This window comes from Tachypleus tridentatus, chromosome 4, assembly GCF_004210375.1.
Source record: "Tachypleus tridentatus isolate NWPU-2018 chromosome 4, ASM421037v1, whole genome shotgun sequence".
Taxonomy (NCBI): Eukaryota; Metazoa; Arthropoda; class Merostomata; order Xiphosura; family Limulidae; genus Tachypleus; species Tachypleus tridentatus.
The window spans coordinates 60,698,975-60,759,504 of NC_134828.1; the positions used below are offsets into that span (position 1 = coordinate 60,698,975).

At 34.9% G+C, this 60,530-nt stretch overlaps 2 protein-coding genes across 4 annotated transcripts; one reads left to right on the forward strand and one right to left on the reverse strand.

Moving 5' to 3' along the window:
• Window positions 1-661: 661 nt before the first annotated feature.
• On the reverse strand, window positions 662-55,273 carry LOC143249236 (uncharacterized). 3 transcript variants are annotated; one of them, XM_076498722.1, is made up of 12 exons: window positions 52,864-55,273; window positions 49,751-49,941; window positions 40,057-40,138; window positions 39,005-39,109; window positions 38,457-38,512; window positions 37,027-37,132; window positions 34,776-34,918; window positions 33,144-33,263; window positions 32,586-32,683; window positions 30,669-30,817; window positions 29,224-29,934; window positions 662-790 (listed from the first exon to the last, which is right to left on the reverse strand). In XM_076498722.1, exons 1-11 carry the CDS (start codon window positions 54,401-54,403, stop codon window positions 29,246-29,248), a joined length of 3,279 nt encoding a protein of 1,092 aa, XP_076354837.1. In that variant the 5' UTR covers window positions 54,404-55,273; the 3' UTR covers window positions 662-790; window positions 29,224-29,245. The 3 variants fall into 3 exon arrangements, with proteins under 3 accessions (XP_076354837.1, XP_076354835.1, XP_076354836.1); XM_076498721.1 differs by lacking the exon at window positions 662-790 and adding an exon at window positions 25,554-25,954; XM_076498720.1 differs by lacking the exon at window positions 662-790 and having other exon boundaries at window positions 25,549-29,934.
• Window positions 18,770-24,717, forward strand: LOC143248133 (uncharacterized). The gene is made up of 5 exons (XM_076496566.1): window positions 18,770-18,855; window positions 22,895-22,953; window positions 23,498-23,664; window positions 23,971-24,306; window positions 24,474-24,717. The coding sequence occupies exons 1-4, from the start codon at window positions 18,770-18,772 to the stop codon at window positions 24,070-24,072; spliced, it is 414 nt and encodes a 137-aa protein (XP_076352681.1). The 3' UTR covers window positions 24,073-24,306; window positions 24,474-24,717.
• Window positions 55,274-60,530: the final 5,257 nt, after the last annotated feature.

Genomic DNA, 60,530 nt, shown 5'->3' on the forward strand with positions numbered 1-60,530 from the left:
CATATTACTAAACTTATAGCAGATATTTAAGGGTGAGAAGTACTTAGGCTCATTTCCATCATGTTCGAAATAGCGGTTTAATGCTCGTCATATTTTGTTTTTAAGCTATTGTTGTTAACGTTCGTGAATGATCCGCTTAGAAATATGTCGTGAAGTAATTGAATGTTTGCGAAGGTATGAAGGAATTTAAAAGTTTGTTGAACGGGAAATTTTATGTGCGCAAGTAAGCATTGCATTTTGTTGTTGTTTGTAGTTTAATTTTAATTGTCTGATCATATCTTGTTGGACAAATATAAATTAAATTAATATTTTGATTTAAATTTATTTCGATCTTTTTCTCGTTATTCTATATTTCTAAATGGTCTCCGACTTCTTATATTATGTATGTGTATTACTACTTCTAATAACCTGAAATTTGATTTAATTTAGAATTTAATTAACTGTTAATATGTATCAAATTTATGATATTTGCCAACAAGATTGATACAAACAATTTTCTTTCTTAACTCAAATTATTTTAATATGCAAACAAAAAACAATACGATTTATAATAACGGTTATTTCTAATATTTATTGCAAATGATGTTTTTTTATAGAGGAGGTTTTGATAACTTACATGCAATACTGAGTGTTATATCTAGTCTAGAACTGAATATTTTATCGATGATTTAGGTCCATGACAAGTTGATATTGTCACACCACGCTGAAGTTACCTAGCTTGGTTCTTGTTTGGCCTCACACCCTTACAAGCTGATATATGTGGTTTTGTTATATGTCGACTGATCTCGAACTATATGAAAAAAAAATCACCTCTTATAAAATTGTCTTAATCTAAAGAAAACTGAATTGAAATTTTCTTAAATATAACATAATTCGGTATATCTCCTTTTATGAGAAGCTACTTTATACAAGACAAAGATGATTGATGGAATCACAAAATGCTAAACAACGTGAATGATGAAAGAGAATTGTTGAAGAACAGCAGGAACAAAAGGAAACAGAAAGTTATGTGAACGACTTCATGTAGACGTGATGACGGCGGATATTTTTACAACAAAATATATAATGTGAATAACAAGAGAAAAGTCAGTTAGTTTAAACATTGATGTTAAACGTATCACAAACATTTTTATAAAATCTAACAGCACGACTTATAATTAAGTTACGAGATAACGGTGAGTAAATCTTGACGAAATACATACACAAAATTATTAAATCTTGACTAAACAAATACACAAAATTATTAAATCTTGCGGGTATTTTTCATTATGTAGTGATTTTCAGATAATTCATTGCACAGCTTTGAGTTCACAAACAAATTAACGAAAGTTTAAAATCTTATGTATCGTGCAAGACATAAAAGTGAATAATAAAATTTTAAACATGATAATAGCACAATTACTTTTAAAACATACAGTTTACTTATCACAACAATACAAAATTTTATATTATAATTAAAGACTCAGTAACACTTTACTTCGACTACGTTCTTTGCCAAAAACATAATTCATTCTAGATTATTACTGAATTGTAATCAAATTGATAATTATAGCCCATGTATTTCAATATCACTTTGTGAAATGACGAAAGTTTATTATGGAAATTATTTCATTATTATATATTTTCAATTTTATATTTTCTCATAAATCGGTGCTGTTACCCTCCATCCCCTTTGGAACATCGGTAAGCCCACGGATTTGAAACACTAAAATTAGGGGTTCGATTCCCCTCTTTGAACAAAGCAGATAGCTATGTCTATGTGGCTTTGCTATGAGATATTACACCCGTGCACATACTGTTAGCCTCCTTTTTTCTGCGGCACTCGGTTGCTCTCAAGAAGAACCTTGCGACAGCTGGTGGTAAAAGTTGTACATTCTATAGACTAGAACTAGAAACAATCTAGAAAACAAACTTGATTTATCACGAACGAACTCTTACTCTTCACTGTCAAATCTAATCATTTTACAAACTTCTTGAACAGGGATCAAGTTTCAAGTTAGATCTGTCTATGTAACGCACAGGACACCTGTGTCTTTCTCATATTTTGAACGGGTATGCCAGCTACTCAACAAGATTTGTAGGTCGTCCCATTTGTAGAGCTCTGGATTTTGGTGTTTATGCACCAGTAATTAATTCATATAATAGAAACAAATAATATAAGCCGTAAAAAACACAGTCTCTCACAAAACAGTCACCTTGAACCTTAATTTTGGGTTGGGTTATTTTGAATTTTGGAAACAAATCCCTGAAATACATAACTTAACACTAGAAAGACGAAGTCTCCGTGTGATATTCATCAGAGCATAACCACACCTTTAAAATAGTAATTAATAAAGCCAATAACAATAACTGGAACATGGTTTGCAAATCAATCGATTTTTCGAAATATAATCCGCGCTCTTCTGGCGTAAATTTAAAATAGTAACCAACAGAAACAGTTCATCGGCTAACATTACTTACAACAACACCACGATACACACAGATGATGATAAAGCTCTTAACACAATATTACACAATCACATTCAGCACACCAAATTAACTCGCCTTTGACAGATGATATTATACTTTCATCATTAATAGTGTCAACAGAAATAATTCAATATAGACGTAATCATTTTCTGCCAATGTTTTCTACTGTCAAAACCAGCACACCATTTTCTTCTCATAACTTAAAATAATGTTAAATACTCCCAAATCCCCAGAAAAGATAACATCAACAACTGTTTAATCAGAAACCTTTCTGACAGAATTCTTTATCACTTAGTAGCCTTATGTAATTTATCTATATCAGCCGGTCATTATCCGTCAATCAGGGAATCCGCAGTAATCAAAGCAATCCCTAATAAGACACGAACCTTAAATTACAATATGACCATAGACCCATTAGTCAACTTAAAACATTAGGATAAATGTTGGAAAAACAATTTCTAAACCCTTATTGCACTTTCTAGAAAGTAATAACATTCTAATTAATAACAAAAATGCCAGCAGTAAACAAAGACAAACAACTGAACATCTGGTTAGAATAATCGAGTCAGAATATAAAGGATTTGGCCGCAAACACACAACAATAACCACGGTTTCAAACGTCAAGCAGGCCTTTGACTTCTAGGTACAAACTATTTAAATATAATGTACCATATATATGTGGGTATCTAGTTTTCTCACAAACAGAACCGCTAAAGTTAAAATTAACAATCTCATTACCGACTCGGTCCTTTTAAAAGTACGAGTTCCACAAGGTTCCTTAATTTATATGCAAAAACGGCTCGTTTGGGCTGAGAAAACACTTTACATAGAAGAGCGAACAACGTTTCGACCTTCTTCGGTCATCGTCAGTGGGTTTCTCGTCATCACTGGTCCACAAGGTTCCGTTCTCGATTTGCTACTATATGTCCTACTTGTAAATGAATATAACATACCATTCTCAGATGTAACATACAACCTAAACTCTAAATACACAGACGATATTGCAGTTTGGAGTTCGTCACGTGCTCCACTAACGTTCTTATTCATTGGTGTAACAAGTAGAGAGTACTTAAGACGCAAGCCACAGCTTTTCACAAAAGTATAGGAAACACACAACAAAAACTCAGAAAAATTAAACTCACAATATATAACATCTACATCGTATTTAAGGAAACGGCCAGATTCCTAGGAATGCCTTTCCGTGTTCAATAAACACCAGTTCTACCTTATTGTATTCATGTCCAACCAAAACTATTATCATCAGTTTTAAAGGATTCTGGCACACCTTAGAGTATGTCTGGTACTAGCTTCTATTTGTTTGATTCTGAATTTCGCGCAAAGCTACACGAGAGCTATCTGCGCTAGCCGTCCTTAATTTAGCAGTGTAAGACTAGAGGGAAGGCAGCTAGTCAACACCACCCACCGCCAACTCTTGGGCTACTTTTTTACCAACGAATAATAGGATTGACCGTCACATTATAACGCCCCCACGGCGAGCACTTTTGGCGCGACGGGGATGCGAACCTGCGACCCTTAGATTACGAGTCGCACGCCTTAACACGCTGGCCATACCAGGCCACGACTTAAAATATATGGGACTTACCAAAAAATCACTCATACTGGACTATACATTCCTTAGGACTCAGCACATGAAACAAAACAAAAATTCAACATGCTAAGAAACCAAATAAACACAGCCATTAAATTATGCTCGCCAGATAAAATTAACGATGAATTAGACAAAATAAAACAATACTTCATCAACATCAATAAGTTTCCTCCACAAAACGTAGAAAACGTTATACGCACACACCTGGACAAAAAGCAAAATCAACCAACAAAAGCAAATATATCCCACGAATTAAAAAATCACGAAACCATAAACTGCTGCATACCATATATTCCCGACATCAGCAGGAAAATAACCAACATTTGGCAAAAACCAGTAACAAAATATGACATTCCAGTTAATACTAAATTTATTCAAAAACCAGTCACAAAACTAAGGTCTATACTATGTAAAAACTATACTGACAAACACCACACCAACATTATTTATAAAATACAATGTGATAACTGCCACGACTTTTATATTGGAGAAACAAGTAGAAAAATGGAAACCAGATTCAAAGAACACAAAAAATCACATTCACACGTTTTCGAACACTGAAAATCAAATAAACACAACTTAAACCATACAAAACACCCAAATACTAAATAAAGAAACACACATAAACAAACGCAAAATTTAAGAAGCCTTACTTATACAACAACTCAAGCCCAAAATAAACCAATACTAAGGAACACCTTTATACCTTTATTTATAAATATAATCAAACATCTAAACACGCCCTCTACATTTCTACACACAGTTACACAACCCTCTTCAAACATGTTGTCAGCTATCGGTCAGTTACCTCTTTCTTTTTTTGTGAACCTGACGATGACCGAAGAAGGTCGAAACGTTGTTTGCGCCTTTGCATAAAAATTTTCTCAACCCAAATCAGTCGTTTTTACATATATGTTTTTTTCTATGAGTGGGTTTTCTCGTCATCACTGATTAACATGGCCTGGTGGTTAGGATGCTCGTCTCGCAGTCTGGGGGGGGTCGCAGGTCGGAATCCCATCACAGAAAATGCTCTCCTTTTCTCCCGAGGGAAAGTTATAATGTGACGCTCAACCCTTCCCTGTGGGCTACCATTTATAATTAGGGACAACTAACGCAGGTATCTCTGGTGTAGTTTTGTTTATAATTTAAGAAAAAAATGTATTTGATAAAAAATTTTAGTGATTATATTATTCAAAACTTTACCGCTGTTTGGTTTGCCTACTTGATCACGAAGTTGAACACTGATAATTACTTAAGTGAGGATAACACTAGTGGTTTAGATGGTTGTGTCTGTTTTCACACGCAAGTATCCGTCTTTTGAAACGTGCGAAGGTCAAACAATCTAGATGCACTTGTGAACTGAATATACTACTTCAGAGAATTCAAACACACACGGTACACGGCTACTTCTTATATACCTGATGCTGATGTTATAGGTGGTTTTTATTGTTTCAGACTAAACAGACACCAGACAGGAGTAGCCTGAGTCCAGTCTGTTGCCACACTTACAGAGTCTAATGGGCTATTGTTGTGTTAGAAGAAGTAGGCTGATAAATAACGAAACAAACGGCATTCTTCGCCTTAATGTGACCAAATTTGATAAGTATAATTTGTAATAAAACTAGTTATTCCCTTACAAATATGAACAGGGACTCTAAAGCAATAGAATTGATATGCGTTGGGGTCATTCCATGTCAAATATTCTAGGGGCTGCAGGTGACCCCCACAGAATTCCTTGAAAAAATTCACATGTGCTTATCTACCCATATAATGAAAAACTGACAAAGATTAGATTAATATCTCTAATAGTTTCTGATTTACAGCCCTGTAAATTTTTTTTTTTTTTTGGCGAATTCATTTTCGGGCAACTTTGGCTGCTCAAAGCAGCAAGAGTAATGGTGGTAGAAGACTGAAATTTGCTCCACTGACTGAATTAATCTCACAGAATTAAAAAATGGTCTCAAACCAAGTTTATCTTTCTTAGAATTTGCATAGTGAGGCTGTAAAATCACCTGAAAACCCAAAATCGTATAAAAAACATTGGTTTATTTAATAAGCCATAGCTCTAACACTTAATATCATACAAAGCTGAATTTTTTTCAAATATCATATAACATATCAGTTGATAAATCAGCAATTGTTGTAATTAAAAGTCTGTTAGATCTCCTGTAAAAAGATTTAGCTGCATGTAACTTTTTATGATTTAGCTAAAAATAGCCACAGTTTGACCATGTCACTAATTATTCAGCCTTTTCAGATTTTTACTATATATTTTTACATCTTTGAATATGATCCGCCAAAAAAATCAAGATGGTGTTCAGTTATAATTTTTTAAACTATCCTCTATCCATACGTTTTGTATTGAAAAAAAATTCAGTTCAGGTGTGTTACTGTGTGCAAATATATCCATACAATTTTGAAAAATACCTGTCAGAATGTTATAAATTCCACTGAAGTATTCTAACCAGCCTTTCACAATGTTAAATAAAGAAGTTGTAAGAAACAAAAAAGAATTAATTCATTTCCGAACAAGTTTATTGGCATAACTAGTTAGATCACACAGTAATGCAAATATATTGTGTATGCATTACAGTTATGCAGATACGGCTGACTTTAAGATTCACAATATAATAAATACAAAGCTAAATCAGACACAAAAAGCACAGTGCTACAATAGGGGATAACTGAGAAAGATTATAATCACGCCAAACTGAAATAATCGTGACAATGAAATGTTTCAAAAACTGCTTTGATGATAAATTAGCCTTAACAACATCAAATAAACATTGCTTTGTTCAAACAGCTTGAATAAATTTCTGGAATTTGAGTTTGATTATGTTGAGATCACTTTGACTTAGAACATAGTGGCGAGCACAACTGCCTTGCACGGTAGGTGCACTTACCAGACAAAGAATATATTGGAAAGGAATCCAGCTTTCATTTTTACATGACCTTGCAGGCCATGAGAACAATTCGTTTCTTCATAAATGACACCAACACATCGGAATGTTTATCTGATCTATCGTTTATGTTTCCCACATACCATTCATGATCCTATATGCATGCCACATATTTCCCTGGCTGATAATTGTCATTGCTATCATTAGACCCTATTTGAGCTGCTGCAGCATCACTTTCACTGTTACTACCAACAGTTACAACTGTGTACACATCATCATCTGATAGCCTTCTCATATGCAATTTGTTGGTAGAGTGGGGAATAAAGCTATGATGTGACCTAATACCTGCCACAGTTTTGCACTTTTTATAGCGCTCAAATAGATCAAACTTTACACAATTCTGCAAGACTAATTCCTGATTGACAAGATAGAACTGAATGCCCTGAATGTGGCCCTTTGCCCAATGGTACATATCAGAGACACTTAATATTTGATTATTTATAGGGAATTGAAGGTTGCACGAGCCACCAGCCTCTTCACCGAGCCCCCAACTCCATCGCATGGACTTTTCCCCTGGCTGATGGCAAAAAAATACCATTCAGCAGACAACTGATAATCTTCAAAATGGTAGCAAAGATTTGCAAGATTTTTAAAATTCTTGTATTACGAAGCTGCACCATCGCTGAAATAAATGATCTTTTCTGTGTTTGGATATTTCTGTTTAACATGGCTTAGTACTGTGGTAATGAAAGCATGAACAGCTACTGCGTCGTGTTTCAGACAATCTGACAGAACATACATATTAACAACACTGATATCTTGAGACCATGTTCAGAGATGTATTTTTTTCAAAGTATGGATATATGGTCAAGTAAACAACACATGGTCAGAAAATCTGAAAACCAGCTGATCATATTCACTTGTGACATGGTAAAATCTGTGGCTGAATAACTGACAGTCAAAGGGCTATTTTTAGCTAAATCATAAAAAGTTGCATGCAGCTAAATCTTTTTACAGGAGATCTAACAGACTTTTAATTACAAAAATTGCTGATTTATCAACTGATATGTTATAGAATATTTGAAAAAAATTCAGCTTTGTATGATATTAAGTGTTAGAGCTATGGCTTATTAAATAAACCAATGTTGTTGATTTTTATTATTTTGGGTTTTCAAGGCTCACTATGCAAATCCTAAAAGAGATAAACTTGGTTTTGGACCATTTTTTAATTCTGTGGGATTATTTCAGTCAGTGTTGCAGATTTCAGCCTTCTACCACCATTACTCTTGCAGCTTTAAGTAGTCAAAGTTGCCCGAAAATGAATTCGCCAAAAAAAAAAAAATTAAATTTTACAGGGCTGTAAATCAGAAACTATTAGATATTGATCTAATCTTTGGTAATTTTTCATTATATGAGTAGATAAACACATGTGAATTTTTTTATGGCATTCTGAGGGGGTCACCTGGAAAATTTCCAAAATCTGGATGATTTTACATGGAATTACCCGTTGCCATGACAGCTGTTCGTTACACATTTTATTTTCATATTATCGTATAAACACACATTATAGATGTGATAACTGTTTTGGAATTATGTGTAACAGTGGCTTACCTTTTCTTTTCAACTTCTCATATCTTGAAGAATCTACATTATCTATGTCAAGGTCTCTTTGTGTGGGGAGGGGTTGGATAGTAACAGTAACACCGTCTTGAGGTTAATGAGTCCATTAAAGCTACGTGTGGTTAATTGGGCTTCAATATCAAATTATGTTTTTTAATTGGTTACTTCATGTTTTGCGGTAATGTTGGAAGTATTTATATTTTAAATAGCCCGAAACAGCTTTCTTCATTGGACCAGTTTAATAATGTGATGTTCCCTCATTACAGATACTATTTCAAAAGCAGCATCACGTTTCGACAGTTCGAACCTTGGACATCTGTCTCATCAGACTACAATTTTTTTTAACGTACAATTATCGTTTCTCATCCCTAAGTTCAAGATCAGTGAAAGTGATTGAATAAATGCAAACATTTTACTGTTTCGTAACAAAGAAATAATCGATATCCAGAAACTTTTTGAAATATAGAATGCATCCCTCAATGATCTTTAAATCTCCCTCTCAAAAGATTTCACTGCTGAACTCAGTTGGTAAGACACTCGCTTGGCTCAAAAGAACTCAAATATATATTTTTAAAACTTTATTACCATGTTAAAAAATTGTTTCCCAAGTAATAGTTATTTCATGCTCTTGAGACAAGGGCTTGAGGACTAGTACTTTTTGTAAGAGGGAGGAAGAATGTAGTAACTTGATTTGTTAAGATGTGTATTAACAGCAGTAATTAATGGGTCACTAGATAACTAGAGAAGACAAACCAAATAAATAATGTGTTGATCTTATGAATGGGACAGTGACTTGTTATGAAAACATAATGGCTCCTTGAGAAACACGTGTTGAGTCATTATAAAAGATGTCCTGATTATGTGATTCAGAATTATACTAATTGAAAACATATTTTGTTTCTGTTACTTGAAGGCCCCCTTGTGAACTGTACAATACTAGAAACCTGATTTCAATTCCCATGGTGAGTAGAGCACAAAGAGCCCTTTGTGTAGCTTTGTGTTTAATTGCAAGCAAACAAATCTTACTTGAAGACGGATATTATTTTCATGAATTAAGGTATTTATTTCCGTTATTTTTATGCAATATTTCTATCTCGCTGTCTTCAAAGTAGGTCATCTCTGTCATTTTTTAAAATCAATGACTTTGATTCTTGTTCTATGGTAAAATAATAAAAGCAAACACGAACAACAGTAATCTATTACAATATTTTTCTCCACAAATAGAAAATAACAATCTAGTAACCAAACAATCAGAAAAATTTCCAAATATGGAGAGAAGGAGTATTCATAATAACCAAAAGTCAGAGAAATTTCCAAACATGGAGGTATATGGTATTCAGTACTAACAACCAAAGAGATTTCCAGAAATGGAGCGAGGAATTCAATAATAACTAGAGAAGCGCAGACATTTTCAAACATGGAGGTACGGGATATTCAGTAATAACAAAACAGCCAGGCGTATTTTCAAATATAGAAAGAAGAATTATTCAGTTATAACATAACAGACAAGGACATTTCCAAACACGGAGGAAGAGATTATTTAAGAAATAATATCCCTAATTTACTAAAAATAAAGCAAATGTGAATTAATTCTGAAAAACATAAAGATTCATTATGAAGGAGACGATAACTCACAATAAAAAAATATGTTGTCTTACTATGAAAGAAAAGAAGACTTTTCGGAAGACATAGTGACTCACTAAGAGAGACAATGCCTTATTATAAAACTCATGTTAAAGTATTATAAGAGATGTTTTAATTGTTATCGTCCAACAGCGATATCATGTTCTAGAAGTCCTGATAAACAAAACTATTACCTAAAATTTGACAAAAATGCAAAGAAAATTTGACTTGTTTTATTTAATATTTAAATAAGCAACGAGTTCGTAATTATCATGGTTAATGCTTAGTACAAATTATTTGTTGTGAAAACTCCCAACAGAGGGACTTTAAACCCTCAAAGACTCGTTTCTGATGTGTTCTTGCAATTCCCGAGACAAGGAATACAATACAAATCTCTTAACTTTACATAAACTGAGAAAAATAACGAAAACATCACAAGTTATTCAGAAAGAGGGCGACTGTGTAGTTAGTTTTAGGTTGGGTTGGACAGAACAGCCTCAGTTTACGATCTGCTTTTCGATACAAATAAGGTGTTGAAGCAGTTTTTCGACGCATGCACAAGAAACACATTACTCCACCAGTTGAAATTAGTTCAACTACAACAAACAGTATTTAGGTGGAACTTGGCTAGATCACTAGAAACGTTCCAAGGTTCTTTAGCTATTAGGGTTTCTTTTCGGTAGTTTTTTTTTGTTTGTTTTTTTAAAATTCTTTCTTACACAGCTCAGCAGTTAGACGTGCGAAAGTCTGCTTTGGGTCTTACTGTAAATTTTTATGATAGTTTGCAAGCATTAACAACTATCGTTATATTAATATATTTAGTTTATCGACATGTTGATGAGTGAACAGTTCATCGTCATTGGGGTAAATAGTTCAGTTCATACGAACTTTTGTTTCCCACAAGAACAGGTACGATATGGCCAGATGGTTAAGGCACTCGATTCGTAATCTCAGGGTAGCGAATTCGAATCCCAGTCGCACCAAACATGCCTGATCCTTCACTGTCGGGGCATTATAATGTGATGACCAATCCTACTGTTCTTTGGTAAAAGAGTAGCCGAAGAGTTGGCGGTGGGTGGTGATGACTAACTATCCCCACTTTCACTGCTAAATTAAGAACAGCTAGTGCAGATAGCCTTCGCACAGCTTTGCGCAAAGTTCAAAACAAGCCACACCATAAGAATAACTAGCGAAATAAAGTACCCAGAACTACATCATCAGAAATCAACTATAAATATGCACACATAGAAAAATATCAGATAGACTCCTACATAGAAAAATAAATTATTTTGACAAAAATTGGAGAAACAAATGATCTCGTAAGAGAACTAGACATGTACTCCATATATGATAAGGATAATCCTAAACATCTTTCCCCAGCAAATATATATTTTCAAAATAAAAGAAAAAGGGGTATTTATGTAAATGTTTTATGGTTAATATCTATCTAATAATTGTGCAAATAATTATGGAAGTATAAATAGAAATGATTTATTCGCACCAAGTGTATGTGTGGAGTACATGGAGTAAGTGCGGGTTACTCTGGCCCTTGGCCCGGCGTGGCCTAGCGCGTTAAGGGGTGCGCTTCGTAATCTGAGGGTCGCGGGTTCGCGCCCGAGTCGCGCCAAACATGCTCGCCCTCCCAGCCGTGGGGGCGTTATATTGTGACGGCCAATCCCACTATTCGTTGGTAAAAGAGTAGCCCAAGAGTTGGCGGTGGGTGGTGATGACTAGCTGCCTTCCCTCTAGTCTTACACTACTAAATTAGGGACGGCTAGCACAGATAGTCCTCGAATAGCTTTGTGCGAAATTCCAAAAAAACAAACAAAACAAAACTCTGGTCCTCGTGTACAATGTATAAATACATTTGACAGATGCTGAAGCAAATATAAAGAAAGGAGAAAGAGGTCGATGAAACCTGACCCTCGTGAGTATATAAACATAAATACCCAAATAACTATGAGAGAGAGAACGAACTAGCGAAATAAAAGTTGATTATTCAGCGTACAACATTTTGTACGATGGAAATCTGTGTTACCTGGACGTTTCGGCTTTTTCAGTTAGTTATTTTGAGCCTAATATTGGAATTGACAAGATACCTGACTCCCTAAAGAAGCCATAAATCGAAATCTTGAATGAGTAAAGATATTTTTCGCTGAAACATATATCTTTCCTACTATCAAAAACGATATTCAACAATATTGTGACGACAATGAACAACTAACGAACAGAAGTTCTTTGTAAGTATACTCTACTTTCAAGTAATCGGTTTGGTTTTGTCTCGTTTTGAATTTATCGCAGTCACTTGAGGGATATCTACGATGGTGGTCCCTAATATAGCAATGATAAACTAGAGAGACAGCAGCAAATAAGCACTACCCACCGTCAACTCTTGAGCTACTCTTTCATAAATCAATAGTGGAATTGGCCGTCACATTATAACGCACCCGTGGCTGAAAAGGCAAGTAGATATAGTGAAAGGGATTCGAATCCGCAACCAGCAGATTGCGAGTCGAGCACCCTAACCAAATAAGATTTGTGTGTGTGTGTGTGTGTGGTTGACTAACCATTTTAAACCTATTAAAACTCTTTAGGTGCTTTTTTTGTTATCTTCAGATATTTCACGTTCAGAGTCAGTACCACCGTCATCTTATACAAGTTCGATTGTCTCCTCAAATGTGAAAACTCTGGAACAGTTTCATGCCACTTTAGGCTCGTTTTCTTTTCTGATACAAATTAAAGAACTCTCAACTGCAAGTATTTTGTTTCTTTATTTGTTTGTTTGCAATTAAGCACAAAGCTACACAATGGGCAATTTGTGCTCTGCTCACCATTGGCCTGCAAACCCGGATTCTAGCGTTGTAAGTCCGCAGACATACCGCTGTACACTGGGAGAGGGGCACTGCAGGTATTATTTTCAATAGCAACATACGCCATACTGTATACGAATCGGCCGGTTAACAATTTGTCCAAGATAAGCTTTGTCTGTTGACGTTGTGCACTTATTCGTATATCTCGCTGGAAATTCAAATCGCTTTATGTGGTCGCCGTACGGTGAAGGCCAAATATTCGAACATACCAGCCACACCAGAGAGACTTCTACATTGTACAATAACGTACTTCGATAAAAATTAGATGAAAAACGAATTACTATGGGAACTAGACAGGTACTTCATGACGTACACCTCTCTCCTGTCAATATATATTTTAAACATAAAATAATAATAATAATAAATATAAATAAATAATAATAATAATAAATATATAAATAAATAATAATAATAATAAATATATAAATAATAATAATAATAATAAATATATAAATAATAATAATAATAATAATAAATATATAAATAAATAATAATAATAATAAATAAATAATAATAAATATATAATAAATAAATAATAATAATAAATATATAAATAAATAATAACAATAATAAATATATAAATAAATAATAATAATAATAAATATATAAATAAGTAATAACAATAATAAATATATAAATAAATAATAATAATAATAAATATATAATAAAATAATATAAATAAAAATAATAACAATAATAAATATATAAATAAGTAATAACAATAATAAATATATAAATAAGTAATAACAATAATAAATATATAAATAAGCAATAATAATAATAAACAAAAACAACAATAATAATAATATATAAAAATAATAACAATAAAAATATATAAATAAATAATAATAATAATAATAATAAATATATAACAATAAAATAAATAAAATAATAATAATAAATATATATAATAATAAAATAAATATATAATAACAATAATAAATATATAAATAAGTAATAACAATAATAAATATATAAATAATAATAATAATAATAAATATATAAATAAATAATAATAATAATAAATATATAAATAAGTAATAACAATAATAAATATATAAATAAATAATAATAATAATAAATATATAAATAAATAATAATAATAATAACTATATAATTTAAAATGTATATACATATATATATACACACACACACACATATATAATGATAAAAAAAATTAAAAAGTGCCACCAACAAACCTGACATCTTACTGATAGGGTAAAACAATACCCACACATGTATAACAATACATGGACATTGCCCTGAAAAAGGTCGGAGTAATATTCAGTTCACTCTGACCCAAAAATGCAGTGACTACCACTATCAAATACTGCACGATCACATAAGTACGGGAAGGAGGAAGAGGTCACAGAGAACCTGACCCTCCAGGGTACAAACATATCATACCCAAACACCGAGAGATGGAGAAAGTTTACGGTGAAGGGCGTGTCGAAAAGGTCAACCTGATTACTTGCTTTAACTTTACGTAATTATTAAAAACACACAGCAATATAATTTCGAAACATAACCCCAATCTTCCTCATAAACTTTTCACCTTATAAACTAGGGATTACTATAACAAATCAAATACTCTTAATGAACTAAACTATTCATGTCTAACTTAATCTGCGACTTAAATTTTGATCAAATTCGATTACTTTAGAATCGAAAAGTCGCTTTAGTGGTGTCAATCATCCAGTTATTTCATTCTTAAAACAATACGTTTAATTCTAATAGTATGGAATATAGCACCGTACAAAGAGTAAAGTTTTTATCCCGTACTATACTAATGTTTGTCAGCAAGTTCTGAAAGGTTATATATCATTGTTTGTCAATATCATTTATTAACAAAATCATATTTTGGTGATGGTGTTTTTTTTCTTTTTTAACGTTTTTTTTTAATTCCTACAAACGTTAATGCCAATTATTGTCAACTCTCGTAACCAGGGAAGCTGAGTTGTAAGTTTAATGAATATTACCACAATGAAAAAGAATCGAGTCTTCATTGCAAGAATAAAGTTGGTTTGGTTTGAAATTCGCGAAAAGCTATATTAGGGCTATCTGCGCTAGCCGTCCTTAATTTAGCAGTGTAAGACTAGAGGAAAGGCAGCTAGTCATTATTACCCACCGCCAACTCTTGGGCTACTCTTTTACCAACGAATAGTGGGATTGACCATCACAATATAACGTCCCACGGCTGAAAGTAAGATCAGGTTTGGTGTGACGGAGATTCGAACCCGCGACCTTCAGATTAAGAGTCAAGTGCCTTAACCACCTGGCCATGCCGAATCACATAAAATTAGTACCTTATTTTATCAAATTATTAATAATTTGAGATGTGTTGAATGTGTCTTATCAGCACAGAACTGTCATACCTTTCCCCGTTTGATAAGTACTTGTGTTATGTCTCCATAAACAGTATTTTTTTCATACTTAACAAATCGTCACCTAGACTTTCAGCGAACATCGACTGTAAGCCTGAGGATTATTGGATCGCGTCTTGTTACCGTAAAAGCACGCTTTGCACTTTGGATTGGGGTTGAGCTGTAAGAGAAAAGGTTAATTTCTACTGTCCGTCAGCAGCCCAAGAGTTGACAGCGAGTACTCTTGACTAGTTACCATTTCTCTGATACAGAGGTTCCCATTGACTGCATTTTAACTCACCTTGATTTGCGCGACATCCACCCCTGCTGGTACTTGTAATATTTTTCTGGGGAGATTTTTCATTTTGTTTTGTTTGGCCAAACTTTTGCGACATATGTAACAAACTGCCACAACTGAGCAGCACTGCTCTGTTCTTATCAGTTCGCCACTAGTGGTTCAGCGGTAAGTTTACAGGCTTACTACGCAAAAATAGGATTTCGATACCCGTGATGGATAGAGCGCAGATAGCCCAATGGCCAATTATGACCAGGTGGTTATGACGCTTGACTCGCAAACTGAGGGGCGCCTTTTCATTCGTGGGAGTGTTATAATGTTATAATCAATCCCGCTTTGTCTGTTTTGTGAATTAGTAAAAGAATAGCGCATAGTTGGCAGTGTGTAACGATGACTAGCTGGCTTTCCTACAGTCTTTCACTGCTAAATTAGATGACTAGCGCAGATAGCACTCGTGTAGCTTTGCGCGAAATTGAACAAACAAATGCTTTGTTTGGAATTAAGCACAAAACTATACAACGAACTATTTGTGTATCAAAACCAAATTTCTAGTGGTGTGAGTCTACAGTCATACCATTGTGCCGTTGGGGGGTCACAACAAACAAAATTATTAATTCAAAGTAGGCTTCTTTAATTTGTGGTCCTTTGTAACGTTGATTTGATTAACTATTATCAGACATAAAAGATTACGGACGCTTGTTGATTTGAATTACGCATAAAGCTACACAAATATTATTATTACCGTGAGTCACGAAAATAGTTGTTGTCGTGCAGCGATACACAATGAGTTATATACACTCTTTCCACTAAGAGGAATTGAACCTCGGTTTTTAGCGTTGTAAGTGCGCAGACATACCGCTGAGCCACTGGAAACTTTGTTGATTCTACAACCTCCATGAATACCTTATATACTGCGTTTAGTTGTGGGAATGCTTTGAGTCAATCTGATGTTGAAATTACCCAAAGACATTATCCTTCCACCTGAATGATCTTCTTACAGGTTTCATCCTCTTATAAGACTTTAAATATTAAATGCTCTCATGACCCCGTCCCCTTAGAAATGTTACATTTCTGAGTGCAATTCCGACAAATTTCATTTTTATGCAAAGCATTGATGACCTGTGCTTCTGTTTCCCCATAATTCCAATTACGTAAACAGAAACAAGTGTTGTTTATTTCAAACTAATATTTAAACATTTGTTTTTATATTTGTTAGTGAATATAGCAAAAAATACTTGAAGGATATCTGCGCTAGCTGTCCCTAATTTTGAACTGATAGATTACAGGCAAGGCTGTTAATCAGCCACGACTACTCTTTTACCAACCAAGAGTGGATTTGGTCGTGACATTATAATTTCCCCATGGCTGAATGGGCAAGGTTGTTTGATGACGGAATACAAATCTTTGGGCCGCAGATTGCGAGTTAAGTGCCCAAACCTTCAGACTTTTCCAGACTTTGTATAAAGGAAATAAATAATTTTTCCACCCAGTCCATACCTAATAGTGCCTGATGGTGAAATGGAATTACGTTACGATAACAACCATAAAGTTAGTAACTGTTTTGTTGCAAGTATAAAACAAAGAAATACATCAAGAGAGACTCCGTTTAATTTTATGTTAACGCAAAAACTCTACCGAACATAAAAGCACAGCAAAAGCTGCAAATAAAAATAATGCACAGATGCAACTTAGACATCTTCGTATCTAACTTCTATCCTAATACGAAAAGTAAAATAATACACTTGCGCAATTACTCCAGATCAATATGTCGGTCTGCAGTAAGTATACGGACTTACAATGCTAAAATCCGAGGTTCAATTCCTCTTAGTGGAAAGAGTGTATATAACTCATTGTGTACCTCTGCACGACAACAACTATCTTCGTGACTCACAGTAATAATAATACTTCTTCCTACTTAATTCTTTTCATTTTGACTCCCACAAAGAGTCAATTGATAAATTCTACCCACATAGATTTTGTCTGTGAATACAGGTTTTGAAAGATTCAACCCATTACAAACAGTTATAAACACAATTTTAAACATAATCATCATACTGGAACTACTCATGCTTGACAAATAGTATTTTGATCAATCAATACACCTCTTTACAAATATATCATATATATCCACAAAGCTCTAAACAGTGACTGTCTTTACTCATGTAACGTTGATCGTTTCAATATATTTGGTCAATTATCCAACAAGATGCAGAGGAATATTAGTGTTTAGTAGTTAATACACTAAGAACATCAGACCAGATGTGAAGTAACAACACGCCAGCTTACTCTGTGTTTCAGTCATAGCAGTCTACCACATCTACTTATTCTATGTCTCAGTCATAGCTGTCTACCACATCTTCTTATTCTAAGTCTTAGTCATAGCTGTCTACCACATCTACTTATTCTATGTCTCAGTCATAGCTGTCTGCCACGTCAAGTTATTCTCTGTTTCAGTTACAGCTGTTTAAAAAGTCAGCTTGCTCTGTGTTTCAGTTATAGCTGTTTAATACGTCAGCTTACTCAATGCTTAGTCATAGCTGTCTACCACGTCAACATATTCTCTGTTTCAGTTATAGCTATTTATTACGTCAGCTTACTCTATGTTTCAGTCATAGCTCTCTACCACATCAACTTATTCTATGTTTCAGTTATAGCTGTTTAAAACATCAGCTAACTCTGTGTTTCAGTCATACCTGTCAGCTTACTCAACGTTTCAGTTATAGCTGTTTCTTACGTCAACTTACTCTATGTTTCAGTAATAGCTGTTTACCACGTCAGCTTACTCCATGTGTCAGTTACAGCTCTTTACTACGTTAGCTTACTCTATCTTTCAGTTATAACTCTTTCTCATGTCAATTTACTCTATATTTCATTTATAGCTGTTTCAGTCATAGATGTCTACCACTTCAGCTTATTCTATGTTTCAGTTATAGCTAGTTAAAACGTCAGCTAACTCTGCGTTTCAGTTACAGCTGTTTACTACGTCAGCTTACTCTATGTTTCAGTTCTAGGTGTACATAATGACGACAAAACATTATAAGACATTTGAACCTCCTCCTGATGGCATCAAGACAAACATCCAGTGGCATGTTTTACGTATTACTTGGTAACATTAATATGCATCCAATGGCATGTTCTAGCCGTCGTCATACTGAAGTCACATTACACATTTGTTCTACATGTCAGTTATGACTTGCATAACTGAAGACACTAACATGTATTCTCAACCAAAAGTAATATGGTCATGGCAAGAATTTTATAGTAAAATTATATTCCTTAAGTTATTATTTGTCTTATGGCTGAAACTGTATTTTTTTTTCTGAGATGTAGTTGTGTTATTTGAGCAAATACAATAACTTTGTCTACTGGTGTCAAAGCTTTGAGGCTTCTTTAGCCTATGAAAGGTGACGAAAGTTCTGTTTAAGTGCAATGTTTTAATCACATACCTCATAACTGATTTATTTTGAAATTCATCACAGAAGATGTAAACAACAAAAATTGAATTTAAATGTAATTTTCACTCTTATTTTAATCTTATTAAAGTTCTAATTTAAAGGAATGTGAAGAAAATGCACAAACACGATTTTTAAAGGTCGTTGTGAATTAAATATTTTAGTGCACACTAAATAACACGCAGTTCTCGTAACTACCTGGCAATGGAATATTTCTCTAGTTGCTTCAGAAAAAGAATTTCAGAATTAAACTGAGCTTAAATTACAAAAACACTAAACCAGGGGTGCACAAAGTCCGGCCCGTGACGAGTCGCCGAGTGGCCCACGATGTCTAACTGAAAGTCAAACATAAAGAGTTCGCGCCTGCGTGAAGATTAAGCACTATAGAAGAATATGTATTAGATTAGATACTGGATGGTTCCATATTTGTGTCGAGCAATAAAGAAAATTTAACAAGCAAATCTCGTTAATGCATAGGCATTTAATCATTGGCGCAATGACGTAATATTTCCGTAATTCACGCATTCCAATTGTTCTTCAAGATTTACTTACGAGCCCCATTTTGATATTATTTCGTAACAAAAATGGCAACTAATCGTAAAAGAAAAGTTGACGACGAAAACCGGCAGTTTCATGATGATTGGACTGCGCAATACTGTTTTGTTCAACAACAGAAGAACGTGATTTGTCTGCTGTGTCATTCGACAGTAGCAGTGGCGAAGGTATCCAATATAAAGCATCATTATGAGTCGAAGCATAAAGATTTCCACAACGTTGTCGGTGATGAACGAACAGCTCGAATTGAATCTCTGCGGCGGGTGCTGAATCACCAGCAGAACGTTTTCTCAAAGCATTCAGCAGATTTAGGTGTTGCTTGTGAGGTCAGTTACGATATTTTGTTGATGATCGACCGTTCACTGATGGTGATTTTGTCAAGCAATGTATGATTACTGCATCGGAAAAGTTGTATCCGGAAGCAGTTCGCAAGCTACAGACGGTGGCTTTGACAGTTCAACGAAGAATTTCACATCTCCGCGGACGTGACAAGGCAGCTTACAAATAAAGCAGCCAACTTTGTCTACTTCTCTTTGGCAGCAGACGAGTCGACTGACATCAGTTCAATAGCACAGCTACTAGTTTTTGTTCGTGATGTGTCGTCACCGTTTGATATCACAGAGAAACTAATCGGCATGGGTTCCATGAAGGGTCAGACAACTGGGTCTGCTCTATTCGAGAAGACAGTACGACTGTGTAGTAGTGTTTCATTGGATTTCACGAAACTGGTAAGTGTGACAACTGATAAAGCACCAGCCATGACCAGAGAAAGTAGTGAGCTGGTAGCACTGTTGATGAAGCATCAAGGAAAGCAGAACAGACAGTTGGTGAAGTTGCACTGTATTATTCACTAACAGAACCTGTGCAGTAAAGAACTTGATTTTCAAGCAATGATGGCATTAGTGAGGAAAACCATTAATTTCATTAAATCACGAGGGCTGAATCACCGTCAGTTTCGAAGTTTCTTGAAGAAATTGATTCAGAATATGGTGACCTTGTGTATCACTGTGAAGTACGCTGACTGAGTCGAGGGAAGATGCTCAGAAGATTCTGGGAGTTGATTGATGAGGTGGTAGAATTCCTCAGAAGCAAGAACAAAGACACAGAAGTGAGTTCCATGACTGATCCAGTATGGCAAGCTGATTTGACCTTTCTGATCGACATGACACAACACTTGAATGATCTGAATTTGAAGTTGCAAGGCAAAAATCAGCTTGTCTGTCAGCTTTCAAATCACGTCTCAGCTTTCAGGACAAAGTTACAATTGTTCCAGCAGCAAGCAGCATCAGGCGACTTCGTGCACTTTCCCACTTTTCAGTCACAGCTTCAGAAGAATCAGGACATTGACACACAAGTTTATGTTGGGAAGCTAGATACCTTGATTCAATCCTTCAACTCACGGTTTCATGACTTTTACCAATGCAGATTGTTTATGAAACTTTTTGCTGATCTGTTCAGTGTGTCAGTGAATGACTTGTCAGCAGAATTTCAGCTCGAAGTTACTGATCTCCAGGCATATGATGAACTGCGTGCTATTTACCGAGAAAACAGTTTGCTTGACTTCTAAAAAACGTTGTCTGATACATTTGCTAATCTGAAAGAGAACGCACTTGTCCACAGCAGCATATTTGGCAGCATGTACTGCTGCCAACAGGCTTTTTCGCATGTGAAACTGAACAAAAATAACACTCGCAATCAGCTGACTGATGATCATTTGGAAGCAGTCTTGCGCCTTTCAACGTCAAACATCAAGCCGGGCATTTCTAAGCTCGTAGATGACATGCAGCATCATCCATCACACTGACTTTGCGACAGTTGACGTATCATAACATTTCTTAAAATAATGTGCAAACTCTTTGATGTAATCGTTATTTGTGTGTTCTTAAATGTGATGTTCATCTTGTGTGAAACAACTGTGGGACGATTTTAATTTTCACTTTTTTGTGGCCCCCAACGGTTACGAGAAATCTGTTTGTGGCCCCTGACTCAAAAAGTTTCTGCACCACTGCACTACGAAAAAACAAGCCGAGCTTAAAGTATAAAAATAAACTAAGCCTAAAATACGAAAACAAGTCAAACTGGAAGTACAAAAACAAGAGAAGCTCAATTACTAGGTATAAAAATATGAAAAATAAGAGAGTAACATATATTCGAATATGCAATTTATAGAAAACTTACAATCTTTATTGTCATCTTTACTGCTAAATTATTCAACATTATCTGTACTGCTACACCTTCGTAGAAAGAGACCAGGGTTTACTGCCATCTACATTTTTATTGTATTTTCGTTTTCAGTATTTATTATTCCCTGCCTATTTTTGATGCACTTGAAGAAATAAAGAGTATAATGTATTAGGTTGAGGAATAATTCGTGAGCGTTTTTAAATAATTTCATTCAAGCATTACATGCAAGACTATACAATACTTCAATACATGAACACAGTACACCCAAAACATTTATTAGCTCATTTAATGAGCTGAAAATGAAAGCAAAAATTAAAGACATATGAAAATCAAACACACCATCTATTAGAGCAAAAAATTATCTACCAAATGACATGAAATATTTTGCGAAAGCGTTTCATTTATGAATATATTTTTTTAACTTGAAAAAACTCTCACGAATTATTCCTCAACCCAATACTAATTAAATCGTTTAGATTCTCATTAGGCTATCGTATCTTTCACGATGTTAAGGTTCGCAGAAAATCCTTGAAATCATAACTTTCATGTACGAAATATTTATATTTTCCTAAACTTATATGAGCTTCTTGAAATCTTTTAATACCAAAATTCGAGGTGCGATCCCTGCAGAAGGAACAATATTGACAACACATCGTGAATCTTAATACTTTAAGCAAACAAACACTATGATAACAGAAATAAGATTTTTTAAAACTTATTCACATTATAGGAAATATTAATGTTCCTAATTATAGCTTTTCTAAACAATCTAATATTTGTTACTTCATATATTTTTATTTTCTGACAAAAATAAAAGAAAGTAAGACGCGTTTTATTACTTCGCTTTTCGTGTGTTCTAATACTAGGTATCGCATAAAAAGTTAGTACATTTAAACGCAAAGTATTAAGGTTTTCGTCTAGTATTTAATAAAATGCCTCTGTGTGATCAATTAGGTCCTCCAGTGGACGTGGATCACCAGTAACTTTACAGATTTACACTGCTGAAAATCGGGGTGAGATTCCTCGTGGTTGGCAAAACACATACCCCGTTGTATAACTGCTTGAAAACTTCAACTATGGAATCAGAAAGTTCCTTAGTTGAAAGATATTTTGCACAATAATTCAAATCACGCTAATGAGTTACACTGTAAATACTTCATATAGAGAGCAGCGACATGTTTCACTTCATTACCCCATTATTTTCCCCGTTACTTTTTCACCTCGTTCAATCTGGAAAGGAAAGCAAGGCGGCTCCCGGAAGTTAGCATGTTGTCTTTAGTAACTTTTTTTTTAAAAAAAGTGCAAAACGTTGACGGGTTATCTCTGTAGCAGAGTCAATAAAGTCTAACTTTAAACGATCGGCGGATAGTGCGTGGATTTTTCTATTTTCAACACTTAGACGACAAATGCCAGGCTCTTTTCATAAAGACAAGAAAAAAATCAAATCTGAACTCCTACTATCATTCCAGTCCGAACATGTGTTGCATGTACCAGTTTTATTTAGTATCCCTGTAACTCACATCCGGACTACCACCCTTTGGTCATTGCAGTAAGCAGGCGTGTGGAAAGGAGAACATCGTAACTGTTTTTGCTTTGTGTTTTTTTTTTTTTTTGTTTTTTTACCAGATCTTCACGGTATAAATACAGCGTCTGAAAATTCCTTAGGTATCACTTGCTTACTCCATAGTCTCAGAGGTTTAACAAACTCTACAAACATAAAAGTGGTGAGTGAATTGGTTAATAATAAACTACGTTCTTTCATAGAGAACAATAGTCGCTCTCTGGTAAAATGGAACCAAAACCTAGCTTATGACGAACGTTACATTACAGTAATTACATGGGTTTCTTGTATGGTTCAGTTAAATATGTATAGCTGTTATACAACAGTATTGTATCTTACAAAGATATTTAACGAAATGTTAGATCCGATTCATTTCAGTAATGAATTCCCTAAGTCTTTCGAATTTATTCTAATCTTACAATATCTTTTGTCCTAATGCTAACCACTCTTTATTTATTCTGTTTTGCAGTTAGCTATTGTTTATATGCTGGCTGCCGTTGCCTACGCCGATGTACTTGTCTACTATGCCCATGGTCCAGTCCTCGTCGCCCACGGACCTTATGGAGCCTGAGGAGCTGGCTTCGGTAGCCATGGCTACTTGAACAGCGCCGCTGCCCACTCCTGTTACGGACACGGAGCTCATGATGCTACTGGCCTGTCTACTGTCCACAGCAACGGTGCTTACGAAAAATTGTCCGCAGTTCACGGTCAAGTTGGTGGCATCGAGGGAAGTGGCTACCTGAACGTTCCCGGATACAGCGGCCTTATCTACCACTAAAGGAATCGATCCACTGCACGTGATGAGGTTAGTTAGGTATTAGTTTTTATGTTCAGCTTTGGAAACAACGGATAACACGCAATTTGGCAACTAATTAAAAATTCTATTTTTTGTTTTGTTTAAAAAGTATTTAAACCTTTGACCGAATACAAAGGATTTTCTGATTTTTGTTTGTGTCTGTTTGTTTTGTATAGATGTGGATGGTCTGACAAATCAAGTCAGAACTCCACGTCCCTCAACGCACATCTTTTCTTCTTTCCATCCCAGTGACCTCTGGAGGGTCTTCGACTATTATCTCATTCTTCCTCTTCCGCTGACTCTTCAACCTCAGGGACTTCTGGTCTCATTTGGACTCTGTGATCTAACAGTGTTGTTGTTGATATTGTTGTATTTGTTTCTTCTGTTAAATTATTGTAAAAACTAATAAAACATTCCTTAAGAAAATTCAGTGGTTTTCTCGCACCTTTTTCTCCAGTGAAAATTAATCACACACTGCTAGAATGTCATGTTTAATATGGCAAGCTTCATGGGATATCAAGCTATTGTTGAGACGATTAGCTTAATATAGACACAACGATCCGAAATATTTCAAAACACTGGTCGTGAATAAAGCAAAACATATCTCGAAAAGGAGTTACTATTTTCAACACAGAATAAATCATATTTCGCCTGTTAGTAAAGAACTGCTGCAAGTATGAAAATGGTGTGCTTTATTTTTTCCTTTTAATTTTTGATGTTTCTTATTCTACGTAGTGTAATAGACCAGGATTCACTGATCCAATCGAATACAGATATCCATAACTAATTGATTAGGCTAATGAGAAAATTTAGGTTTCAGTTTTCTTTAAGATACAGAATCATTTCCTGAAGCCCCCGCCAATACAGCGGTAAGTCTACGGCTTTATAACGCTAAAATCAAGGGTTCCATTACTCTCGATGGGCTCAGCAAATAACCCAATTTAGCTTTGCTGTAAGAAAAATACACACATTTCCTGCATACATTTGTAATTGTTTTGCAAATTAGACTTAAAATGCAATCGCTTTACAATCGATGGAACTATATACAATATACCAAAGATACACAGTTAAGCCTAGTACGATTGTAATGCATGTACAATATTCATTGAGGTTTTTACCTCTTTTTGTAACTCACCATATAATAACCTAAATTAATTTAGAAGTGAATATATTGAGGAGCTTTGAATAGATGAAAATGAGGTCCACAGTAACTACGTCACAGATTATGTTTTCAATTTTATTTTTAGTGAAAATACACGAAATCAGTAATAACATAATGCAGTTAATTTCGCCAACACAAATATGCAAATCATAATAAACACTTATTTAGTTACAGAAATCAAAAGATGGCATAAAGGAAAATTTGTTGTCGAAAATACAAAACGAAAAATTCGAACGCCATCTGCCGATAAGTAATAAATACTTCTGTATTATAATATCACAGGTAATTTCAAATGGAAACATTTAACACTTAAAAATAGCTCTCTTTACTTGGAAAAAAAAATGTATAAATTTTCAAATAATTTGTATTTTAAAACTTATGTTTTTAGGTTCTAATTTTGAAATATTTATTTTACACAAATCACTCACAATTTAGAAAGAAAACGACGAATAAATACTTAAAAGTAGGGATTTATTTCTTGGTGATGACTTCACCCTAGAAAGATAGAAAAACGATAAATTGTATTTTTATCAAACTCATGCTTGAAGTTCGTTGACTTCTGAGCACCCCCTCCTTTTGTGTGTGGAATATATGTTGGATTAATATTGCTGTTGCTCAAGGTAAGGTTTATAGAAATACGAGGGGGAGTGATAATTATAGAGGGGTGTTAGTAAAGTTTGGTTTGATTTGTTTTGAATTTCGTGCAAAGCTACACGAGGGCTATCTGCGTTAGCCGTTCCTAATTTAGCAGTGTAAAACTAGAGGGAAGGCAGCTAGTCATCACCACCCACCGCCAGCTCTTTGGCTACTCTTTTACCAACGAATAGTAGTATTGACCGTCACATAATAATGCCCCCACTTCTGAAAGGCCGAGCAAGTTTGGTGTGACGGAGATCAGAACCCGCGATCCTCAGATTACGAGTCGAATATCTTAACCACACGGCCCTGCCGGGCCGTTCAATAAAGAGCAACATGGTATACATTTTATGCACGTGATATTATTACAAAAATATCAACAGTTCTTACTTTATTCACTGTCTGAAGTATTTTTCTCTGCGAAGTATTTAGATTTAAATTTATTTTAGCAATTAGTTTTTCCTTGTCAGAATTGTTTGATTATAATTACGTTTAACTTCTTTAGATTATCAAAAACACTTAACATTTATCATGCTCCACATTTTGAGGTGTAGTACAGATAAGTACCATGTGTTTTCTACTTTTTTTTAAAACGAAGATGAGTTTTTCGAAATTGTGTTGTTATTTTTAATATTTTACCATGTGGACACAAAGAGTTACTCAAATAGGCTCTTCAATCTTCCCTTGTTTTGTTGAGTGCACACAAGATGTGAGTTCAGTATTTAGCAAGTAGCCAAGTTTTGTGCAAGGAAGATAACAATAATCAAAGGTGTTAGGTGCGTTCATTTGCAGATCTGAGCTTGTTTTTAATGCACCTTAAGAGGTGCTCAGTCACACTCTGTAACCAAGTATATCACACATATCTAGTTGGTAGGCCTAACTCAGTAGAATAAAACATTTTACGGAAAAAGCCTCAGGGGCATAAGAGTAACTGTCAAATTTCATTATTCGATTAGTCCATGAGTCGGCAGGGGCTGGGTGCGGTTTACTAGGTGCCTTCCCTCTATTCTACATGGCCTGGAATGGCCAGGTGGTTAAGGCACTCGACTCGTAATCCGAGGGTCACGGGTTCGAATCCCCGTCACACCAAAACATGCTCGCCCTTTCAGCCATGGAGCCGTTATAATGTGACGGTCAATCTATGTGTTGTTAAAAGAGTAGCCCAAGAGGTAGCGATGGGTGGTAATGACTAGCTGCTCTCCCTCTAGTCTTAACCTTACACTGGTAAGTTACGGACGGTTAACGCAGATATCCCTCGTGTAGCTCTGCGCGAAATTTAAAACAAACTAAACCAATATAATCCACCAATCCAGGAGACTTTTGATGAGAGTTAGATAGGAGACAGACGTGTTTTTCGTAATTCCTAAAACGAAAGATTGAAAGTACGCTTCCTCGACTATTATCGAATAAAAGTCTTTATTTCTACCTGGACGAACGACAAAGTTACTGATAAAAGAAACAAGAACAAAGCTACACAGGCAGTTACCTGAACAATTCTCTCAAGATTGAGCAGGAAACCGCGACAAACCCATCGCTGGAAGCTACAGTTGGGCCAAGATACGTGATGTCAGACGAGAAAATTGCCAAAGTTGTTTAAGCCTTCGAAACAACACGAAAAACAAGTAAACCTATATATATATATGTATAAAGGGATGGTATGGATACAGAAAGCTCTATGTAGATGAGCGAACAAAGAAAGAAAGAGGCAACTGACCGATAGCTGACATGTTTGAAGGCGGTTATGTAATTCAGTGTAGGAATGTAGAGGGCGTGCATAATCATAGTCACTGCATCTGCTCGTCAGTGCTGACCCTCAATTTTTTAAACTATTATAGCACGAATGAGACTTAATTTTGAATTATATCAACAAATAAACAAGAATTCGACATTATTTGAGGTATTTTATGATACAAAAAGTTTCTTCGAATATACCTAGAGAACTGAATTTTTTTAAAACGAGAGACAACAGACTTCTGAACAAACTATCGTTGTATATCATCCAGACACATTACGAAAACACCGCCAGATGGCAACTCTGACAGCGTACTTTCAAGCAGAAGGTACGATTTGCTTGTTTGTTTGTTTTGAATTTCGCGCAAAGCTACTCGAGGGCTATCTGCGCTAACCGTCCCTAATTTAGCAGTGTAAGACTAGAGGGAAGGCAGCTAGTCATCACCACTCACCGCCAACTCTTGGGCTACTCTTTTACAAACGAATAGTGGGATTGACCGTCACATTATAACGCCCCCACGGCTGAAAGGGCGACCGGGATTTGAACCCGCGACCCTCAGATTACGAGTCGAACGCCTTAACACGCTTGGCCACGCCGGGCCCGGTACGATATACAGAGAAAAATCAGACCCACAAGACTTCGCTTTGATATAATGTAGGGTAGATCAATAGTAAAATACTTATTCGTTTATTCAATATTATAGAATATGTTAGATCTTTAGAGATACAGTAGCACATGCACATAATAAAATCAAATGGTTATATTCTATATGAAAATGAAAAGTTTTGGAATGTTTTGAACAAGCTATACCATTGCGAGCTATTATGTAACTGTTGCAAAATATTCAAACTACGCTAAAAATAAAAATAATTCACCAAATATAAAGTTCAAAGTTTTAAAAATATCATCATAAACATATGTAAATAACAGATATATTACAACTTCTAATTCGCAGTCGGAAACACTGTACACCGTATAGAGTTAAATATCAAACGACTGCCTGGCAACAGATATTTGTTCGTGATGTTAGTTTTGTTCGACGTATAGATACTTGTTTACGAGATTAATGTATAGTCTATAAATAACTTGCATAGTAAAAATAAATAATTTTGTAACAATGCTGGTAAAATAAGTATAGCTCTTGAACTCTTAGAAGAAGAAAAAAATCAACAAGTAGTGATAAGTTTTTCTTAGCTATATATTTTATTACCACTTCTTCCATAAGCCTATTTCGTCTTTTCTAATCCTATTTACCATGTTACTGCAAAAAGTTTACTAATTATTTAAATAAATGTAAGTATCACTATTCTTAGACACAACCAGTCTCTTCTATAAACTTTAAATTTTATATAATTTATAACAGTCAAAAGAGGTAAGAGATGCCCTTAAAACTGACCAGAATTAAAATGCCGAAGTCTTTAGGGTTCCAATGTCCATTCATGGTGTACTTTTTCTCTACTGCCTTGAGCTTTATTGTCTGTGAACTCGAGAAGTCTGGAACCTTCATTTTGACAAACAATCAGTGAAGGTGTCGTACGCTTTGGGCAAAAGGCATCCGATCTTATAGAATAATGGTAATGACCTGGCACTGGATGAGATTCTTCATCTTCACGTTCATCATTTCTTGGGTGAGACACGTTCAAATTGAGATTATTCTGGGAGACATTTACTGCGTAATAACGCATTCTCTGTTGTTTTGGTGTCTGATCATCATTCTCTATGTGTCTTTTTCTTGTACCCTGATCATCATGGGCTTCGGTAACACTAGAATTATCATTTCTGTCCCTTTCTTGTATTAATAACTTGTTTGAATGGGATTGTTTCGGAGTACCATCAACAGAATCAGATTGTTTAGAATATCGAATCTTTTTTGCTGTAGGTGTAGAAGGTGAGGATCCAAAAGATGGCCCACCAGAATAGTTACAGTTTTTACGACTTGACACCCTACTTGGAGAACTTCCCCAAGCAGTGACCTGTCTATGATTGCCAGAACCTCTTTCTCCCTGTACTTGACTAGTATCGAGTTCATTCAGGAACACAGACATTCTAACTGGACATTTCAAAAGTGATTCGTCATTTGAAAGTTTATCCAGGATTTCTGATGGCGCTAGATAAAGATTTCAAAGTGCTCATAAATATCAAATATTTATAATGTTCTATATACTTAAAAATCATAAATGAATCTTAAAGGTTTTTGAATGTTCTAAATGTTCATTCAATTTTTCTTCTCAATAACCACCCTTTCTCTGCAAACAGTGAAATAATGTAAAGATGCAGGATGTTATGAACTAGACCACATGCAACTGTTCCTTTTCTCTTTTATACTAAGCATATGAGGTTAAACCAGGTAGTGGATGTTCCCTCCCCTCAAACACAATTTGTGTTTTACTTCTGCTGGTACTTAAAAAACAAAAAATGCCCTAGCGTTCTACATAATGACCCACCACATTCGTGCCCTGGTATTGGGTATTTGTTTTGGGGCTACAATTTTTTCATTTATGTACTTACTTATCTTATTAACAAAATGTACAATCAGGCATTGTTCACAACAAAGCAGTTGTTCCCACTGTAGTAAATTGAAACAATACATACAATCAGACATTTTTGATAACAAAGCACTTGCTTCCATTGTAAGTACAGTGAAACAATACACACAATCAGACATTGTTCACAACAAAGTAATTATCCCCATTGTGGTATGGTGAAACAATACATACAATCAGTCATTGTTGATAACAAATCACTTGCTTTCATTGTAAGTACAGTGAAACAATGCATACAATCAGATATTGTTGACAAAAAACACTTATTTCCATTGTAAGTACAATAAACAATACATACAATCAGATATTGTTGACAGCAAAGCATTTGCTTCCATTGTTTGCTTCAGTCTCCACTGGAGTTCTTCTTTCTCCATAGATAATCGAGACTTTGACTTCACCTCTTTCTCAAACTCCTCCTCTAGCTGTAGTCTTTCTCTTTTTAACTGTCTGCAAGTTGAAATATGAAAGTCAAACTTAGTCAGACCACAATTACTATCTAACGATTTTCTTGAACAAAGCAAAACAGATCTAGTTTGTTCTTTGTACAAGTTAATCTTATTTTATTCTTATTTTCATGATATATATTGTCAGAAATAATATCTGACAACTGATGGATTATAAACCAGGTACAAATTAGTTTAGTATAGAACTATTTTTAGACAGCTGAAAATACACAGTTTTGAGCTAATGCTTAAACTAAGGGATTTTCAGTGGTGGAACAAATATCTTAATGTATAATGTACAGTTTCAGAGCAAAACCTGTTTTATAATGGTGGCTGTGTTAAAATAGTTTCATGTTTCTGTAGATATAGTTTTATTAAAAACAAGTAACCTCCACATGCATGCATTACATTATTTGATCCTCAAAGATGTGATATTTACATAGTCTGTAACCACATAACAAGTCCAGGTAGTTATTTGATTCTAATAATGAGCTGTCATGTTTACATAGTTCATAGTAACAAGTTTATAATCAAAGTCATTGGTGGAATAAGTGTCCTATTTCTATACACACTTTTATAAAACACGTTTTGAACTGTGTTACACTCGATTAAATTATGATTAGTTCTTTTATCAGATTAGACAGTCTTTGACTAGATTAGATGAAATATAGTAATTTGAGTTTATACTATTAACAACTTATAAGTCAAGTTTACGATCTTATGTTTACTGATGAACAACTTAAGTGATTAATTCATAAATATAGTTAACAGTAATTTTATAGAAGTCAAGAGAGTAATCATTGAAATGATACTATCTGTTGTATGACAGCATGTTATAATCGTTAAAATGTCACTACCTGCTGAGCTGTCGTAATAATTAATCTTCGAACCTGTCTACAGTAAAAGTTGCTGTTGTTTTATTTTAGAATTAATTTGTGATTCTATGTTTAATAAATATTATAGTTTTAAGATTTCTATAATTTACTTTCAGTATTGTCAAGTTGTAGATGACTGAATGGAGTCAGAACATGGTTAAACTATAGTCTAAGAGAGATACTGAAAAAAGTAAATTAAAATTATTGAATTATTTGATTGAAACTAAAAGTAATTCATAGATTACTTAAGTCAATTAGCTAACTAGAAACACTTATTGTTTTAAAAAAACAAAAGTTCAACCCATAATGGACTGAATCACTTCTAATGACACTGATGGAATATGTTAAGCCTCATTATGACATTATGTTGGATTAAATAAGGATAAAATAAATCATATTACAGACGTTAACACCACTGTTTCCCATGAATATGTTAAACAATTAGATACAAAAAGTAACTTAATCTAAACTGGATATATTCTTAATGGATTATAATTGAAACAAATACACATAGTTATGGTTTGTAAAGTAATTCACTTGGTCAAGGAAAATGTAGTTCACAAAATGAATAACAACAGCTGGCACCAGCTTTTTGAGTCAAGAAGAAAGCAATAAAATGTAATATCAAATTAAAATCTTAAAAGGTTCTTATAAATCATTGTTGTTTTAATTTAATCTTTAACAATAACTGTACAAGCAATAACGATATCAATGCAAATAAACTTGGAATTAAATTAGGACAATTAAAAGATACTCCTTAATTATGATTGTGTTGTTTGCTGTTTGGTCATACTTTTACTGTTAAACTGTTAACTGGTAATCATATTTGATGACAACTTCAAATGATTTAGTTCACTTTGGACTTAGCAGTCGTCTATTTGCTGGAACTCCTATTACCTCTCAATTTGAACTTTCTCATCCACCATCGCTTGTAAATCTTCATTTCTTGCCTTCAGCTTCTGAATCTCTTGTAATGCAGATGGTAACTTCTCCAACTAGTGATTTAATAAAAATTAATTAACTTTAATTTAAAATATAAACAAATAAATTTGTTTACATATTCTATAATAATGTAACAATTCTAAAAGATGGCTCTTTGATCCAAACAATGTGATAGTGTGTATAACAACACATATATTATCTCAAATAATGTAACAAGTTTATATGGCTCACTGATTCTAACAACATGTTGTTTTTACTTGACTATACTTACATAGGTAATAAATCTACATAGCCATTTGATTGTAACAATATACTATTTTGTTTAACTTTGTTCACATAGTTTATAATATTATAATAGTAAGTCTAGATTACTATTTGATCCTAACAATGTGAAACTGTGTTACTTAACACAATGCAATAGTGTAGCATAGCTGCCTATACTTCTTTTTTTTTGAGATACTTAAACCCTAAATAAATATTGCAACAAAAAAACAATAAAAAAGTAAAAATAACCTCTTCCTGCATTTCCAGGTTTTCTTTTTGAAGGCGATGTATGTCTCCAACCTTGAACTCGAGCACAGTTTTAAGGCTTTCTACTTCTTTCTGAAGATTACGTTTCTGATCAAGAACCCTCTTCAAAGAAAATGTATTTCTTTTATTTAAACACATATAACCAATGGTATAGTTGGTGATGCAGTTTTACTCTCACAGATGTGTGTTTATTTTGGACGAGTTAGTAGTGAGCGGCTAAATGGTTCATTATTGTGAATCCAAAAGTCTATAGTTTGCAGCCAGTTGCTGCAGGATCTCGATTTTTGTGCCATTGGTGCATTATAAATTTGATAGTTATATGCTCATATTATATTAGAGTAGCCTAGTACTTGGCTGTAGATTGTCTTCTATACTTCTAGTTTATCAGTTCAAAGTTAGGGACCACTAGAGCAATTAGCCCTTTTGTTGCTTCGTGCAAGTATTCATAAAAAAGCAGACAAACAAATAAACATTGTAACCTCTTCTCTCATACCTTTATATGTAAGTAATATTAAATCATGGTTGATTATATTATGTTATTAATGTTACCCTTCATATTAGTGTGTGTTTTTTTGTTTAAAACACAATAAAATTCACTAATGATATTAACATATTACACCAGATTAAAAATTAATACAATACTAAAAATTTAAGTGTTTTCTGTAGGTAAATCCACCTACTTTCTTTAAGTGTGTGTTGTTTGTTTGTTTTTGGAGGGGGGATTATAAAATCATTAATATACACAGGTATTAAAATTATTCCATTATTTAGCATAGAAAAAAAAAAGAATATTTTAGCAAACATTAGCTTATCACATCAGCAAATTTCTGGAAATGTATCTCTTTCATAAAATTATTCCACTAGAGGGCATTAATATGATGAAGTGAAAAAATAATATCATTACTAGGTAGGTGCTTGACCAAGTTAAGTAACAATGAGTCTCATCTATCAGGCATTTTTGTTAAGACTCAATAGCTATGATGTTTACCTGTTTCTAAAGTCCTGGTTTTGGTTATAAACAATTTCAGTTTATAAAGAAATGTACTATATACTGGAGAATGAAATGGAAGTCATTCTTAAGAAACAAAACAAAAAACACTTACCAGTAATATAGAAGTTGATTTTCGAAAATTATATACTTTATTTATGCCATGTTGCTTATTAAACTTAAGAAAAAAAAGTTTAAAACAGAAAAGTTAATAATATGGAATATCTTTTATTTCAAGAAAACAGAAAATTGAGCCATAGAAATATTTTTTGACATACTAACTTAAAAGTATTTGATATAATTTTAGTATTGTTTCCACAAAATTGGTAATCAGTTGAAAAAAAAAACATTCAGACAAAATGTTGTAAATTAATTTTCTAATTTTATGAAATGAAGTTGTATATTATCATCATTATTATTGGTTTAATACTGTAGTTGTTTAAAGATGTTCTTCTAAGTGCCTATTTCATTTCTCAACCTATACTTGTTATTCTACACAATGAGCTTGTTGTGATCTGCCCACCACAGGTGATGAATCCCAATTTTTAGTGTTATAAGCCTGCAAAATTATCACTGAACCACTGAGGGCCCTATTCTAGTAGTCAGATACCAGTAAGAGATCATACCTGTAGTTTGGTGTCGGTGTCTCCCTGTAGATTGCTTTCCATCTGCTTCTGTAGGTCTTGTAGCTGCTGCTTTAAGGTGTCTAGAGCTTTCTCATGGCTCTCTGAAGCCTGTTGCATCTGCTTTGCAAAGCCTTTCTCTAATTCTGTTAAAAAGAAACACAAAGATATTGCAGAACCACTCAACAAGTACAGCCATGACAAAAGCCATCTCGATATCAATTTTTGTCTTTTTGCATTTGCCTTTAAACCTCGTACCTAAGCATTAGCATCATTTGATGATAGCTAATTTTTAATAAATGTTTCATAAATCTAACCAGGCTGTAACAGACAAACAAAACCTTTTCTCTCCAGTGATATAATAAGGATTGAATGCTATACAAATGTAAAACTTGGTGCTACTAAGACTTTTATACAAAAGTATGTATTTTAGCTGACACACCTAACAGAAATTAGTCATTACTCAGGTCTAGCTTCAGGTTTTCTGTGGCTCTGGAAAGAATGAGTTACAATGTGACTGGTGCTAACTAATTGAACAGTTACTGACAATAAATGTGACTAATGTTAACTGAAGGAATGGTTACTGACAACATATATGACTTATATTAACTGAAGGAATGGCTACTGACAACAACTATGACTGATGTTAACTGAAAGAATGGTTACTGATAACAAATATGACTGATTTCAATTGAAGGAATGGTTACTAACAACTGGTAGCTCACCCTTTTAAAATACTCCTCATAATTTTGAAATTTAAGAATAGACTTTCAACATTTTTACCAACAGTCAAAAGTGTCATTAACAATACAAATAATTAATCCTAATATCCAACTTCCCATTATGAGTCATAAATAAAAAATTCTGTGAGTTGTGACTGAAACATTAGGAAAAGGAAACAAGAAAAAATGAAAACCCTTAGAAGTCAACTGAGAAAACCTTCTAATTATATTAGTGTTAATGAGGAACAATTAATGTACAAATGAAGACAAAAAATATAAAACTTTTAAACAGATGCTAAAGTAAATAATGCTAAGTTATGTAAATAATGATAAATAATGGCAAATAATGATAAATAACGTAAATAATGATCCTATGAAAAACCATTAAAAAATTTCCACACACCATGAACATTAACCAAGAAAAACAAAAAATAAAAACTAAAACTGGAGTAATATCAGAAAACAATATTTAATAATTGGTTTGTTTAGAATTTTGTGCAAAGATACATGAGGGTGCTCTGTGCTAACCATCCTTAATGTAGCAGCGTAGAGAGAAGGTAGCTATTCATCACTAACCACTGCCAACTCTTGGGCTACTCTTTTTACCAACGAGAAATTGGATTGACTGTGATATTATAATGCCCCCACGGCTGAAAGGTCAAGCATATTTGGTGTGATGGGGATTTAAACCCATGACTCTCTAATTAAGAGTTGAGTGCCTTAACTACCTGGCCATGCCAGGCCTAATAATTCATCAAACAAAATATGAGAAGCATTGAAAACCAATGAATGAAAAAAGATTCCACGTATAAACATCAAAAACCAATGAATGAAAATAAAGTCAACATAAACACATCAGGAACCTGTGAATGTCAGCAACAGATGAATAAAAGAAACTACTAAATGAAGGAAAAAATAAAAAATAAATGATAGGAGCCCATGAATATTAATAAGTACTTATTTATCACAGACATTAAGTAAAATTTAATATTCTTGTGAAATAATCTTAAAATAAAAATAACAGTCAACAACAACAATAATGTGTAATTAGACAAGAAAGCAAATCTGACAAACAAAAGCCATTTTGGTTCATTTAATAACCACTAGGTCATGTTCTGTGAACTCATTACTCTGTGTTATGTTGCCAAACTAACTAATTAATGTTTTGTTTCCAACTACTGTTAGAAATCTGAAATGTGTTTCGATATTTGGATACATGAAATATTCTGTATGTCATTTAACTTTTGGTCTGAAAAGTTTCCATCATGAACAAAAATATGTACCAATATTTTAACACAATGACGCATAAAATCTTCCTACCTATACTAATATTTCTATTTTTAAAACGATGCTTTAGATATGTTAACCTAATACATTCTTCCTTTTCTATTTGTAAGGAGAGAAGAATTTGAAAGGAAAAACAATATCATGAGAGGTAGCTTTATAGTATTTGATCCTTTAATTCACAAGAACAATGCTTTATGAGTTTAATTGCACATAAGTTTTTATGTTTGAATATCAACAAAGGTTACCTTCAATTTGACGATTATGTTGTTCTTTCAAAGCTGCAACTAATTGACTGTTCTGATTCTGGGCATCTCTGACAGACTGAGCATGAATATTTTTCAAGTCTTCAATCTTCAGGAAAATATGAAATGCAATTCATTTAAACTGCTATCAAGTGTTTTTTAATCATAAATAATATGTTTTGTTGCTTGTATTGTAAAACAAATGACGCCGCTAAAGTTTTATGGTAACCACATTTTTTTTTTATTTCGCACAAAGCTACACCAGGGTTATCTGCGCTGGCTGTCCCTACTTTAGCACTGTAAGACTAGAAGGAAGGCAGCTAGTCTTCACCATCCACTGCCAACTCTTTGGCTACTCTTTTACCAACGAATAGTGGGATTGGCATTAACTTTATAACGCTCCCACGGGTGACAGAGCGAACGTGTTTGGTGTAACGGGAATTCAAACTCACGACCCTCGGATTACTAATCGAGGGCCTTAACCACCGGCCACGCTAGGCCTGACCAATTTTTGAGGATAAGTTTACAACTTTAGATCGTGGTTCTTTCATTAAGTCAACTTGCTAGGAACTAAAAGGATAAAACTAAATAAACTCTCAAATATAAATTAAAATCGAGTCACAATTCATAAGTTCTCTTTGTCTTACAAAATAATTTTGTATCATTATTAGAATATGGTCAAAGAAACAGCTTTCATACCAGGCTAATGCTTTAACTGGTTCAAAGCTCCTTCCATATAAATCTAAGTGTTTGAAAGTAAAGACGCAATTGTGGTATCCAAAGAAAAAAACTTTTTTCCTTTTGTTCGAACAATTAAATCATATTCCGAAGAAAAAAACCAAATTTCACAAATATGAATTCAATTGAATAAATTAATAATGATTTGGTTTGGTTTGGTTTGTTTTGAATTTTGTGCAAAGCTACACGAGGGCTATCTGTGTTAATCGTCCCTAATTTAGCAGTGAAAGACTATAGGGAAGGCAGCTAGTCATCACCGTCCATCGCCAATTCTTGAGCTACTCTTTTACCAACGAATAGTGGTATTAACCGTGACATTATAACGTCTACATGGTTGAAAGAATGAGCATGTTAAAAACGAAGCACATACAGAAGTTAGAAACCTACTTCATTAACTTAAGCCTAAATAATCAAACCCACTTCGTTAAATTAAACCTAAATACTCAAACAGTTCATTAAAGTAATCCTAAAGAGAATCACTACAAGCCTACTTCATTTTTTAAAAAAATCGTAGTGAATTTTTCGATCCCGAATGAAATTTTGGAACTAGTGTCCTACAAATGTTTTTAGATTAACATCTGTTGTATTCGACCAGTGAAGTATCAAAAGAAAATTTAAAAAAACGAATAAGTTTAAGAATTTCATTTTGATTAGTAACTAGAAATCGGTAACTTTGAAAGTGTTATTAAACTCACCTCTTTGTCATACTCAGCTCGTAATTTTCTAAATTCTTCATGGTGGTTAAAGGCCACTAAAATAAATAATAGTTGTTGCTGTTGACACACAAGTTACTTCAACCAAAATAAAGTGTCTTAAAGAACCTGTAATTCTGTTTACTGTAAGATATTAAGTTGAATATTCTCAGTGTCATTTTAAAGCTTATAAGATTTATAGCAACGAAAACAGAAGAAGCAAATATATTATGCTAACCACAACTAATTCTTGGATAACTCTTTTTACCAACGGATAGTGCGATTGATTGTCTCTTTATATCGAACACACAGTTGAAAGGACAAGCATGTTCGATGATTGAGATTTGAACCAGCGGCTCATAGATTGTGAGTCGGTGGGCAGAGTGGAGACAATCCATTATGTAATCTTTTGTTTTATTTTGTTAGCTCTAACTCTACTAAAATATGCTACAATCACCAGGTCTGCTATCAATCTAAATGTTCGTAACAGACAACAGATTTATCTCAAAACTGATAATGACTTTAATGTGACTATTTGGAAGAAAACTTACACGTTTCGGTCTCTTCTTTGTGCGTTGCTGTCAGCTTCGAATTTAGTTCTTTTATTTCCTCCGCACGGTTTCGATTCAGCTGCTCTAATTGCGTTTCGTAATCTCCTAGATAAAAGAACAGTGTCTTTGATAGTCTATATTTTCAAATTCTTATCGTTTTGCGATTTTTATAATCTAGTCCAACGTTTCGCATAGTGAAGGGCGCGAGCGGTTAGGGTAGTGTCAATTGCGTAAGAATGCAAAATGAAGTTTTTTATTATTTTTTAATTAATAGAAATAGTAAGAAAGTACTACAACAGACAAATTTAATGTACGTGCGTCGTCTCTTAATTCAGTCACAGTGGGGGAGGGAAGCACAAGAAACTACATTTATTAAAGCAGGTTTGTTTGGTTTTGAATTTCGCGCAACGCTACACGAGGGCTATCTGCGTTAGCCGTCCCTAATTTAGCAGTGTAAGACTAAAGTGAAGGCAACTAGTCATCACCACCCACAGCCAAGTCTTGGGCGACTCTTTTTACCAATGAATAGTAGAATTGATCGTCACATTATAACACCCCTACGGCTGAAAGGGCGAGCATGTTTGATGTGACGGGGATTCGAACCCGCGACCCTCATATTACGATTCGAGCGCCCTAACCACCTGTCTATATTATTGGATATACACACACGTCAAACTCTTATCCTATACATTCCGGAAATTAAATTTAGAATCTGTACACTCTGGCGACTAAAATCAAGGTCTCTGTACTTCGGAATGTAAAATCAGAGTACATTAACTCAGACATTAACTGTGAATAACATAAATCATCATATAATGGGCGTGAGGTAAGGCATGTCATTTGCGTCTGCAGTGGAGGGGTCAAGAAGGGCATTTCCTCCCTGCAACATTAGAAACACAATTATTTCTTTCTTCATTCAGCGTATTTACATGAGTTTCCATTGAATTCACAATATCACCCCACTCTGGATAAATCTCTGCGGACGCCCTTGAAGCGGGTGCTTCAGTTTCTTAATAATAATTTCATATAACGTAAATATTTAACCAACATACTCAGCTGAGCTTTCGCCTTCTGAAAATCTTCCCGAGTTTTCTTTAATTCCAATAAAGTGCTTGAGTGGGACAACGCATCCAACTGGAAATAACAAAAATGACAACGATTAACAATTAACAAGCATGTAAATAATGAATAATTAAGAAATTATTACAAAAATAATAACACATGTTAAGTAATGTCACACGAATTCAAAAGTGTAGAATTCACGGTATCTAATCTTTTTCTTTTTTTATGGGGAGAAGTAATTTCTCGAATAGAACAGGTGAGAAATTTTATTATGCTTTAAGCTACGTTTTCTAAAATAAAAAACGAATAAACACTTTAATAATGGAAATTATTATTGTTTAATTATATTGCTAGTATTGTTGCAACTCTTATCTACATCAACTAAAAATCTTCTGAACCCATAGGGAAAAATACATAATTTGTTTATTTTTCAAATTGAATGTCATTGACAGTCATACACATGTCAATTCTAGATATACTGTGCCACCAGGGTATTTTATTTCCTGAAATATGTTCAACTGATTCAACTGGTAATGTATATATTTAGGAATGTTATGCATGATTTCCTAAACGGTTCAGATTCCTCGTATATAGAATGCTTGCGAATCGAGGTCAATTCCGATACGAAGTTCATGCACAAGTGTGAGACCTATTCATTCAAATACCTGTCTTTATACATTGTACTCTGTAACGTAGTTTTATCTTACACACACAGATGTTTATATATACCATTGTTTGTACCATAGTTTATGATACACATACACTAGCCTCTCAAAGTAGTATTTAAAAAAAAAAAAAACATTTATATTGGGCTTACTTGCAAACAGCTGTTTTTTTTAAAAATAAATTAACTTAGAAAACCGTTAATAATTTATTCGGACATTGTTTAACTAACGTGGTACTGACTGATGTATTGTTGGTACTGAATACCTGTTGTAGAAACATTGTTTAATTATCGTAGTACTGACTCATGCATTGATGGTTCTAAAGGTGGTTTATCTGAACTTACTGTAAAAACAGATAATCGAAATGTTTTTTGTATAAAACAGCCAGTTAAATTACAGTATTCTAAAACGATCATGGACAGCAACTGATTCACAAAACAAACTGTATATTTAGCCTTAGCATGGCATGCTCTCTCTTTGTGAAAGTCAATCCCGCTTTTCGCTTGTAAAAGAGTAGGCCAAGAGTTGGCGTTGTTGTTGGTCGGTTGCTTTTCCTCTAGTCTATCACTAGATGACTAGAATTAGGGACGTCTAGCACAGATAGTCCTCGTGAAGTTTTGCGCGAAATTCAAGAAATAAAGTAAAGTTCAACTGCGGTAATGGGAACGACAGAAAACACGTCTGTTTCCTTTCGTTTACTGGATCCATTCAGAAGTTTAACTGAAGCATAAACTACAATATTTGTTGTTTTTTTTCTCTCTCTCCTTCTAAATTAGAATGAATGTGAAAAATTGTGTACGAAAAGAAATACATGTATCTGTAAACTGGAGGTTTACAGCAACAGGTACTCTAATGGTGAATGTCACATACCAATCGCAAAGTTGCCTTTTATTAGTAATTAGCTTCAAACAATATACTACCAAATTACGAAATTATCAGTTCTTCTGGGAAACAAACAAAAACTTACCAAGCTTAATGAAAACTGTCGAAAGATATTATCCATGGCTACAGATTTAGGTCCAACTATATGACTCGTTTATTTGCTATCCCTCTGCGAGCGGGATTCGACCCACGTCTTGCAAACTCACTTTTACCTGCAGCTGCTCTCAAAACGTTTTAGGCTTAAGACGTACCGGGACCTATTGACCTCATTTTGGTTGCCAGTTTCATCTAATTGCCGTCGGCAAATCTATCGGCATTGATCCCTTTTTTTCACGTGTTTTGATTGGCTTAGCTGGCAGTATATTACAGCAACCAACGTTTTTAGTCTTTTTCCTATTCATATAATTTGGTTAGGAAATGTTGCCTCCTTAAATGTATGGAACGAACAAATGGGCTCACAGTAAAACCTAGTGGTGGATAATTTAGTTGTTACATAAATCATTACAGTGAAATTAACTTTACCTGGGATAAGAGTTAATTCCTGTGGTGCATATTGGTGTATAACAGATATATTATTACTAGAAATAAACGACCTTATAACATCCAATGTTTCGCTTTACAATTGCTCCAGGAGTGTTTACTAAAACACAAACCGAAACTGAGGGTACAAAGCTTCAATTGGTTTTAAATAATAAATTATATTTGTTACGGATCTGAATAGACTTTACTATTTAAACCACTTGAAGCTTTGATCTGTCAGTTTTGGTTTGTGTTTTAGTGAACACTCCTGAAGAAACTGTAGAGAGAAACGTTGGGTGTCTAATTAAATAAATAAAAATGGTGTTATAAAAACGTTTATTTCTAGTATCAAAAGACAGAGACAAGCCATGAAGAAAAACGTACAGCCAACTTGTTTGTAAAGAGTCGTAAGTTTACAAAACCAAAACTCATTATTAAATCCGGATATTCATGATGGGAAGATGATTTGATTCGCAAAAGGCAAACCTTAACTGAGAAAAATAATTATTATTATAGCTTTTGTTAAATGGTCGAATTGAAATTATTTTGCAATCAATTAAAACTTAAATAGTATTGAAAAGGGAGCAAAAAAACTCACTCTTAGGTTTCCAACCCCCTCCTTAGATAAAGCATCGATGACATTCTGAAGTCGAATACTTGATATAAGGGTGTGTCTTCGTGAAACCACAAAACTAGCGTTAAAATCACAACTGATTGTTTGTAAATAAGCACAGAGCTACACAATGGACTATCTGTGCTCAGTCCACCAGGGATATCAAAACATGGATTCTAACGTTTTATGTCCGCAAACATACCGCTGTGTCACTGGAGGGGGGTGCATCTTAGCTGAAAAACTTACTGCCCAAGTGATAAATTAGTAGATTAAAGCATTCTTTCCTTAGATGAAATTATAATTAAGTGTTAGTATAGCCTTGCTGTATCATGTCAACAAATTATTTATAACACATATTAACAATATTTGTAATGCATTAATAAATTACTTATACCACATTAAAAATCTACTTATAGCACATTAATAACTCATAACACATTAACAATCTACGTGTAACACATTAACAATATACTTGTAGCACATTAAGAACTTATAACACATTAAAACTATTCATAACACTTGTTATTAATGAGTTTTGTGATAAATCATTTACAAACATTTAGCCGAAACAGATGTAGGACTAATTAAAACATTACTATTTAAGGTCACATTTGATAAGTTATTGGAAACATGGTAATAGAGGGCGACAGAATAAAAGGGCTTGTCTATAATAAGAAATGAGACCACCACAATACCTTACCGAGTACGCTAGAACGAGAACAAGGTCCCGTTTCTTCTTAAACGTAAGACATTTGTTAACGCGAGTCTTCATAACAGTTTTAAAAGGGCCATTTATTATTATCGTATCTCACAACAACAGCCTGGGGCAACAAAGTATTGGCGAAGGTTGTGAGTAATTTGATACAGGGTTCGAAATTTAGCCATAAGAAAGATCGTTCCACTGATGTTTTTACTGCAGTAATGTATTTCACTGGTAGCTGATTTAGGCTCTATTAAATCATCACTTTTTATTTGTAACTAAACCACTCTCTTGTTTAAAATTCTGCCCCTCTAATAAACAACGATATCAATGGCACTGTTTCTGTTTAAACGCTGAATGATACTGAAGTATTAGAAACCAATAGCTTTCAGTTTATGATAACAATCGCGTCCAATGTGTATTGTTGTTTTTCTGATTCCTTTTGATTACACTTGTTTGTTTGTTTGTAAACACAAAGCTACACAATGGACTATCTGTGTTCTACGAGTATCGAAACCCGGTTTATAGCGGTGTGAGTCCGCAGACATACCACTGTGCTGCCTTAATTTCTCCATTACGGGTTAAAAATCACAGACGCATCAAAATGGCATTCCAGATCTCTCCTGCTCTAAGCTACAGAACGGGATATCTTTTGTGTTTTGTTTGTTTGTTTTTGAAATTCGCGCAAAGCTACTCGAGGGCTATCTGCGTTAGCCGTCCCTAATTTTGCAGTGTAAGACTAGAGGGAAGGCAGCTAGTCATCACCATCCGCCGACCCACCGCCAACTCTTGGGCTACTCTTTTACCAACGAATAGTGGGATTAACCGTAACATTATAACGCCCCGACGGCTAAAAGAGCGAGCATGTCTGGCGCGACGGGGATGCGAATCCGCGACCCTCAGATTACGAGTCGCAGACCTTAACACGCTTGGTTATGCCGGTCCATCTTTGCTGTGCCCAACACGGTTATTGAAACCCGGTTTCTTGTGTTAGAAGTCTGCAGACATGTCGCTGTGTCACTGGGTGTGTGTGGGGTGGGGTCTTCACTCATGTCGTACGATACTTTAAATAAAAGTAAGGATTTGTACTTTTGCTTACTTACATATCCAAGTTAATGTCTTAAGCGTTTCGTCACAGTTTGATACAGCTTAACAATGTAATGTGAACTCCGCTCCAATAAAAATATCGATGAACATCGTTAATTTTGACTCACTTTTAACTGTAGGAAATAATAAAGGACCCGAGAAGGCCCTTCTTGTTTAACAGTTAAATAGTTGTTAAGTTTGTAACATACTGTTACCGTGTGGACGTCTCCTGCTGGCGATGCGGGATATTAATCAGTTATATTCGGTAAAAAGAGCACCGTTTTATAAACAAATCAAACCCAATACTATTGTCTCCTGACAAACAGAATTCATTATAATCGTGTTTTGCCAACAAAGTTATTCACACCATAATAATTGTTATGCTAACACAACAAACAGCTTATGCCTTATGTCTGCCTTATGAACTCTGGTATCGAATAAACATGTTATCAGTAATACATATGGCGGACATAATATAAATTAAATACTGCTATCCACTCTTTTCGTCTGAGTGGTTGTTTTAAATTGTTTCGACTATCTGTTGTACCCACCTCGAGGAATCGAACCCCGGATTTTAGTATTGTAACACTCTTCCTGAAAACTCCTAAAAGACTGGATAAAGAACGAACCGTTAAATATATCATAAGTCTAATACTATCGTCTCGTGACAAGTATAATTGATTCATAGCTTTTGAAACAAAGTAACGTGACAATGGTGGCATTTTAGGTCACTATTCTATCAACAGCTTAAGAATATTTTTATAATCACTATGGTTTGTTAAAGTCTTTGCTGTGTTGTTTTACTTCTAAGTGAATGTTTCTTGGTTTGTTACAGTTAGTGATTGAGCTACTCTAACTGCTTAGTGGAATTTGACTGTTACTCATAACTCACCCACGACGGGACGTGAACCACGGGCCCTCAGATTTGTGACCCGTCAAATTAAATATTAAGCCAAATGTGAATATTCCACTGTTGTTTTCCATTCATTTAAAATATACGATGAAGGTATCACCGTATCGTTTTCCTTCTTCAAGTTATGCATGAATTGTATCATTTAGTTGGGGAGAAATGGCACAACATACCTGTCTTTGTGAGTGGATTCTTTCATACTGTATTACTTTAGAGTGGATAAATTATTATGTTTTCTTTAAATACTTTAAATCTGTATTTAATAATTGAAATAAATAAACACGTCCTCCACAAAACTAAATTCCAAACCAATTCTGTTCACGTTACGATTAACGTCCGTTCTCTACAGATTTATAGCATATATATATATATATTTGATACCAGTTCTGTCTTCGCCAGCCGTCCGTAATTTAGTAGTGTAAGACTAGAGGGAAGGCAGCTAGTTATCATCACCCATCGCCAACTCTTGGGCTGCTCTTTTACCAACTAATAGCGAGACTTACCATTGTAATGTCCAAAGGCTTAAAGGGTGACCATATTTGATGGGACGGGGATTCGAACCATCAGATCGCTAGTCAAGTGCCCTAAACTCCTGGCCATAGGGGTGACACAAATGCGTTATGTATTGCGTGTGCTTTCCGACAGATGGCAGGGATAAGTTCACATTTTACTTCCATATAAGAAACCGGAAAAACGTGTTTATTATATCAGCAGGTAGTGGCGTGCCATTCATTCTTCTTTGACTCTTTTGGTATTTATTGTTGGTTGTTTTACGGTTACCGCTATTTGTATTTGTAATCTACATCAAATACAAACAGCTATGTCCACGAGCTGAAAGGGAAACGCCCGAAATAAATAACAATATCCGTGATACTTATATCATTCCGCATTTCTGTGTTACTAAACCTCATCTGGGTTTTATAGAAAATTAAGTTTATTCACTTTCATTCATTTATACTGAACCTCATTATTAGGAGAAATAAATAAACACACACACACACACACATATATATATTCAAAGCATCAAAGGGTTTGAAATATCGAAACCAAAAACAGAAACAAAATGATACAATATTTCAAACCTGTTGGTACTTTGAATATATATACATATACAACCAAACGAAACATTGTTTGAAGATATTCGAAATCTAAATAGCGCTTTTTTTTTCTATGACTTACACAAACCTTCAGATTGTTGAAAATGACCTAAGAAGGTCAAAACGTTGTTCTTTACTTTCTTTTAATAAAAGATTTAGTACCCATACCAGCCATCTTGAGATATATTTTTACTTTAAGTGGTTTTCTCGTCATCATAATATCTGATATATATAAAATCTAAGTAACATTTTTCCGTGGTTTAAAAGATTTATTTTATAAACAAAGCCGATAATATAAGTAAGTTTCCATCTGGGTTTACATATGTTTTACAAACAAAGAACCCGCAACCTAAGTAAGTTTCCGTCCTGGATTACAGATGAGTTTTATAAACAAAAAACCCATAATCTAAGTAAGTTTCCGTTGTGGATTACAGATCTGTTTTATAAACAAGAACCTATAATCTAAGTAAGTTTCTTCCAGTTCTCATACAGAGACGGGTGAACCAACTTCAAATAAACACAGAAACTATTGTCTTAAGATACATACCCTGTTTAAATAAACAAGTTCTGATTCTGTTCTCTGCAAATGCTGATAATACATTTAAAAATACACGTTTTATTACCCTTCTGTTCAAACAGAACGACTCCATTTCTGTTACTTAGTTAGTACTACAAAAACACTTTTCAACTTCATTACATTATCTGCAAACTGTGGCATAAACATTACGAGGAATTTATTGTTCTGTGTGTTTAAGCACAATCAACTGATTGCGTTGTGTTTGTTGTAAGTATTGAATCCCGAACATATGCTCTCGCCTCACGCTGAGCTACGGGGAGGCAAGGAGTGTAGACATATTACGATCAAACAACTGAATAGTGTGCATCTAATAATTGGCTAACTTCCATTCTTATTAAACTTCGCTCAGCTTATTTTTCCCTTAAAATTAATCGTCTTATAAATTAATTCATGACAAAGACCACGACTTGAGGTAGAGACTGATTAATCATGAATGGGATATAAGCAAGATGTCTGTATCTTTAGCCTCATGCACGGTTTCAAATATTTATTGTTCATTCTTCTTCGATAGAGATTCTAAGTCTACAGAAGACTAATGAACATACTGTGATAAATAACTGAACGCTTCAAAGTAATTTTCTTAAAGCACTTTCCAATAAAGAAGAGACTGCCAAAAATGTGAATCAAGTAGATATTGTTACGGAGATTTTTTTTGGTAAATATCTAGTTTTGCAAAATTAGGAACTGTCTTTGGTCATTAAATAATGAGCATTACTGTTATGACTGCTATGGCTGTTTAAAGATAAAGTGAGTGTTGGTCAACTCTTTAATTAAATTAATTAATTTGTTACATTTAATTTATGGACTCTAATCAATTAATTAAATTCCATAAATAAAAATTCTTTATTATAAACACATGCATTGCAATGCATTGGTTCATCAGATGGGTACCATCGTTTTCAACTACATTTTCGGCCATAAACCCAATAATATCTCATGAGGTTAGCCCTACATCCATACGTTAAGTTGAGAATGTAAAATAATATTTATAGTAGAAATATAATAAAGAATAAAAAATAGATACATATTAAATTTTCTAACTAATATTTTTACAAAACTAGTTGCTAGTTTCAAGTACTGTTGTGTATTTCATACGTTGAATAACTTATCACCAGTATATCCCTGTATAAGTAAAACTTTATACAATCCTCCCTAATAACATCTTGTGATCAATGAAAGCCTATTTAAAAAATCTAACAATATAACTTTATAGGACTTTGACATATGAAGTGAATTATTATGACATAGGTTACTATTTAGTTATAGGGCAAAGTGGTAAAACATTACTAACAATACATCAAAACATAATGTTTATAAAGATACAAAAGATATATCTCTACTTTCTGTATTAGGTCGATCTTTTTAATAACACTAACGATAACATTAGTTATTAGGTTATTTTTTCCTACACTTACCACAGATAATTGATACCGATAGCTCATCCACCAACCGTGTTTTTCAGTTTCGTTATAAAAGTAGTTTGTGATAACACAACAGTGCACTTCTCAACAGTGTATCAAAACTATTTTTTAACAATACAGCAATGTGTCCTAATAAAACCTGATGATAAAATAAAATATCACAAAGTTGTGACAATATACTTCATCTACCTTTCAATAATATTGGCTGATATAACAAGATTTTACCCAGACTTTTCAACAATATATCAAACTACCTTTTAACAATAAATTCATTTGCCTCCCAATTAACGAGAAGATACAACGAAACATATTTTTCCAACAGTATATACATCAAACTACATTATAACAATATCACACGTGTCTTCCAACAATATATAAGGACACAACACAGTCCTCAAACTTCGAACAATATACCAAAACAACATGATAACAATATCACACGTATCTTCAAGTAATATATAAGGATACAACAACAGTCCTCAAACTTCTAACAATGTTTCAAAACAACATGATAACAATATCACAAGTATCTTCCAACAATATATAAGGATACAACAACATAGTCCTCAAACTTCTAACAATATATTAAACTATATTCTAACAATACAGTAAATGTGCCTACAATTATACCTTGTGTTACAAAAATGTCAGTTTCTAACACAACTTTAAAACGACGTCCTGCTTATATAATTCATGTGTTTCCTAATAATAAGTGGTGTTTCGGACACAAACACTTCTTATGAAAGATAGGAAGTTTTTCGTGCCAATATTTTGGAGTTTTTTGCTATTATCGGTGACAGTTGTTTATAAGGTAAGTAAACTGCGCCGAATTACAATAAATCCATATTTCCAGAGTACATCGTTTGTTTGTCTGAATTTCGCGCAAAACTACACGAGAATCATCTGCGCTTGCAGTATCTAATTTAGCAGTGTAAGGCTAGACGAAATGCAACTAGTCACCACGACCCATCGCTAACTCTTGGACTACCCTTTTAGCAACGAATAGTGGGATTGACCGTCACATTATGACGCCCTCACGACTAAAAGGGCGAGCATGTTTGGTGTAACGGGGATTCGAACCCACGACCTTCAGATTACGAGTCGAGTGTCCTAACAACTTGGCCATGCCGAGTAGAGTACTTTGAACCAAAGGAATTGAACACAGAAAATCCGTCTATGTATAATACATTACAATGTAATGAAACAATACCTACCTCCTCTGTCATGTACTTCACAACAATGCTGAAAGAATAAAACCCCAAGAAAGCATGTTTCAGTTGCATCTTCATCAGTCCCAGTTCCTTGGTGCGAGTCTCACACAAAGCTTCAAGCCGTTGAATCTTTTCAACATACTCTCTTTGACTCTGCATGTACTCTGCTGTTAGGTCTGGACGTCGCTCTTTTTCTGCAGAAGATATAAGCAAATAAGGAAATCTCCAGATCAGAACTACAAACAACAAAACAAATATAATTAATTACGAAGAGTCAGATAATCAGATACTACTAATAGGCGAAACCCATCTTTTATTCTTGGGAACCGGAAGAAGGCCTGGTTTCTTAATTGAATTACCTGAAATGGAAATTCGCACATTTTGTTGTTGTTGTTGTTTTCCTGTTTCGTAGTCGTGTTTAACAATGCCAGGATATTATTATTATTTTGGCTAACCTACATTCACGTCATTCGGGTCATTGACTTATAAAAACTCTAAACATTAGTGTGCTACACAGGATAAACAACTCCGGATAAGTTATATTTCACGTGACTCAGCTTCAAACGTCTTCACGTGTCCTCTACTGATCAGTGAGTTCTAGGAGGTGTTTTATAATACGTTGGGAACTATTATGTTCTTTCGTCTTTCAGTCCCTATAGCCCCCTAATGACATGGCGGCATGTTTACAAACTGAAGCAGCTAGAAACCGGGTTTCGATAACTGTGGTGGACAGAGCGCAGACAGCCCTTTGTGTAGCTTTGTGTTTGACTACAAATGATAACAATGGTCCCTATATTTCGTTATTTTTTGTTTATTGGAAGGTTATATCGCTTCTTAGCGGATTCTTTTGCCTTTGGACCCAGCAGATAGCTTTGCTCTAAGAAAAACATATAAACTCTTTTCCCTTTACGACTTTAACCCTACCTTCAACTAGTTTTGGATCGGCTGGTAATTTTGTAAGTTGAAAACATTTGCTCCCGGCTGTCTGGCCCAGTCGATAACCATACAGGACAAGTACATTCGGTGACGAAGATTCGAACTCTCGACCCTCCTTAAATGTCTGAACGTACGGGTTAAGTAAAAATAAGCAGCATCATGAACAAGCTGTTGACTGGATTACGAAACAAATGTCAACAACATTAAAATAATCCGGTTTATTAGCAGCTATGGGAAAAATAAATACTAAATAAAAAGGAACAAAAATACGAAAGCAGATTATTTTCAAATTATGTTGCCAGAAGGAAAGTTAATCACAAGTTTAAAAAAGGGGGGATTACTTCGTGAAATGTGATAGTTTCGCTGTTCTATAGCTGTAGAAAAACCATGATCGTTTCGTTGTTCTATAATTGTTGGAAAAGCTATGACCATTTCATTGTTCTATAGTTAGCTATCACCATTAGATTCCATCTAGGAACATAGGGCCGCAATCGCTTGCGGATTCTTCAACAAGTATTTAAGTGAGTAGGTTGTTAGCCCACTGCACCGAGCCGTCCCTAATTTAGCAGTGTAAGACTAGAGGGAAGGCGGCTAGTCATCACTACCCATCGCCAACTCTTGGGCTACTCTTTTACCAACGAATAGTGGGGATTGACCGTCACATTATAACGCCTCCACGGCTGGGAGAGCGAACATGTTTGGCGCGACGCGGGCGCGAACCCGCGACCCTCGAATTACGAGTCACACGCCTTACGCGCTTGGCCATGCCAGGCTTATTGTTCTATACCTGTAAGAAAAACTATGATCGCTTCGTTGTTCTGTACTATAGGAAAAGCTACGGTTCTTTCTTTGTTTTGTAACTGTATGAAAAAGTATGATCGTTTTGCTGTTTTATAGGTGTATGAAAAGCTGTGATTGTTTCGTTGTTCTGCAGTTGAAGGAAAAGCTATTTGAGTGGTTACCCCAAAAAAATAAAGTATTATCCCTAAAAAAAATTCAAAAGATGCCAAACCTTCATAACCTTGGAAACTTCGACAACACCTTTTTGTACACTAATGAACAAAGGGTGTTTTTTTAATATCAAACAAGTACACTTATTTCTCACCCCTGGGCGCCAGAACAGTAGACTTGTATGACACTTCCTACAATATATCCTATTCTTTCGGTTAATAGCCGATATTTTAAAGAGAGTTTTAAAATAAATACACCCCACCCTTAGGGGTAAAGACGTGACTGCAAAGAAAGTCTCAGGCAGTTAATGACTTATTGCAACCACTAAACACCGTTGTCTATGTTTGTTGTTTAATATTTTCATGCATCTGAGAAATGTGTTCAAACACTAATATGCAATTTAGATTTGGCTGAAAGAAAAACAAACAAAAATAAGTTAAAAACAAGCAAATTTTAATCTGGAACAAACTAGGTATTATTATCTAATAATGTTCACAAATCTAACATATGTTCATGTAGAACTTCACAGAACAGCCCAACAGTTATTCATGTAGAACCCCACAGAACAAAACAAGGAATAACGTAACACCTGTTCATGTAGAACCCCATAGAAAAATACGAGGAATAATGTAACACCTGTTCATGTAGAACCCCACAGAACAATAAGAGAAATAAACTGACACCTGTTCATGTAGAACCTCACAGAACAATACAAGGAATAAACTAACACCTGTTCATGTAGAACCTCACCGCACAATCCACCAACTAACACCCAGACAAATCGATACTTATAAAGTTCAAGAATTATACTAATTTTTTTTCGAACCGAATAACTTGTCTAAAACCAAAAATATGAGAAGTAACGTTAGTAGGGCATTTTGGTCCGAAAAGTAAGAATAAGGGAAACAAATCATCTCTGCTTAATACAAATGGCTGAACTGTCCTCCTGTACCTCAGTGATAAGTCTGAAAGCCTATAACGCTAAAAATCTGGTTTAGATACCTGTGGTGGGCAAATAACAAAATGTCCATTTTATAGCTTCACACTTAACAACAAAACAAAGACTGAAGTACATTTATGCATATCATAACAAAATGTTTAGCAAGAAAAAAGTAGTTTCATATGATCAAAAATCAGAGATAAATATCATACATCATGAAGACAACTCTTTAAACAGTCGACAGACGGGACTACAAATTCACATGATTCGAGATATCTCAATTGCTTACTGTCAGAAAAATGAAGAGGGTTTCCATTCTCGTTTACCCAGTGTAACACCAGCTTCTCTAGTTGAGAAAGGGTAAGACTGCTGATATCGGAGTATTTCTGGAATAGTCTCAAATTCTCTAAATGGGACTCTAGGTTTCCACAGTTGCAAGTTTTAGTAACACTTGATGCAGGCGTATCTTCCTTTGGTCCCGAAGACGTCTGTGGCAGACGACGAGCATTCCATGTGCTTCGCTTAATGTCTCCTGTCTTGTGGAAGGATGAGAAGGTGGACAGAGTAAGAGAATTTGATGGGATAGAAGAAGAGACGATCTCTCTCTCCTTTGCCCTTTGTTGACCACAAGAGGTCACGACATCTGGCCTTTCGTGTTGATTCTGTGCAGTCCTTTGCGAATCAGGCCAAACCAAATCAACGATTCTTTCTTTTTGGTTCTGAAATGGTATTCGATGGTTTCCCATTCGTCGTGGTGGATCATCCCTTCTCAGTACAATCATATCTTGACTGGACCAACCAGTTCGTGTTATTTTGACAGAATCCACTTTAGAAAAGTCCAGGTCTGTTTCAAAGTCTCCCTTTGATGTCTCATCTTTTAAGTACGTTTTTACCCTTGCTTTTGTCTCATGATGATTTGCTGTAAACTTAGACGGCGGAAATATGTCTTTTTTCTTTGACTCTCTGGTTGAATTCTTTGCCTGTTCAATTGCAAACAAATGGCGCTTCTGTTTCACGTCCTTTGTTTGTTTGTCCCAATAAGCCATACCATCTTTGTCATCAAATGGAGATATCTCATTTGTAATAACTGAACTGAAGCTCTTACACGACCACGTATCTACTCCTACTGGTAACTGATCCCCAAATGTAACCTGCTGTTGTGTTTTATGGAGGCTCTTGTTTATTGTCATCAGTTTTTCTGGTTCCTTTAGAGCACCAACACTTTTCTTCGTAGATATATGCTTATTTGTCCTTGCCTGTTTCACTGTGCATCTTGCAGAAAGAAGCTTGCTGTTTTCAACATTCACTTTCTTATTGATTTCTTTGCTCTTTGCCTTATCGGGCAATGAGCGATTTAGAAGAGTTCTGGAGTGAGACGCTGATGCACAAGTGGAGGACTCTTGCAAATCGCAGGGAGTTAGTTGTACCAATTTTTCATCCTTGGAAATGTCCGAGTTATCTTTTACCATTTCTAGACTTTTACTTTTATCCACGTGCTCGTCATCAGGTCTTCTCTGCTTCGGTTGACCTATAACAGTTTCAGAATATTGGTTTCTTTTGTTAGTCCTTGTCTCAAAGGTTAGCTTATAATTCATACATTCATCGTTCACTGATGAACTTTTACTCTCAGAATTGGAATCCGTCGAAGAAATAGACGTTGTTTCCCAGTTTAAATATTTTTTGTCACCATATTTCTCTTGACAAGCGATGTTGGGATCTAGACAAGGCGAAAGAATAGCCGAAGTTTGTACTGTGTTTCCAGTTTTACCTCGTGAAGCATTCTCTGTCGCTGCTTCCTCCGAGTGCGAAGGGCCCTCCGGCGTAGCCATAACTTCCCAAAGAACACCTTGATAGCCACACTGGTGCTGGAACCTGAAGACTCGACACTAGTCGGTAGTAAACTTGTATGATATTGGCATCGATAATAATCGGTTCGAGACTGTAAATGTTTTTCATTCCGTATTTTTTGTTCGAACTCTGGGGTTTTTTGTTTTTTAGTTATCAACTTGAAAATGTTTAGAAATCTGCCACCTTTCGGTTTCTTGTCTTTATGCTCGTCAAAAAATTTTTCAGAATTTTGTAACGACACTGACACATCTGATTCACCCACGTGTCCATATTCAAGCTCAATTGACACAGGACGCTGATCACGGAGCGGGAAACCGTCTAAACGTCTATTCCATTTAACTTTCATGTTTGTTACTGGGTTGAGGTAGATATCTGCACATTTTCATATTAACAAGGATCAATCGGCTTCGTCCGAAACGTTCGTTTTTGTAAAACAAGAGAATTAAGTAGGAAATAAGATAAACTTGTTCATCTTCTGATACCCCCTTCTTTAACAGATCTGAATATCACACCCAACGTGGTATTATCTCTGTTCGATTATCTTCTAGTTTTGCTGTGACGATGCAAGTCGCTGGCATCATTACAGAAGTCAAATGAAGTCTTAGTAACGAAAGAAACCTTTTACAGCTGACGTTAACACACACCTAGATAAAGATGTTACAAAACAGTGACACCGAATCTACCTTATATCTGTTGATGTTGTCTTCAGAACGTAAAATAAAATAGGATTTAACCATATACAAAAATTTTGTTCAGCAGAGCTAAGCTACTGGCCTTCACCGGCTAGAAACTCGCAAACACACACACACGTTCGCCCTCGGACGGACTTGAGTTTTGAGAGAGAGACTGAACTCGTCGGTACTGTGGCCCAGCGAGACCCTGAAACGTCACATTAACAGCACGTGACACTGCGAAGACCAACTCTAGAAACCGGATTCTCGTTTTAAACACGTATCTTCCTACTGAATATTTATATCGGCACTCAGTGCTTTAATCGATCCAGTTGAGAAGCACTCTTATAATGCCTAAGTGTTTGAAATGCCATAAAGTGGTAATTAGTATTGGGTACCAGGTGTTTTATAGCTTGCAGAATTTGTTTGATCAAATGTTACACGTTCTAAGGTCCAGTGCTGTTTTAACTATACTTTTCAGGTGTCGTACAATTCAACATACATTAAAATGTTGTGCATAACTTACATATTATGTTTATATCAAATGTTCTACAAATTATCACACTATTTAATATTACGCAATGTATAAATTACATATATTGTTGTGTGAAGTCAAATGTGTAACTTGTGCGCTTTGTTATTTGGATGTTAAGTATTATAGCAGTTAGCTTTTTGTTCGATGTTAAGTATTGTATTAGTTAGTTTTGTTGTTCGATGTTAAGTATTGTATCAGTTATTTTTGCTGTTCAATGTTAAGTATTGTATCAGTTAGTTTTGTTGTTCAATGTTAAGTATTGTGTCAGTTAGTTTTGCTGTTCGATGTCAGGGGCGTATCCAGAAATGGCCATTGGGAGGTGGGGGGGGGTTAGTTTGAGTGCTTGATGCAAGCGCCGCAAGTGCTAATCCATGCTAGGGAAGTCCGAGGTCATGCACCCCCGGGAAATTTTTTAATAAAAACATAAAAGAAAAGCCTGAATTATGCATTCTGAGACCACCTTTTTGGCAAATTTCAGAATGGCACACTGAGGTGTTTGTCTTATTTTTTTTATGATAAATAAATATATAGGCCTATATATATAATATATAACCTAAAGTTATCAGGCCCAGCAAAGTAGGCCTACAGTCCTGTCATCAACATATAAAATATAGAGTCACTCAAGAGAGTGCAAAATATATGTATAGTGTCTATAATCTGTATTCAAAGATCGTGGACAGTGTATGTTCAGATTCCCTGGATTTCAAAAATTAACTTCACAAATAAACAGTGGGTAGCACCGTGGCACGCTGGCAGCACCATGGCACTAATCTAGTACCACTGGCGCCATCTATAGTGAATCATTCACTATAGATGGCACCCATGGTACTGTGAATGTGACGTTGACAGGCAGAAGTTGCGATAAACAATAATTCACTATGTCAAGCCTGAAAGAGCAAAAGACACTGCATGGGTTCTTTAAACCCATTCATGAGGCTGAACCTGATCAGTCTGCTGCAGCCACTCAGGTTGAATCATAATTATCAACAGAACTGTCAGAGTCATCACCGTGGCCTTCTACCAGTGCTGCCACTACCACCTCAGGTCCAGTCTGGGACACTGGAAATTACATTTCTAATGATGTCAACATTGGCAAACAGGTAAGTCGACTCCTCATTATATTAATTCTATATTAAAAATCATGCAAGCGCTCTGATGAGTTTTAGACTGAATATTCATTGCTGCTATTGACTGTAGGCCTACAGCCACAGGATGTTAGGCCTGCTCTGTGAAGTACAGCTCCAAGCATTTCTCTTCGAGGTTATAGTACTCTCATAACAAACTTTCCAATGTGCAAAATAACTTAATTAGAAATATGTCTTCCTGTATCTTTTGGATAAACGCTGAAACAAAAAAATGTATCCTTGAGAATGCCTAGAAGCCAGGAAGTGATTATTTTTTCCCCCAGTGTGGTTCAAGAAAGCTGCGTTTTCAGCATCATTGGCTTTCACAGTGGAGATGGCTACTTTACAGTCAACATGCATAGGGTGCTTTCTGCAAGTACTGCTGTCTTTTTGCTCCTGATGGTGCTGGTGTTGGAAGCCAGAAATTGGGACAACTAGTGAAATTTCCATACACAAACTGGGAGAAGGCTGTTGAAGACTTCAAGGCACATGAATTGAAACAGTACCACCAAGACAGCAAATAAAAAGCTAACAATTTTCTACAGGTCGTAAACACAAGTTCATCTGCGCACTTACAGCTTGATGCAACTTACAAGCAAGAAATTGAACAGAACTGGAAATATTTAATGTCTATTATTGATTCTCTATTGTTGTGTTGGAAACAGAGTTTAGCTTTTGAGGGGAATATATGATTCTGGTCCAATGTTTGTTGGTGAAATTGATAGAGGCGTAGCTAGGGTTTTCAGTGCCCGGGGACAAAGTCGGTTTTCAGTACCCCTCGTTACACAATTTTCCTAATTTGGCGCCCCCACCCCCGATGCTGCGCCCGGGGACAGATGTCCCCCTTGCTCCCCTGCCCCCTAGCTACGCCATTGGAAAATGATGAGGAGACCATCAATAATGATGGGAATTTTCGGGCAATTTTGCGCTACAGCGCAAAGGGTGATGTCAAGCTTTCAGCAAGCCTTAAAAGTACAAAGACGAATGCTCCGTATCTGAGTCCTCAAATCCAAAATGAAATCATCAATGCCTGTAATACTCATGTCCTTGATGTTTTGGTCAGCAGGGTTAATGCTACAAAGTGTTTCTCAATATTAGCTGATGAAACAACACATATTTTAGGCATTTAACAGTTTTCGCTGTGTGTTAGATATTTGCATGCCAATGAAAACTCTGTTGCAATGAGAGATTTTTTGCAATTTATACATTTTTATGATGTGACAGGCAGAAACTTGGCTGATGTTATCATGACCAATTTGACAAAATATGGTACTGACATGGCTTACCTGCGAGGACAAGGGTACGACGGTGCTGCTTCTATGAGTGGGAAATTCAATGGTGTCCAGAGACACATAACTGATAAATTCCCACTTGCACCCAATGTACACTGCAGTGCCCATTCCCTAAACTTGGCAATTTCTGATGCTTGTAAAAAAGTTCCTGTGCGAAATTGCATGGGAGTAATTTCTAGCATTGAAAACTTTATCAATACACCCAAACAAAAGCACGTTTTGGCTCTTTCGGTGGAGAATAAAGCACCCGAATCGAAAAAAAAAAGTTTGAAAGGTCTCTGCCCCACTCGGTGGGTTGAGAGGCACAACTCAGTCATTGTCTTTCTAGAATTAATCCATGCAGTTGCAGATGCCCTTGAAACCATATCAGGTTGGCAAGACAGAGATTCTGCCATGCAAGCCAATCAATTGTTGTGTTCTATAACACAGCCAGAATTCATCATCACTCTACTTACCATTGCGAAATTGTTTTCCTTTAGTTTACCTCTGTGCATCTTACTGCAGCAACAGAACATTGATTTAGGTGTTGCGATGCATCACACAGAAATAGTGGAAGATTTAATCCGTTCACTCAAAAATAATACTGTGAATGAATTTAACACTTTCTGTGAGCCTCAAACTCTGTGTAGTGAGCTTCAAATTGACATCATAATGCCAAGGCAGGCTAAAAGACAAATGTACCGTGCTAACCCACAAACCACTAGACCTGAGGAGTACTTTCGTATTGTTGTATTTGTACCATTTGTTGATCACTTTCTTTCACAAATATGTGACCGTCTGTCCAGTCACAAAACTCTCCTTACAAACTTCATGTATCTACTGCCATCAGGTACTACCACAGAACGGTCAGAACCTACAACACAACAATGTGACCAAATTAAAGAATTGGTCAATATATACAAGGCTGACATTGGCAGCACTTCACTAACTGCAGTAGGTGAACTTAGGGTTTGGTACAAATCACTTGCGAACAACAGACCAAAAAATGTCATAGATGCATATGCAATGTAGAAATGTTCCCAGTCATTTCTAGACTCTTGAAAGTATTTGCCACGCTTCCTGCGTCAACGAGCTCGGTGGAGCGTTCGTTTTCAACTCTCAGAAGACTCAAAACGTATTTGAGAAATACCACCACTGAAGATCGATTGAATGGCCTGGCCTCATTATACATTCACCGTTATATTAAAGTTGAACCAAACTGTGTTGTAAATGTCCTGGTAAGAACGAACAGGCGTTCAAAGATATTAGATTGTATTTCTCTAGTTCTGACAAAACTTGCTGTATTAAAAGTGTTCAATCAGAAATTTACATTTGACCATTTGTCGTGTGTGAAATTATCTGCCATGCAATCACGGATCTTTTATGAAACTTCACAGGTGGTAACTGAACTTTTCTAAAAAGTTTGGGTCCATGGGGGGGGGAGTTAAACCTCAAACCCCCCTTGGCTACGCCCCAGTTCGAAGTTAAGTATTGTATCAGTTAGTTTTGTTGTTCAGTGTTATCGTTTATACAACATTTCGTAATGTCATGTATGGTTTCTAATTTATTTCTCTCAATGTTTGACATCGGTTGCTTAATTTTAATTCAACAAGCAACTTGCGATGCACATGAAAACATGATGTTTGATATACAAGACGTTGTTTCTATATTAATTCATATGTTGCTTATAGTTACACACAACTTTATTTTTAAAACGTTTACAATAACTTATAAATTACATAGTTTAACCTAGTTTCATCCAGCCTACACATCTTAACGTTTCATTTAAGAACTGTTGGGTTTGTTATTGATTGCTCTGTGTTAGAATTTCTCTATTGTGATTTTGTCGAAAGCGATTTGGTTAAAATACATCTATGAGATCTGATATCAATAAGCACAGTGCTGTTCAGCCCATCTTAGCAGGTTTATATTATTTTGTTTATTTCGTGTCTCTTTTTATATTTTAATTACGAAGCTGAACAAAAGAACGTTTCGAATTATATATATAAAAAACTCTTTCCCAAAATAATTTGGTATTATATGGGATACAATAGTAAGATCATGTATCATTTACAGTAACAGCCATATCCGAAAGTGAGCCTGCCAATCAAAACAGTGTATAGTAGCCTATCAATTCAAAGAATTATATTCTACAATAAGTGACCAATACAAGCACGTACAGTATACAGTAGCCAATCAAAATAATCGACTGCAGTATACGATAGACAATCAAAATGATCGAGTAAACAAACAGTTATAACGAAAAATAGACAATCTAACTAATCAAGTAAAGTGTACAGTAACTTCTCCATCATAAAATAAACCAAGGGTGAGCTTAAACATTCCTTGGTTTGAACCGTATTCGTACCCCACACATTTTGTAGTTTTTAACGTGCTATGAATTAAATTTATTTTGGTTGTTTAGTCTCCCATTACGCCAGATGTTGGTACGGACAGTGGTTTCTTTTCTTTTCACCATAGGTGAAATAAGAAAGAAAATCATAAGG

Coding starts and splice junctions, on each gene's coding strand:
- LOC143248133 (XM_076496566.1), top strand. CDS start 18,770: ATGACGACAAAACATTATAAGACATTTGAACCTCCTCCTGATGGCATC. Junction 22,954..23,497: donor TTACACTGCTGAAAATCGGG/GTGAGATTCCTC, acceptor TGCAGTAAGCAG/GCGTGTGGAAAGGAGAACAT. Junction 23,665..23,970: donor ACTCTACAAACATAAAAGTG/GTGAGTGAATTG, acceptor TCTGTTTTGCAG/TTAGCTATTGTTTATATGCT.
- LOC143249236 (XM_076498722.1), bottom strand. CDS start 54,403: ATGGCTACGCCGGAGGGCCCTTCGCACTCGGAGGAAGCAGCGACAGAG. Junction 38,513..39,004: donor CAAAGAAGAGACCGAAACGT/GTAAGTTTTCTT, acceptor TATTTATTTTAG/TGGCCTTTAACCACCATGAA. Junction 30,818..32,585: donor GAGAAAGTTCAAATTGAGAG/GTAATAGGAGTT, acceptor TTCAACTTGCAG/ACAGTTAAAAAGAGAAAGAC.